General features: G+C 39.5%; 2 protein-coding genes across 2 annotated transcripts in view; both read left to right on the top strand.

Annotated features, from left to right (window-relative positions):
* Nucleotides 1-11649: 11649 nt before the first annotated feature.
* Nucleotides 11650-58785, top strand: Lcp1 (lymphocyte cytosolic protein 1 (L-plastin)). The gene is made up of 16 exons (XM_013009358.1): nucleotides 11650-11766; nucleotides 33719-33806; nucleotides 34399-34562; nucleotides 34737-34866; nucleotides 36558-36690; nucleotides 37935-38016; nucleotides 40751-40916; nucleotides 43028-43170; nucleotides 45762-45857; nucleotides 46719-46914; nucleotides 49105-49183; nucleotides 49699-49813; nucleotides 50951-51084; nucleotides 52819-52942; nucleotides 55029-55153; nucleotides 56835-58785. Exons 2-16 carry the CDS (start codon nucleotides 33743-33745, stop codon nucleotides 56965-56967), a joined length of 1884 nt encoding a protein of 627 aa, XP_012864812.1. The 5' UTR covers nucleotides 11650-11766; nucleotides 33719-33742; the 3' UTR covers nucleotides 56968-58785.
* Nucleotides 58786-67995: 9210 nt separating this feature from the next.
* Nucleotides 67996-72089, top strand: part of Cpb2 (carboxypeptidase B2 (plasma)) — a 34907-nt gene continuing 30813 nt past the window's right edge. Inside the window, exon 1 of the mRNA XM_013011222.1 lies at nucleotides 67996-68069. Coding sequence (XP_012866676.1) covers nucleotides 67996-68069 — 74 coding nt within the window. The remainder of the gene's footprint in view (nucleotides 68070-72089) is intronic.

Raw genomic sequence — 72089 nt, 5'->3', positions numbered from 1 at the left:
AACACCATCCCTGAGTTCAAGCACCCATACTGGCAGAAAAGAAAAATTAAAACATATATTTTTTGGAGGGGGTCTGGTCATGGGGCCTGAACTCTGGGCCTGGGCGCTGTCCCTCAGCTCTTCAGGGCAAAGCTAGCACTCTACCACTTGAGCCACAGCACCACTTCTGGCTTTTTTCTTTTTGCTTATGTGGTGCTGAGGAATCGAACCCAGGGCCTCAGGCATGCAAGGCAAGCGCTCTACCACTGAGCCACCTTCCCAGCCCTAAAACATATTTTTTGACGAGCTAGATATGATACAGCGTACCTGTAAACACTTAGAAGGCTGAGGCAGGTGGATTAGGAGTTCAAGACCAATATGTTCTACATGCTACATAGCAAGACTATAACAAATACACACACACACACACATACACACACAAATTCTGATTCATCCTTTGTTTTTCTTGGTTTAGGCAGGAAAAATAATAAGGGAAATAAGATGAGAAGAATCCTTGTCCTGCTGTGAACTTCCTTTGACATGTTCATAAAGAATTTGGAGGCTATTGGGCACTGGTGTTTCATGCCTGTAATCCCATCTACTCTGAAAGCTGAAATCTGAGGATTATGCTTCAAAGCTAGCCCAGGCAGGAAAGTTGGTGAGACTCACTTTTATCTCCAATTAAGCTCCAGAAAACTGGAAGTGGTGCTATAGCTAAAAGTGCTAGTACACTAGCCTTGAGTATAAAGAGCTCAGGAACAGTGCTCAGGCCCCAAGTTCAAGCCTGCTGAAAACAAAACAAAACAAAATAAGACACAAAAAGGATTAGGAAGCCTTCAGAGGGCTGAAACTTTCTGTTGTGTAGAACACTGACAAAGCCAGAAACACGCACTAGAGTTAAAAATATTATCATATGTTAAAGCTGCTAATAATTTATTTGAAAGAAAATATTCCATTATTGGTTAGTGAACATATAGCCTTTATCTATAAAAAGTGCATATCCAAAAGACAACAGGAAAGTCAAATCTCAATTGCCATTGAGATTCAATTCTGAATTCTGTGGATTGGAGGCAGTGAAGCAGGATGCAGAATGCTACAGGTTTGATTATGAACTCTGGAAACCCAGGCGATTTCCTTATCCGCAGCTGTATTCTCACTATCTGGTTGAGTACTTTGCAGAACATGAGTTTCATGAGGAAAGGAGAGAACGAATTTCGATGTCATGGTCACTACAAGCAGAAGTGTTTTCAGATTTACTGGGCACTTCCTGGGGTGGGTTGTTTGTTTTTGATGGAAACAGGTCTTAACACATGGTGAATTGGAAGTGAGTTTTTCCTATTGCTGCCTGGCACAAGGGAACTTATTTTTAGCTCTGATTCCTTCCTTTGAGTATTGTTCTTCTCAAGATGGCCAAAAGATAAATCTCATGTACTTCCTTCTTTATGATATTTATCCTGTACTGAGTATATAGTAAAGCAGGAGTAAAACAGTCATTAATTCCGAAATTATTCCATGTTAGTAAATCCCTTCAGATGATTAAATTCACTCTTCTTTCTTCTTTTCTCAACTTAATTTTAGATGTCATTAAACTTCTGTTTATTTGCTTCTAAGTGCTTCCTCTTAGATAGTCAACCCTGTCCCCCAGTTCTAATTTTCTCTGTGTTCCTGAGACAGATCTATATCTTCTGCCCTCACTGAGCGCCTACACTGTGGTCACATATCTTGTCTGTGCACAGGCCAGGTTTCCTGAGCTATCTCCAGGGTTGCCTCAACCTTCTTGTGGTCAGTGGACTTCATCTTTGCCTTGACTAAATGCCACAACTCTGTTCACAGGAGCAGTATGGCCTGAAGCCTTGGGATGATGAATCTCAAATGTCATTGATGTATCTACCTCAGAGGTGATAAGTGGACAGCCTGAACACCTCCTCTTAAGCTTGCCTCTTGTTCCCATAGACCATTGCCGTGCTCTAACCTGGTAGTTATTGCCACATAGCATGGTCTTTGCCACAGTTTCCCAACCTGCTTGATTCCAGTTGCTTCTCTATTGCGTATTTTTTGCCACCAGGCTAAACTAAAATGATTGGTTTCATTTCATACTCTTTCGATCAAATATTCTGTGACTTTTTAACCTATGTTGGTGTCCTCTTTACACTTTGTTATACATGGCAAAATAGCTGCTTAGTATGTAAGTACAAAGAATAATGGAAATACGGAAGCAGCTGTGTTATATGAAATTGCTGAAGTTATGTTGACAATCCTTTGACCTAGTATGTAGAAAATAAGAAGCTGGGGCCTGGGAAGGTGGCTCAGTGGTAGAGTGCTTGCCTTAAAAATAAGAAGCTGATTCATATTTCTATTTAAAGAATGGAGAACATGACCAGAAGCATTTTTATATTTCAATTGTATATAACTAATTGTCTGTAACTAAGGAAGATAAAGATTCTTCCTCTGGAACTGAGCAAAGGTGGCTCATGCTTGTAATCCTAGGTATTTAGGAGGCTGAGATTTGAGGTGCCAAGCCAGCACGGGCAGGATAGTCCATAAGACTCTTAACTATAATTCATCACGAATAATGTGGGAGTGAAACTAAAGCTCCAGTAGTAGAGTGCACCAGCCTTGAGGAAGAAAAATAAAAGCTAAGGGACAGTGCCTAGGTCTTGAGTTCAAGCCCCCAAAACAACATTTTTTTTCCCATTTGGAACTCAATTTCTTTTTTTTTTTAATTGTGAAAATACCGTACAGAGGGCAAGATAACGAGTACATTTCTTATCAAGCATTGTTGCCTCCTCTTTGTTTCCCCTTCCCATACTCCTCCCTACCTCCCTCCGCCCAATCCTACCCCCCCCCCACCAAAGTTGTAAAGTTCTGGAACTCAATTTCTTTACCCTAAGAGAAAGGAAATGTTTTTCATGTCCCAGTTTTTCTGATACTATTAAATTTATTATATTGGTTTGGAGGAATGGCTCTGTGGCAGAGCACCTGCCTATCTAGCGAATCAAAGGCCCTGAGTTCAAACCAGAAGAAAAAAAAAGAATGATATTTTAAAGTACTCCACATAGGTTACCTTAATATGTATAAAAATAAATCCTACTTGAGTCTAAATACAAAAGATTGAGTAAATTTGATAGCATAATTAAATATTTCAATTTATATGTAAATCACAGCTTACAAAATTCAGACTTAAGTTTGGCACCAAAGGGACCTCTCTGTATATCTCATTTATTCTTTGAAATAACTCGTTAATACAGGTGGCATTTTCTCCAATATATTTTAGCAAAATATTCTTAGTTTAGCTAAGGGGAAAGGGAAATGCTTTACTCTGTACCTGTTAATATGCACTACAATCAGAATTAGTCTTTTAGATATTCTAGTTCCAGGACTTGCTTTTATCCTGTATCATGCTCCGTAACTGTTTTCCTTTCCACCAGTGGATTTCATTCCTCTTTTTATTTCATGGCTTTGCATTCATGAAAGGATGATGGTTACATCTGTACTCTTCCACTGAGATATTTGATTCACACTTTAGCTTTCATTTTCTGCATATTTATTTTTAAAACTTTGCCCCTATATTTGAATCATTGGTGAGTGAGAGAATCTCAAACATTGTTTCAGCAGCAACATACCTGTTTGCAGAATTAAAGTAAATGTAGTATTTCTAGCATGGGAGGCTCAGGCTAAGTGGCAGTCATTCATTCCCACCTGTGTTGGCGTCAATGACTGTGAGTGCAAATGAGTTGGAAAATGTCAGGGAGGGTCTAGGGAGTTGTTAAAAGTTACAGGTAGATGAATTTTCTACTTCTGAAATGAAGGTAACCTGTATCCATTGCTGAATTTCACTTTTTTTTTTTTACCACTTAGGAATACTGTAGACATAACATTTTTATGTGCTTGACATTTTATAAAAATCAGATTTGCAGCTATGAACAGCCTTCCTTCTTTTATGATCTACCTGACAATAAACTATAATTAGCTTTTATTGCACTGTTATCAGAAAGGGATGGTAAAATTAGCATTTCACAGATGCAACACCGACCTTCATTTGGCAGTTGCCTATGTAAATTCTCTGGAAGACATACGACACTTAAAGAGTAAGTCTTAGATTTATATTTTAAATACCCTATTACTTTCATTCTTTAGTTCAACTTTTAAATGTCATATTGTTTGTAGAATCAAATTGCCTTCCCCACTAATGAAATATGTATTGAATTTGTCTACATGCAATGCACTGTTTTAGGTGCTGTGGTAGGTGAATGGTAGGATGATGTTCAGTTAGGCAATGCATGCAACACTGTTATGTCTGCTGGTCCTTCTAGCTGAAATGCCATTTATCATTCTCTGGCTACCTTCTAAGCATTTTTTAAGCCCAAGTACTATCATCACCACCTTTTTTTTTCATTGACTATACACAAAACACGTATATGTGTGTATGTGATATGATATTGTGATATGGTATGACATGACACATAAGTACTTTGTGTATGACTAAGTCAACCTAATTAAATATCCATCACTTGACAGAATTTTTTGTAATGACAACACTGGAGAGCAATTTTGAAGTATACATTATTATTGACTGTAGTCACTATGCTTCTGTCTGTTATACAATAGATGCCTAGGACATAGCCCTTCTGTCTAATGGAAATTTTGTATCATTTGACTTATATCTTTCTATAACCCCTACACTCCAGTATCTGGCTTCTATAAATTTGATTCTTCCAAAAGATTTCACGTGAGTGAGATTGTGTAGTATTTGTGTTTCTGTGTTTGGCTTATCTCACTAAGCATAATGTCCTCTGCACTCATCCTTGTTTATGGATAAACAGAATTCCCTTCTCTTTTAAAGCTGAATGCTATTTTGTTGAGTGTATATGCTACATTTTTGTATCCACTAGTCTGCTAATTAATTCTTAGATTGATGGTAAAACTTGGCTATTGTGAATAGTGCTGCAATATACATGGAGAGCAGGTCTCTTTCAACATACTTATTTCATTTCCTTAGATTGCCATAAGTGGAGCCTTGAGATAATAGAGTAGTTCTTTTTCTAATTTTTGAGGAACATTCATACTGTTTTTCATAATGGTGATACAAACTTACATTTACCAACATTAGTGGGCAAGAGTTCCTTTTTCTCTACGTTCTTTCCAGCACTCATCCTTTATGTTTTTTCCCCCCAAAGCCAAAAAGTGAAGCGTTGTTTCATTGATATTATAGCTACACTCTTTCCAGTTTGCTATCCTTCCCCCATCCTACTCTCCTGCCTTTTTGGTAGCATGTATCATGAGGTATTACAATTTTTGGAATATTTTGTAAAATCTCAGGTTGCAAATTCCTTGAGATTATGAGATTGAGTCTTCTAGTTTTGTTGTCTAAGGCTTTTACTCACATATATTCTCAACAAGAGTTTGAAGAGGCATAAATAAAGATGTACAGTCATACAGACTAACTAAGTAAGGTAGCAGCAAAAATGTCAAGAATGGCTTATGAACAAGCACTATCAGTAAGAAAGATTGGTGGTCAAGGAAAGGTTCTTGATTAGGGCCAGATTCATGATAGGTTTGTATTATTCTGGAACATTAGAAAGGAAGTGATGCATAATTTCAGATGCACACTTAGTGACCAGGAGACTGATAAGAAGGAAGTGTACTTTCTGAAGAGTAATTTGGTAATGAAATGCAGGCTGTATTGCGGAGGTAGGTAGGAAGACAGGAAAGCAGGAAGTTAATCCAAATGAGCTTATAAGTTTAAAAAAAAGCATAGTGGGAAACCATGAGGGGAAAATAACTGCAACTTAGATAATGGGGAACCATCTGTGTTAGAAGCACAGTCTTGACTGAGTGAAGAGGAAGGCTGGTATACAGGCAGCTGTTTATCAGAGGAATGATGGGTTCAGGTTTTTTATTTTTTTCAGTCATGGGGCCAGAACTCTGGGTCTGGGTGCTGTCCCTCAGCTCTTCAGCTCGAAGCTAGTGCTCTACCACTAGAGCCACAGCACCACTTCTGGCTTTTCCTGCTTATGTGGTGCTGAGGAATTGAACCCAGGGCCTCATGCATGCAAAGCAAGTGCTCTACCACTGAGCCACCTTCCCAGCCCCCATGGGTTCAGTTTTGGATACTTGAGGTGACGGGGAGATTTCTATCTAGAATTGTTCGGTATACATTTTTTAAATATCTTATTAGGTTTTTCCTTTTATTGTGTTTACCAAAAAATTGAACCCAGGCTTCATGCATACTAGGCAAACACTCTACCACTAGCTACATTACTCTGCCTCCTCATTGTACATTTAAATATCAGTATTCATGGAGGAGAGAATTTGGAAAAGGAAAGAATGATTGTTGCATGAATGTCAGGACTTTGAGGACTGAGGAGAAATATAGTTTCAGGAAAGCGGTAAGAAACAGAGTGTGTGGAAATGGATGAAATAAAGCAGACTTTCCTAAATTCATAATCTTCTTCTCCAAATTCTCCCTGAGTTCCCTGCCCCATTGAGTGGTACCATTGTCCACTGCCCAGCTCACCATCTAGAAATGGGATCATCCTTGGTCCTTCTACTTCATTCAGCTTCCTTCTTGTACTATAGTAAAAGTAACCTTCTTGCACTGGCTGCCTAGCAAGTGACCCTTGCATTTACCGAAAACCTGTGTGTCTTAGAGCCACTATCATCATGTTACCTCATACCCAGGTGAGGACCATGGCCTTGAAGATGGTTAGGTCTTCATTCTTACCACCCCTACTCCAGCCTTGCCATCTCATGTTTTTTTTTCTGTTCCTGGACCTTGAACTCTAAGAATGGGCGCTGTCCCTAAGCTCCTTTTGCTCAAGGTTAGCGCTCTAACACAAGAGCCACAGCTCCACTTCTTGTTTTTCTGTGATTAATTGGAGATAAGAGTGTCTCAGACTTTCCTGCTTGGCCTGGCTTTGAATTGTAATCCTCAAATCTCAGCCTCCTGAATAGCTAGGATTATAGACATGTGCCACCAGTACCCTGCCATCTCATTCTTTTTAAAACAAAGATCCAACTATGTCATTTTCATTTATGACTCTGTTATGAATTGTATCTCACCAAAAATTATTGAAACCTCAAACCCTAGTGCCTCTACAGAAGACCTTATTTGTAAGTGAGGTCTTTGCAGATGATGGAATCAAGATGAAGTCGTTAGGATGGGACTTAATCTAATTATGGTCTCCCTTTACAAGGGGAAAGAGAGATGTGTAGATGTTAGCAGAAATCAGAATGATGTCTTTGTAAGCGAAAGATGACCAAGATTGCCCGAACATCTCCAAACCTAAAGAAGACAAGTATGGAAGAAGTGATCAATCTCTCATAACTCTCAAATGGAATCAATTTACAAACCACTTCTCTCTGACTTCTAGCTTTCAGAGCTATGAGACAATAGTTTTTGTTAATTTTTATTTTTGTTTAGTTGCTTGAGACAGTATCTCACCATGTAGCCCCGTCTGGCCTCAAACTTGCATACCTGCTTTGTCATAAAAAATGAGCATTCCGACAAAGAGTTTTCAGCTATTACTGTGATGGAATAGAACTGCTTGTCCCCACCAAAACTCATGTTATAGTTTAGTCATCACTGTAACAGTATCAGGAGGTAGGACCTTTAGGAAGGAGTAATGACATTGGTCAAAAGGGAGTTCAGCCTGTTTTGTTCTTTGCCCTCTCACCTTCCTCCTCACCAGATGCTCTCAGCTCTGTACTGGACTTCCCACTGCAGATTTGGAAGCCAATATAACTCTGTTCCTTACAAACTATAGTCTGTGCCATGCTGTTGTAGCAGTACAAAATAAAGTGAAGACATAAGTTTAAGCAACAAAGGCAGAAATAAGACATTCGATAGGAAGTGTTGAAAAATTCTGACAGTGGAATAGGAAGGCTAGAAGGCAGAAACTAGAAGGGAAGAAGGAGAAAATATAACATCGGCCCAGGAGGGACAATATTCAAATAAATGTGATGCCAGGGAGATAGAACACAGAAAATGATTGAAAGGGTGTGTGAGAGAGAAAGAGACAGACAGACAGACAGACAGAAGCACACACACACACAGAAATGAAAGACTAAAAGAGAATACCTATCCAGTGGATAAGAACAGACCCACACAAAGATATATCATCCAAATACCAGGTAGGCATGAAGGAAAAAAAATCCAAATAATGTCCAGAAAGGAAAATAAATGGCACACGAGGGATCATAAGTCAGAAAGTCATCAGACTTTTGAACAGCATGGACAGGATTAATTCTTTCAAAATTTGGAGAGAAAAAGACTCCCAGTGTGTACTTTTAAGAACAGGAATAGACTCTATGTCTATTTTCCCAGCTACAAAACCTGTAAAAAATATTTATGTCCCATCCATTCTTAGGAACCTAGTAGAGGATGTGCTTACTAAAACAAGGAAGTAAACTAAGAAAGTGGAAGGCGTGTGGTTCAGAAATTGGAGATCTGGCCCAGAGGGCCAAGAAGGGGCTTCTCATGATGACAATGAGGGGACATTCTGGTGACAGGAGGAACCTCTCCAAGGGAGCAAAAGAGGAATGGTTGGGTGTCCATGGCTCACAACCCTAATCCTAGCTACTCAGGAGGCTGAGATCTGGGAGGATCTCAGTTCAAAGCCAGCTTGGGCAGGAAAGTCTATAAGAGTCTCATCTCCAATGAACCAACAAAATAACGGAAGCAGAGCTGTGGCTCAAGTGGTAGAGCACTAACCTTGAGCCAAAAAGCTCAGGGATAGTGCCTAGGCCTGGAGTTCAAGCCCCAGGACTGGCACAAAATAACAACAACGACAACAACAAAAAGCATACACTGATACCTTGATCTTTTTTTTGTATTTTATCTCTGATAGAGAGTTTAATATAGCCAGGCACTGGTGCCTCAGGCCTGTAATCCTAGCTACTCACGAGGCTGGGATCTGAGAATCCCAGTTCAAAGCCAGCCAGGGCAGGAAAGTCTGTGAGACTCTTATATCCAATTTAACCACCAGAAAACTGGAGGTGGTGCTGTGGCTCAAGTGGTAGAGTACCAGCCTTGAGCTGAAGAGCTCAGGGACAGTGCCCAGGCCCAGAGTTCAAGCACCATGACTAAAGAGAAAAAAATAGAAAGAGAGAGTTTAGTACAGTATTCATAATAAGTACATGGAGGTCATCAAATGAAAAAATTATACAAAAATTGTATACAACTTAACTCGGCATGAATATCAGGGTATCATTGTAAAAACTTGAATATTGATTTAACTGAAAAGAGCTCAACAGAGGAAAGTATAGGGATATAGACCATTCTGTGAAGGGTCTATAAAGGAGTACATTGCCTGCAGAAAACCTAAAACCAATAACAACACCAAGAGTTACTCCTCTTTTTGTTTATTACCACAATACACAAGCCATTTGAAACACAGTGATAAGATATCCTTCTCTGTGAAAGTCTGAGTAAGGCATGAGCAATTTCCTGCAGCTAGATAGACTGACACCACTGAGGCAGAAAAAGAGATGAAGGTTGCAGGAGGAAGGGTAGACTTGAAATAGTGAAATCCCGGATGTGGTTAAGGGGGTGATGGGAGGCTGAGATAGAGTTAGCAACCTATTCATGCTAAGGTAGGAAAGAAGCACTCCATCAATTGGACAGTGATAAGCTACACCCTATTTGATGGGTTTTGTCTCTAATTGGACACTGTCTAGAATCGTAAATCTTTTTGATTTTTATTAATTAACACTGACTGCGGATGCTAACCATGTCTGTTTCACTGACTTCACACAACCCCTGTCATCACGGCTTCCCGCTCATGCAGGTTTATTCGCCCTCTCTGATATTCATAGCACTTTGTTCACTCCCATGTTTTTCTCTCACAAAACTTCTTATTCCCTTTGAGGTCAGTGTTTGTCTCTTTTCTCTCAGTCATCAGTTATGAGAGTCTCTCACACCCTGGTAGAACTGTTGCAACACTATGTTCGGCTTTTCTTTGTAGTTTGCTTGGGTCTGCACAGGACCAGGCTCTAGTAGGTATAGAATGCTGCTGCTTCCTGCCTACCAAGTAAAAGAAATACAGATCTGTTCCCTTCAATGAAACATGACTGTTAAACTTCACTTCCTCTGGTTCCAGGTTGTGAAACCAGACTGGGGAGATTGACCCTCAACCTCATAGTCCACCTTTAAAATGATCAAGGGACCTTCCGTGGAGCCCTGCTGCAGAGCCCACGGTGAGGACGGTTTCCACCAGAGTTGCTGTTCTGTGGTGTGATCAGTCCTGTAAGAACAATGCACGCCATGTTCTTGTATCCTGAAAGTACTTAGGTGCTTCTTGACCTTTCTCTGCAAATTTCTAGTTGGAAGTAATTACGCAACGAAGAAAACAGGATCCCTCTCGCTTTGCAGTGTTACTAGGGGGAATCACAAGAGGGTTGGCAGTTCTCTGAAAAACTATTTCTAGATTGTTCTCTAGAATCATTTCTAGAATCTTGCTCCAACGACTCCTGTTAGACTCTGTGAGCATCAGACTAAGAAAGAAATCAGCATACCATGAGCAAGTGGAGGAGAGAGGCTGATTAGTTTGCTAATTGAGATCAGACACAAGAATTTTCTAGAGAAATCAAAGAAGCAAAGTAATTCTAAGGGGGACCCCCCAATGAGTAGAATTTTACTAATACAACTTGATAGGGTTCATGGCTTCTAACAATATGTGATCAGACATCTTTACCTCATCACCTGACCTGGGAGCTATCATCCATCTTCATTGCTGAACCCATAGTTACTGCTGGGCCACACTGGCTCCAGGCACTGTGCAGCATACACTGAATATTTATTTAGTCAACAGAACCCAGGGTGCTCCACAATCTTCACATCCAATTTGAGCACTTGGGCTTTTCCACTTAGAGGTAAGAATGTGCGCTCAAGATAAGCAAATGGCATTTGGATCTGGAATGGAGCTTTTATAAAATGTACATTCGGAAGAAAAGATCTGGTTTGAATAAAAGAATTAAGCTGCCCAATTAACAATAGCTGCTTGTGTGATCTGCTGCCCTTTATAGAAAACATCTAAATAATTGATATCTTGAATTGGGTTAAAGAGATCGTTAACGCAAAGGTATTCTATAAATAAAAGGATGCGTAAATAAGAGAGTAACCTTTTGAGATCCTTCTCTTAAATAAATTGTGTGTATGCATGTGTGTGTGTGTGTGTGTGTGTGTGTGTGTGTGTGTGTGTTGTTGTGTTGTTAGGAGACTTAAGAGGCTTTTGGCTGGAGAGTGGAGCTCTCTTAAGGAAAGTCCTATTTGTCTCAAGTGTACTGCCACCTTTCCTAAGCTTTCTCACTGGCAATGACTAATTTGTTTATCCCTGCTGAAGTGACCAGGCACCTGGCCTTGGCTTTTGCAAATAGAGTGAGACAAAAAACGTCCAGGTAGGAAGCTGACCTTCCCTTGGGATCTGTCATCATCAGAAAGGTTTAAGTGGCCGAGGGCCTACTTAGAGACAGCTGGGAGAGACATGGAAGGAAAGAGATCGAAAACTGCTTATAAATAAGAGGAAGTGGCTAGAGGCGTCTGAATTTCAGTGTGACCTGCTCTGTCAGGTGATTGTTTTAAGTGGGAGGGGACATGAAGAAAAAAAAAGTTAAGTGAAATGTCCTTATAAAGACAAAATCTATTTCTTTCCTGCCTGATGATTTGTCATTCTAGTCACTTCCTGCCTTGTGACCACACACCCGGGCTTGACAAAGCTGTTCTGCAGATCAGAAAGAAAGGAGTTTCTGGTCACATACCAGCTCAACTGAGGACCGAGTTTCTACAAGGTAAACTTTTTGGGTGTCTATTTGTCTTTTCTAAGTGTGTTGGGCTCTGTTTCCCGGGGTTGTGGGTTTAGCCTTGAGGGGACGGAAGATCTGTGCACCTGTCACCCATGTGTGCTCTGCCTCCTCTGACTGCTGAAACCCCACAGCTGCCCCGTGGGACTGTCTGGGGTGGAGTCCCCTCTGCTCTCCTCGCTGGCTGGGTTCTTAATTTACCTTCAGTTATCAGCCTTCCAAAACTAGTATTCTTTTTTATTTTTCCTTTTTAAACCAAACTATGATCTGCATTATGCCTATTGCTTTAAGTCAGGAAAGCTGTTTACTGTGATTTTTTTTTTTTTGCCTACTTTAAAATGTCTTCAGGAAAGTGCATATCGATCACTTAGATTGTGGTGCTTTAATGGGGGCAGTTTAATTTTAGCTTCTGTGGTTCTGTTTCTCTACAGAACTTCTCCATAATACGTTAGTGGATACATTAACTTCTTGGGTCATATGTTCCTGAATGTGATACTATTATTTTTAAGTGAATTGGGGTGCCAAAGGTTTTTTAATGAGTATACTTAATGACCACATCGAATTAGAGGTCTCCGCCACTTATCTTCTAAAACAAAAGCAACTTGTGTTTCTTCATGGTACTGTATTTTTAGGATTAGCTGAGTTATTTGTCAATGCTTAAGGCCATATAATTGGATTTCCTCAGTTAAATTCTTCAGGAAAACCTTATGTCTACAAAGGAAATTCTTTTAAACTTTGTGGAAGCATATGAAAGATTTGAATCATGTAGTATCAGTTACAAATTCAAATTTGAAGCATTTTTACGTCATATACTACCAGCTTTTATTTATATATCATTAATTTATTTATCTAATATATCATCATGACATAGTTTTAAGAACCATTGACAGATGATGAAATTATCCAGATTGAGATTGGATACAATAGTCAGTATGCTCACCAAAATCCACTGTTTCTCAGTCAAGTATTAGCAATTTATTTTCTATGATTACTCCTCAAACAACTTTGTAAAAACAAAACAAAACAAAACAAAAAACCTCTTACTGAACAACAACAACAGAGTGGCTTTTCCATTGGCAGCTTGATTTCTTGCTTACCAAGAATTGTTATAATTGGTTTCTATTAAGTAAAATTATTCAGATAAGTCTGTATGGGCAAATTTGAATGGAAGTTACCATTTATCTATCAATGTGAAATTCTAGAAGTTGCAAAGTGTGTGATCTTGCCCAAATCATTTAATACTAGCAAAAATGTGGGAGCCTAAAGGACTAGAATATATACTGTTTTAAGTAAAACTAATGATGAGAATAAAATGATCAGGGTGTGAAGGATGAAATAGGAATTAAAAATAATAACTTTATATTGACCTGGGTATGCTACAGCATCGACCAGGGAAATTCTCAAGTATCCATTCCTCTTTCTTCTTGCTCATGTCCAAGGACATCAGAGAGGATTTTTGGGGTCTTTTCCTCAGAAGAAGTACTGCTGAGGTGGAATTGAATGGAATGGTGTTTATAGCAATCTCAGGGAGGCTTTTCTGTGTAGCATTTAAATTTTCATCTCCTAGCTGAATGCTGGTGGCTTACACCTGTAATCTTAGCTACTCAGGAAGAAGGCTGAGATCTGAGGATTGCAGTTCAAAGCCAGCCTGGACAAGAAAATTTCATAAGACTCTAATCTCTAGTTAACTACCAAAAATTCAGAAATGTAGCTATGGCTCCAAGTGCCAAAAAGCCTTGAGAAAAAAAAAAAAAAGCTCAGGGATAGCACTCAGACCTTGAATTCACACACATACAAATCATCTCTTTTTGTAAATCAAATTATGCCCCATAACAATCAGGGAGAGAGGACAAAATTTAAGTATTTTAGCTTGTTTTAAACTTCTATAGCTAAGTGCTTTGAGGAAGGCATCGTCAATAAGTAAAGCCTCATTTGGATGTGTGCATTTAAACTAGAGAGGACAGGAAGAGAGCTTTTGAACCAGGCACGTTCTGACCTTCCTAACAGAAAATGGCTCCCTGGGGCTGGGAAGGTGGCTCAGTGGTAGAGCGCTTGCCTTGCATGCATGAGGCCCTGGGTTCAATTCCTCAGCACCACATAAGCAAAAAGAAAAAAGCCAGAAGTGGCGCTGTGGCTCAAGTGGTAGAGCGCTAGCCTTGAGCTGAAGAGTTGAGGGACAGCACCCAGGCCCAGAGTTCAGGCACCATGACCAGACCCCCCCCCAAAAAAAAACAACAAAAAATAGAAAATGGCTCCCTGCCTGCTTAGCACCTACACACATCCTCCTGAAAGTTTCAACCATCTCTATATGACTTATAAAAACCTCATACCATTTAATGCTATGCCCATAGTTTTTTATACTGCATTGTCTTGGTAATGGTGACAAGACAAAATCTGCAGGTGGACACAAAAGTTGTATAGACTTAATGTTTTGTCAAGTTGGTTGAGTTTGTGGATGCAGTGCTCAGGGACATGGAGTTGACTGCCATAATAACACTTTGTGTTTCTATGTACTTTGTATGTGTGGCCACTTTGGATGCCTGACCTCTTAACTACCATTAGAGATCAGAGATAGGCTTAGATGTTCAGAGATTCCCTAAGGTTACAAGCAGTGGAGGCAGGGCAGTAGGTGGCCAGGACCCAAGCTCTGTGCTTCCTCTGTCGAACAGAGCCCTTAGGTACCATATGCTGACTGATATGGGGATTATAGGAGTTCATGACTAAATCTGATCAAATGCTTCCAAGTTTTGAGACAGAGAAAGAGGAAGACAGAGAAAGCGAAAGATAAAGAGAGAAAAAAAAGAAGACACTTGCAATAATCCAGACATACTTTTTTTTTTTACCATTTATCACTGTAGACTTCATATTTTCTTTTAATTAATGCACAGTTTTGCTGAGAAGTTTGAACCTTCACAGTCTTGCCTCAACCCACTTCCTCAACCTCATTTCTTGTCACTTCCTCTGCTCTAGCTCTCACATGCACCCCATCTCCTCCCCCACCAGCCCGCCCATATTCTGGGTGCACCAGACCACAAGCCACCAGAAAGTTCCATGTTCTTTCACTCTTTTCTCTCCAACTGTTTCTTTAATGTACCTTCTTTATTCATTACATTACTGGTTGGTTTTCAAAATTCCTGTTAAGAATTGTGCCCCCTAATTATCTCTCTATTAACTGTTGTGTTTGTATATTTGCTTGATGCATTACTTTTCTTTATTTTAATCTTAAAGCATAGCATTGATCCTATTGTATTAATTGCTAATCTTTATTTGCTGACACATTTGAGTTTCTTCTCTCTCCCTCCAGGCACATGTAATGTGCTAATGATGCTTATCAAAACACATATTTGTTCTCAAATTTTCTAAAAATCAATTTCTGATATACACATGGAAGTCTTTGATTTCACTCTGGAGCATGGTATTTACTGAATTCTCATGGTGATTGCTGAGAGAGAAGATAGAATGATAGCCTAATGTTTTGTGTCTATCACTCTTCATCTCTGTTAAAGCCCCATTCTTTCATTATAGCCTCAAAACTGGAAGTAGAGCTTGACCACAAGAAATTTCAGAAAGTATATAATGATTTTAACCTATAAGAAAAATTATCATCTCATTTCAGTCTAAATACACTCATAGAACTAAACTTTAGTTGCACTCACCAAAATTATGTACTCAATAATGGGCTTCTTTGAAGGCAAAGAACATAAGAATGTATATCATTAACTTTTACTTAGTGGATTTGACTTATTCTTAGAAAATCCTTAAGTCTCCTTCAGGCCTCTCCATGTATAGAGGAAAGACTGAAAACAGACTTTAAAATCAAGGTAGGTAAAAGAAAGTGTGGAATTTTCTCATAAGTTCACATTTAAGAAGATGTTTATAAAGGCATTAGACTTTATGGCTAATACAAGAAAGGTATTCTTTAGAATAATTTAATTTTTCTCCTAGGATATTTTGTGGGGTCTGGGTGTTTCCCAGCTCACAAACTTCAAATTAAGTGACACTATTACCCCCCCCCCCACACACCTCTCTCTGTTTTGTTATCAGTCCTGGAGCCTAAACTCAGAACCTGGGAGCTGTCCATGAGCTTTTTTTGCTCAATGCGAGCACTCTGATACTCAAGCCACAGTTCCATTTCTGACTCCTTGCTGGTATTGGTGATAAGAGTCTCATGGACTTTCTGCCCAGAGTGACTCTGAAGCATGATCCTCAGATCTCAGCCACCTAAATAGCTAGGATTATAGGCATGAACCATCTTTGTATTAAATACTATAAGAATTAAAAAATGGAATTAAAGCCACAAAAGTATATAACTTAGCAGACTTGAAGGGTTTCAAGTGTCTTCTATGTTGCCAGATGGACAATACATTACTCAAGTCAAAAGTGCTCCTGCTTCATATAGTTTCCATATTGAAGTTCTAAGAAGTTACCTCCTGATTAGACTCGTACCTTCCTATGAACAGCGGCTGGACATACAGTGCTCCCAAGGTGGTGGCATCCTGTTCCTTTCCTCTGTCCCTCTGGTTCCACTTCCTGTCTTACATTAGACTTTTCCTGTTGTTTTGGTTTGTCAATTTCAATCATTACAGCAGTCTTCCTAGCAATTGCCTAAGTACTCTGTCTTTCAAGATAGTCAAGCAATGGAAGGGAGGGCAGGGCAGGGCAGGGCAGGGCAGGGCAGGGCAGGAAGCAGTTGCAACCTAACATCCTGTAATAATCACTTATACCTACTCACCACTTACTTTGAACTGGTTATTTTTCTAAATGAAGTATTCATGATTATCACAACAGTCCTGTGACATAGTCATTGGAATCACCTTCATATTTGATGACCAGTTCATTCATTTGTGTATTTTGTTTAAATTTTCTACAATTGCATCAATGTTGTATCAACTGTGCAATTTCAGAGCAACTTTCTAGACTAACAGGTAGCAAACCGTGGTGTTTAAATATGCCCCAATTCTCAGGTGTGCTCAAATAATTTTCATTTCCTTCCAAGAAGTGTAGGCATAGTACAGTTGTGTTTATAAAACAGTCTACTCTATCATCATGGTCATTACTATCGCTGCTTATTCAGCTCTTCTGTGCAGTGGTTTTTTTGACCAATGTAACAGGCCTTTGCATGGGTCATAAAATATGACCTCCATCATGAAAAACTTCAAAAAGTTTTTTGTCTTAGAAGTTTATAGTAATTATAGTCAAGTGCAATTCACATTTTCTTATTTTTTGTGCCCAACAGTCATGAACAAATTTGGCGATTTAATATTTATACCCAAGTACGCATACCTATAATTGTACAGGAATGGCTAAATATAAGTGTCCTAAATACTGTGAAAGAATGAAAAATTGTTAATTGTGCATAGGAGAACAGAGGTTAAAAAGTGACCCACTTAGTAAGATGAAGTAAGTTTTGCCCAACGTCAGAGCCAGGTCTATGTCAGCTCTACTTACAAGCTACAAAGAAGGCTGTTTCTCAAATATGGTCAGTTGTTTTTTCTGGCAGAAGGAAAAGCTAAGAAGTTAAATTGAGGAACTAGCAAAGCCACAGTTTTGTGGTTGCAGCATTGATTCTTGTTTAGTGTAGTGCCGGTTGCAGGTTATATGGAGAGGCAGAATACCATTCCTCCACCCCTCTCTCACACACACATACACATACATATATACATACACATACACACACACACACACATACACACAAACACATGCATGCATCTTGATGGTTAAAGTAGAAAAGAGATTCTGTTTACCAAATTGGCTGGTGAGATAATTTATGCATGTGGAATTGCAGTCTTCCAGATAATTTGTTTTCCTTTATACTCTGCTTGCATTTTCCAGGGTGAAGTGATTTAATGAAATGCTCACCTTTTACTTACATTGGATTTACACCCTGTACGTTGATCCCTGCATCTGGTAACATCACTAAAATTTATCCAAACGAGGTTTTCCAAATGCACAATGTAGAATCAGAGTAAGCTTTTGTGGACCTTCAGGTGGAACATTCTACAATGTGGGTCCTTTGTTAACCCCTCCCCACTTTTTGTGCTAGTCCTGTAACTTGAACTCAGGGTCTGGGCACTGTCCCTGAGCAGTTTTGCTCAAGGTTAATGTTCTACCACTTGAGCCACAGCTCCACTTCTGGCTTTTTTTTTTTTTTGATTAATTGGAGATAAGAGTCTCTTGAACTTCCCTGCATAGGCTGGTGTGGAACTGTGATCCTTAGCACTCAGTGTCCTGAGTAGCTAGGATTACATGCATGAGCCACCAGCACCTGGCTCTACCCTCATAATGTCATTGGTGCATAGGAGTTGAACATCCTTAATCTGAATATCTGAGTTCCAAAATAGTCTGTAATGCAAAACTTTGATGTCATGCTCACAATGTTTCAGATTTTGGAGTACTTCAGATTGCAGATTTTTGGATTAGGGATGCTTGACCAAGTCTGATGCAAATATTTGAAAGTCCAAAAATCTCTGAAATCTGAAGCAACTCTAGCATTTTGGATAAGGGACACTCAACTTCTATTACCTTCACCAGTAGGACAGTTCAAAGAAAGAAGGGGGTTATAAACTCCTTATAGAGAAAGCTAAGTTGCAGGTATAAAGAGAAAGTAAGAGACAGGATTATATATGCAGTTTTACATTGTTGTGTACCCAGTCTTTATCTTAAAAATGTGAATTGTGCCAAATGTTGATGGTTCATGCCTATAATCCTAGCTGCTCCGGAGGTTGAAATTCTGGTCTGAAGCCAGCACAGGTAAGAAAGTCTGTGAGACTCTTATCTCCAATTAATCATCAAAAGACCAGAAGTGGAACTGTGGCTCAAGTGGTAGAGCACTAGCCTTGAGCATAATAGCTCTGGGGCAGTGCCCAGGCCCCAAGTTTAAGCCTCAATACAGCACACACACCCATACACATGTTAATTGAGCCAGGAGTAGTGGCACATGCCTGTATCCTAGCTACTTGAGAAGTGGAATTTGGGAGAGTGAAATTTGAGGCCAGAGCCAGCACAGGCAATAAAGTTTGAGAGACTCCATCTCAACCAATAGTTGCACCTAGTGTCAAGTACCTGTAATCCCAGCAGTGGAAAAAGCACAGTGGCTGAGGACAATGTCCCATCTGTCATCCCCAGTGTCCCAGAGAAGCATGTAGGAGGACTGAAGCCAAACAAACCCACCCCAGACATAAAGCAAGATCCAATGCAAAAAGGGACTGGAGGTATGGCTTACGTGATAGCACCTGCCTGGCAAGCATGAGACCCTGAGTTCAATCATCCAGTACCAACAAATAAGTAATTACATAGATAAATAAATAACATAAAATGGTGAATTGAATCTCTCCTTTTGTTCTCAATGGCTTCTAAATGTTTCTTTAAATCCCTTATAAAAGATGGAATATGTTGGCACCTTTCCACATTTCCCCCTTCCACCCAGTGTCTTTCACATGGGACTTTTCATCAAAACATCACTAATTCTGTGTCTTCCTGTGACCATGGATAATGACAGTTGAGCTTAATGAGTGACCTGTCTGCTGGTCTCTGGTGCCTCACACCTGTAATCCTAGCTACTCAGGAGGCTGAGATACCGATGATCTCAGACTGAAGCCAGCTAGGCAGAAAAGTCCAAGAGACTCCATCTTAGATTAACCAGCAAAATGCTAGACTAAAGGCATGGCTCAAGTGGTAGCAGACCACTTAAGCAAGCTGAGTAAGAGCATGAGGTCTTGACCCCAAACCCCAGCATTGCCAAAATTAACTAATTAATTAATTAATAGATAAATAACCAACTTAAGGTCAGAGAACTGGTAATGGGCAGAGTTAAGGTCCTTAAGAAAGAAAAGATTCACAGCTTACCTCTATTCCAATAAGCAGTTTCTTAAGTACTCAAACCATGCCTGTTTAAACTACATGATAGCTTTTAACATGATCTTCTGGATCCCTTACCCACCCCAATAAGCCCAAATATTCCATTCTGTGACTGAGTTTGGATGGTTATTCCTAATACCATACTTTCTATCAGGAAGATCCCAGCTCTATATTGATGAGTCTGCTGGCACGCTGAATATATTTAAAAAGCAAGCATATAAATGCCTGAGAATTTCATGATTCAGTGTTCTTAAAATAACACCAATAAAATGAAAGTATCCCACTAGGGTATTTAGCCATTTCAACTTCACTTTTTGCCATTTAAAATCTGGGCAAAAAAATTGGAGCATAGGTCATTGTCCATTGCTATTGGTAAGTATTAGCCAATTAATTGTAACTTTTTTTTTTTGGTGTGGATTCTGTGGGCTTGAACTCAGGGTCTGAGTGCTGTCCCTAAGTGTTTTTGCTCAAGGCTAGTGCTCTACCATTTGGGTCACAGCTCCAATTCTGGCTTCATGGTGGTTTGATTGAAGATAAGAGTCTCATAGACTTTCCTGCTCAAAATGGCTTTGCACTGTGATCCTCGTATCTCAAACCCCTGAATAGCTAGGATTACAAGCACAAGCCATGGGTGCCCAGCCTCTACCTGTGAACTTTTTAGAAAGTCAAAATAAATAGAGTCCTATCAAGTCATACAAATGTTCTGCCTTATTTTATCTGCAATTCCTTTTTATTGGTAGAAAACAAGCTTGTCATTAGAGATTTTAGGAGTTAACTCCAAGAATTCCTATTAAATATAAGACTACATTATTAAGAATAAGCCGGGGCTTGCGTTACCATTGCTAATATACAAATATGGGCTGTGCATGATTTCACTATTTTTCTGGTTCAAACTAGAATGGAGAAAAATGATTGGAGACTTAGGGATGGAAGAGCAGGCAGAAGTAGAATGCAGAGTAACAGACCCAGAGCTGGGAAGATGTACCTGAGAGGGGAGTGTGGGAGAGAGGAGATCATCCGAGACAAAGGAGCACCAGAGACCAAAGATGGAGGAGCACCAAAGAGGGGGGGACACCAGAGAAGGGAGAAAATCTGAGAGGGGAAAACACCGATGGTCTCCATCACAGATGCCCAGAACTCTTGCCTTCTCATGACTCATGATGGATGTGGCTGAGCTTTCTTAAGTTTGCTGTACATTTTTCCGCTCTGGCTATACTTCCTCCACTGTGGGAAGGTGCTTTCCACTGTTGGTATTTCAGGCATTCAGAGCCCAGGCAGAGCTACTTGACTATTTCACATGAGATCACTCAGAGCCAAGTACTTTGGCTTCTGGTATCATCTACCAATTTTGTCATGTGTGTGTGTGTGTGTGTGTGTGTGTGTGTGTGTGTGTGTGTGTGTGTGTGTGTGTGTGTGCGTGTGTGTGTGTGTGTGGCTTCTAACACTCTGGGTGGGTAAGCGTGTGGTACAAGAGTCAGATGAGTCAGGCAACCAACGTTTTTCCAAGAGTCATGAAACCTGATCTATATTCATATGATACATGCAATACACACACAATGAAGGGTTGACTTTTAGGTAATGACTGTAATATTTCATGAAGCTTACGAGGAAATTTGAATTTGTAAATGTTCTAGTTTTTGAAGTTTCATTGTCCCTTCCTCTTCCCACCACTTCCCTCCCCACCCCCTTCTTTCCTTTAACAGACGGAGCATGTCCAGGTTGGTTGGTTTTTTTTTTTTTTTTTAACATTTAGGACCTTTACTTTTTTATTTTTTTTAACTTTCAGAACAGGTTTATTTGAAAGTAAAAGAAGTAAACAACAACAACAAAAGCAGCAAAAGAAACATTGAGAGTGAGACCGCTTGTACAAGGAGAGGTCCAGGATATTCCAACCTGTAGGTCCTTAGTGCTTATTGACTTGTGTTTTTCCCGTGACTTGGCTGAACCAAATCAAGATCCCGGAGGTTTTACTTCTTTTTTCTGGGTAGTCACTGAGACTCAGTTTGAGACTTTGGCGAGTGACTGACTTAATTCTCCAGGGCCCTTGGGCACCTCTAGTTCCTACTTTACTTTGTAATGTTTCCTAACACGAAGTGCTAGGAAGCCAGGTAGCTGCATACCAGAAAAACCAAATAGCTCTGGGCGGAACAGTTTTGTCCTTTATATTATTAGCATTGTGCCTGCAGGAAGAAGAGTTGGCACTGGAATCTAGCCTAGATTTTCCTTTCTGGGATTTACTTCTGGAAGCCAAAGCCAAAGAAAGAGAGCCATTCTGGCAACCTCTTCCCCTACAGTTTTGCCTTCCATGCCCCTGACCTCAGTCACCCAAACCTACAACGAGCCCAGTCATGTTTTGCTCTAGTGATCTTTCAGATAGGATAGCATCTATGACTCCAGAGTAGCTGGGATTATAGAGTGAACCACCACACCCAGATTGTTTGCTGAGATGGGCGTCTTAATAACTTTTTGCCCAGATTGCTCTGGAACAGTGATCCCCCTGATCTCTGCTGCTCCACTAGCTGATATTGTAGACAAGTATTATAGGCACAGTTGGATGCAACCTTTTTGTTCTTAACACTTCCTTTAAGATAATGAGAATAACTAAGAAGAATAGATATCTAGAATTTCCCCAAACAGTACAAGTCCTGAGTAAAATCTTACAGAAATGTGTACTAAATGACGTGAGGTCAGATCTTTGACCTTTTACATTTTCCTTTTGAGTAATCCCAAAGACAGACAGAGAATCTGGAGATACAGGAATTTGGTGGGCAGAGTAAAGATGAGAGTTGTCCCCAGTTCATAGCTGCATGACCCAGTGAATTAATCTCAGTTCCTCCGTACAAGTAATATCTGATATTGCTGTAGTGAGAACTGAATGAGATGATGCACATAAAAACATGGAGTATCCAGGAACCACTCAGCAAGCATTAACAGTAGACAATTAGCAATCTTCTCATTTGTCCTTTAGCTACTGTCTCTGCGAGTCTGAATAGAGTATGATTAATAATTCCTCTTGAGTAAGGAAAAAGGCTGACTGATCTTCAAACATTCTTCCACTCATCTGCTGTATCTAAGGGTCTTCGTCCATTTAGGGTCACTGTAATCAAATACCTGAGATGGAGCAATTTATAAAGAAGAAAGATTTGATTCTTATGATTTGGGAGGTCTGGAGGTCTAAAAACCAATGAGCTGCATCTGGCAAAAGCCTTCTGGCTGTATTATCCCATGGTAGAAGGCAGACAAGCAAGAGAGCATGCATGAGAGAGAACAAGAAGGTTCTCCATAAACACCTTAGAGTGGGTTGTACCTCTCAACACTGCTATGTTGGGGATTAGGTTTCCAACATATGAACTTTGGAAGATACAGTTAAAATCAAAGCCCTCTGTCACATGTAACTTTCTCTGGTGACCATCTTTTGCTCTCTTCCTCTTGTGACTTTTAAATGTCCTTTTGTGTTCCAGTGACTGATATCTTTGTGACTACACAGGCAACCGCCATGTCTTATCTTTGTGTCTTTGCATCTAAAAAAGTATTTGGTAGATGTGTGTTGAAAGCATAAGTGTGCAAATGCATGGATTGGTTGGTGACACACTAGAATTTATTAGAAGACAAATTTCATAATCCAGAAAATAATGTGCAAAATATATTCAGGAAAACATTCCCCCTTTGTATTCTATGACTTTGGTATTCTCTTTTCTCTAAACAAACTGTTCATGTAGGAATAATTCTACAGCTATAGATAAGTTACAGAGACAGTATGCAGAATCTCATCTACCCTTCACTCAGTTCCCTTACTCCAAATAGATAACTATTACCTTTTAGACTATTGTTTCCTGTCTTTTTTCCAAATTAATTTTAATTGATATATAAAATTGAATGTAGCAAGTTCATCAGAACATTTTTAAACATATATACGTTCACTATAAATGCACATTTATATATAGGCATATATATATATATATATATATATATCTGTGGATATGTATGTGTTAAAAGATCTTCTGTAGCTACAACTTTGTATTTGTTGACAAACACCTGCCATACATATATAAAACCATCCTAGCCTCTAAGAAACAGCATTCTACCCTCAACTTCTGAAAATCAACATTTTTAGATGCCACAGGCTTGAACTCTGGACCTGAGTGCTGTCCACGAGCTCTTCACTTCTGGTTTTCTGGTGGTTAACTGGAGACATGAGTCTCATGGACTTTCCTGTCCAAGCTGGCTTTGCCATGCGATCCTCAGATCTCAGCATCCTGAGTAGCTAGGATTACATGCGTGAGCCACAGGTGCCTGGCTTTATCCCTGTTCTTATACATGACAGGATTTCCTTTTTTATAATAAAAAGAAAGGTGAACTATTATTCTCTTGTGTTTACTGATGGATACTTAAGTTCTTTTATTTTTTGGCCATTATAGATGTGCTACAGTGAACATGAGATGCAGTGCTCTGGATTGAGCACAGAACTTTATGCACAAGGGGCAGGTGCTCTATCACTAAGCTATGTCCTCAGATGTCTTTTAACATACTCAATCATGTCCTTTGTCTCTATACCTAATAGTGGGGTAGCAGGATCAGACGGGAATTCAGAACCTTCATACTGCTTTCCATAAAGGCTGCATTATGGCTATTCCCATTTTTATATAATTTTTATTGTTTTTAAGTAGCTGCACAAATGGATTTCAATTCAAAATGTCAGTTTATGGGTACAGTGCATCTTGATATGGCTCTTATTTGTATGTTCATAGTTTAAAGATGTTGGTCTAGCCCCTGAAGACAGCCAAGTAAATAAAGATTTAGAAAATAAGCCTTTAAAAAACCAGGATAAAAGAACAAAGAAGACAGGAGCACAGTCTCCCAGGCAGGTGATGGAATTTATATGAATTGAATAGCTCTTGTAATTCTCCTTGAGCATATCCCAAGAAAGAGGGAACTTTAATCCTATCAGCAAAGATTTAAGATACGAGGTAGGAATAGGAGACACGAGTAAAATTGTGGAATTTCCTTATTTGGAAAAAGCTTTAAAGAAAATAGCAGACGACTCTCTTTCTGGGACAGTTTGTGTAGAAACCAGGATTGAACTGGATCAGCGTGTCTTAAACTGTGTGATGACATCCCAGAAAGACAGATCCCCAGGGTTTCTCTGATAAAGTCGCTGCACTGCACTGTGCAGCTGAGCAGCTGAGTAGTGAGCCTCTGCCTTGGATCCGTGAGGAGATGCATCTAGAGGAGCCTTGTGTACTGCTGAGGTAAGAACAGGAACAGTCCCCAACCCCTGGGAGCCAGGCTGCAAGGGCCGGAAGCCCCTCCTCCCCCACCTGCTAACCTCACAGGAAGTAGCTCACCTGGAGGCCACAGCCACAGCTGCACAGGGCTTCCTGGCCTACTTCATCTACTTCTCTGATCATTTGCAATACTGTGATTTGTACTCGCACTCATCAGCTACTCAGTAGGAGTAGGCTTTTGAATAAGGAAAATTGAGGACCACAGAACAAGCTGAAGGCTGAAGTTGTAGATTTCTGGGTCTCCTAATGGCCAAGCCATTCCCTGCTAGTTATTTTAATTTGACTTTCTTTGGAGCTCTTCAAATATATTAATTATCCCCACTATCTTCATTGCATGGGTTGATTTAGACATTCGATAGTGCAATTTTTTACAAGCTTCTGTATGAAGACCATATTGCTATATAGTCTGTTTTTCTCTGCAAAGCTCTAGTTTCATTTTTTCACTTGTCTGTTTCTGATCTTGTGATGACTTTTTTTACAATACCATTTTTGTAATAAATTAACCGTCATCTATGTGTTGTGTTTGCAACTTGATATTTACCTGTGAGCTTCATGCAGTCCTAGTGTTTGTGTCCCCCATGCTCAAACTCCTGGCTCCAGTGAAAGAATGATTGAGTAATGTTGGAGGTAAAATGTACAGTACAATGACAAGGAATCAGCCAGCACATGAGAATGTTCAATTTTCTGAAGAACAAGCATTTGGAATACTGTAAACTTCCAGGAGCAGCGAGTACAGGAGGTGATTGTGGTAGAATGTGAACTGAAGGGAGCTGTGGGTTTTCAACCTATTGGTACCCCGTGTAGCGTTCATAGCCTAAGGAAGGAGAGGGGGTCCTGAAGCACCACAGTCTGGAGAATTCCCTTTACTTGCAAGAGGTGAACCTGGGTAACTTGGTAGAAAACAGAGGTATTAAGAGTATTTTAGGGAAACAGAGGCAAAGAAAAAAGAACTTAGCTGATGCCAGAACTTGGCTCTCCATAGCTTTAGGTGACCCTGCATTCAAGTGGCCAAACCAAAGAGGTTTCTAGAGCACTGTGAGGGTAATAAGGTTGGAAGTCAGCCCGTCTGCTCACTTCTCCTGTTTATGGCACCACTGAGCCTCCTCTACTTTCCACCCATGGGACTTGGGTCAGAGAGTACAGAAACAGGAATTCTGTAGCCTGGAGCAGCCCTTGGGAAATCAGTGAGGTTTGCAGGAAGAGAAAAAGATTATCTAGATGAGATTTTTAACTTGATAAAAAGGATTCCTGAGAGTTTATCCAAATGGTTATCGTGTTTGAGGCTGTCTTGTTATTATTAGGATTCTTATAAACAAGCCAGGCTACTGGTAGCCCCACCTGTAAATCCTATTTTCTTAGAAATCTGAGAATGAAGAATGGGCAATTGGGAACCAGCAGGAAAAGTCCATGAAACTCTTATCTCCAGTTAACCAGCAAAAAGTTAGAAGTGAGACTACTACTCAAGTGGTAGAGTGCCAACCTTGAATGAAAAAGCTAAAGGACAGCACCCAGGCTCGTAGTTCAAGCTCTTGTCCAGGCATAAGAAAGGAGAAAAAAAATTCAGAAACAAATACAAAAGTCACATACTCTACAATTTTTTTCAGATTTATCACTTATATAAAATAACAGGCATACATGTATCTATAGAGAAGTAGTAGCTCAAGCAGAGATATTGCCAGATATTCTTTTTAATGCATTTTTGTTGTTATTATAAAGGTGAGGTACAGAGGGTTTGCAGTTATATAAGTCAGATAAAGAGTACATTTATTTTTGAACAATGTCACCCCTTGCCAGATATTCTTAAAGTCAACCCTCCACACAGTGGACTACTTTGGAAAATGAAGAGGACAGGATTAAGCAAAAGCAAAGATTTTTGTTATATAACTTTATCCTGATGGCTTAAAAAACAAGTACATGGGTATTTCACTTTTCTTAAGATTCCTCTATGTTTCCTTTCTTAGTCATTATAACCCAATGCTTAAGATCACAGGAGTCAGATAATAAAATATAATTTAAAAATACAAATAGTTTATAAGAAGAACACATAATGTATTTTGGATTGCTCATAGTGTATTGAGGTGTTTGGAAGTTGTATACTATCAGATAACATTGAAAGTACTAAGATAGAGCTAGGAATTTGCCCTGAGTATCTAATTTTATGTTAACCATTGAGTCAAATTGCAGGAAAAGTGGGGCACATTCAAAAAGGCCAGCATCAAATGCCCAGATTCAAGCAGACAGCACAATTGGCATCAGTGTTTTGAATCGCAGCACTGAGTTGCCCAGAGCAGCCTCCTTTCCAATAACTGGCCTATGAGCATCTTCTCACTCTGGATAGCTACTTTCCTTCCTTTCTGCTTTTTTCAAGATCACTTATAAAACTCAGAAAAAAAATCCATTCATATTAACACATTGACTTTAGAAAACATATTTTCTTCCATAAATTCTTTGGCAACTTGTTCAATAATAAATTCCTACAAATAGTTCCTGTATTCAAACTTCAGGGAACTTGAATGAGGTACTTTTGTGATAACTCATTCTCAGAAGTTCTCTGCCACTACTGATGTGGGAAATATCTATTTTTCAACAAAAATACAAAACTCACTGACTTGAAAGGAATGAAGTCTTGTGGCCTTGGCAGCCTGAGAGAGTTATTGTAAAACAAACAAACAAACAAACCTTATAATTATATGATCTCCCTATCTATCTATATCTATATCTATCTCTGTGTCTATTGAGATACACACACACACATACCACCACCACCACCACCATCAGTATTTCTTTGGCTAAATATCTTGAGATTCTGCAGCTATTGATTTGATGTATTTAAGTGCTCACAGAAAAACTCACAGTCAGAGGTGACCTTGATGAACAATTTGAGATTTGTCTTCTTAGATTTATGATTCAGAAACAAAGTTCTAAGATTTACCATTGATTTGCAGAAGACCTTAAAATGGTTCCTGGTAGGGCATGGTAATTAGATGATACAACCACTAAAAAGGAAATGTGGGCTAGAGGTATAGCTCAATAGTAGAACACATGTTTAGCATATATAAGACCCCAGATTCAATCTGGAGATTGAAAATAATTTAACAAGCAAAGAAGATCATACTCAGGGCAGGGGTAGTAAAGCTGAGCTGAAGAAACCATTCATACTAGACCCTGTAATCCTGCCTAGCAAGGAAGCTGAGATCTGAAGATCTATGTTCCAACCCAGTAGGGGCTGGAAGGTTACAAACCTACAGACTTATTTCCAATGAACCACCAAAAACCCTGAAGTGAAAAGCACTCAGGCCCCAAGTTCAAATGCCACACAAGCACAATACCAGAAGAGAAAGAAAGGGGGGTGGGCAACGCATTAGTTTATATCCTGAAAAGACATGCATTCTTCAGGACCCACTTTCAGGTACCAAATACCTCATCAGGACACATGACTGCTGCCACATTGGAATCTGTATTGTAAATACCCTCACCAATTATCCTATGGAACCTGAATAACTTCTATGCCATTTTCATGACCTATACCTTCAAACATGCATGAATTAAAATAGGTCTCTGTGTCTGCACAGAGACTGAGAAAGGGCTAGTATCTAATTGTATCCTCAGCAGTATCTTTTTTTAGAACTTCTCTAATCTACATAATTCTTTAAAAAAATTTAATTGTTATTTCAAAGTGGATATACAGAGATATGCATGTTTTGACATTAATTATATCCTCTTCCTGGCACCCTGATGGGTGAAAATGCCATCATTTGCACATTCAGTTCCATTAGCTTAAGGGTCCCTTTTGTAGTAAGGGACTTTAATGGTCCTTTTACGGATAGCCCCACCCTTTCCTTGCTCTGTTAAGGAGTAATTGCATCTGTCAGTTCTAGCCTGGCCTGAGAAATCCTGTGTTGGAGAATTTGTACACTGATAAAGCATTTCATTTTCTGGAAACTTCAGTTTCCTTATCTAGAAAATTAGAGGGCTGTAGTAAATTAACTCTGAGGTGACTTCTATCTCTAAAAATTACGTTGTGTTTCTAGAACCCACTGCTCATCGCCATGGAAAGACTCACTGCCTAGCTCCGCGTAGGTTTGGGCCTAGCCACAACACACACTATCAAAGCAACTTTAGCAGCCAACTCTTTCTTCTCCCTTTCACTTCTCTTTTTCTACACTGTGAAATCACTGGCGAGTTTTGTACTTTTAAAATGTGCATGTTTTCTTTCTATTTGGCTTCTTTGTATTGATTTTCCCACTCACAAATCTCTTAGGAAAATGTGAGGTACTTAAATATCCTGTCTTAAAGTCAGGGAGAGTCATGCTTGTATGTAATCCCAGCAATTAGGAAGTGGAAGCAGGAAGATAGAAAGTTCAAAGCCAGTCTAAACTATTTAGAAATACGGTCTCAAAAATTCCAAAACAAGGCTGGGTGCTAATGGCTCACACCTGAAATTCTAGTTACACAAGAGGTGAACATCTGAGGATCACCGTTCAAAGCCAATCTGGGTAGGATGTAAGACTCTTTTCTCCAAGTAACCACCTGAAAGCCAGAAGCAAAGGTATGGCTCAAGTAATAGAGTATCAATCTTGATTAGAATAAGCTAAGAGATAATGCCCAGGCCCCAAGTTCAAGCCCCAGTACTGGCATCAAACTAAATAAATAGTTAATAAATAAAAATAAAAATTACCTAAAGTATCCTCCTTTTTCCTTTTTAGTATTTTTTTTTACTTCTCATAGATCATGCAAGTTTTATACTAAAATTTTCTACTTTTTCAGTACACAATGATCTTTAGAATTCTTGGACATTTGTTCTTTTATGATACTGGGCGCTCTCCCTGAGCTCTTCAGCTGAAGGCGAGCGCTCTACCACTTGAGCCACAGCGCCACTTCTGGTTTCCTGGTGGTTTATTGGAGATAAGAATCTCACAGCCTTTCCAGCCCTGGCTGGCTTTGAACTGAGCTCCTCAGATCTCAGCCTCCTGAGTAGCTAGGATAATAGGTGTGAGCCACTGGTGCCTATCCTCAATACAGTTGCCCCGCTTGAATACTGTAATTCTTTTGTTTCTTTCTTGGCTCTGATTTTGACACTTAAAACAGAACCTCATTCCTGCCAGTACTTATGTTTCTTGGCAGTCTTTTACAAGTGCTGTAAAATCTGATACTCTTCTGCCAAGGATTAGAGCTGGTTTGGAAACCGGTTTATCCCTTACCTTTACATTGCTTCAGGCTCACTAACTTGAACAGTACTGTTGGGCCTTCTCTGAAATGAAGAACAGGGTTCAGTTTAAAGTAGGCATTCATAAACTAGAGTGTTAAATGTGAATTTATCTCACAAAAATCATGAGCACTCATGAACCAAGAGGTGTTAAGACCATTAGAGCCATCTAGCTGTGGGGTCCTAGACCAGTTCTGACCTCAAGCCTGGCTGCAGTATGATGAGAAGACCTGCTATAAATGCACACAGGCTGTGCTGGTATAAAGGAGAGCCCAATCAAGCTAGTCACAAGACTCATCAAATATGCAAAGTTCTAACTGATTTCTGAGCACAGAAGCCTTAATTTGATAACACAAAAGAAAACATAGTCTCTGCAGCATGTCTAGAAGGCTCATGAGTAGTTTTTTAAATCTTCCATAAGCTACATAGATTGTAGAAATTTAATGAAGAATTGTTCATGTATAATGGTTGGATGAATGGGGGAGGGTGTCTAGTCACAATCTGAAGGTGTGGAGCCTCGTGGACAGCTGGGTGAGGAGGAGAGACATGAGGGCTGGAATCTCTACTGCTCCCCTACCTAGCTGTGTGATCAGAGAACTGTATTTTGGCTTCTGTGGGCTTCTATTTCCTGGTCTATAAAACGGAACTGTGAGCTGGGCACTGGTGACTCATGCCTGTAATTCTGGCTACGTAGGAGGCTGAGATCTGAGGATTGAGGTTCAAAGCCAGCCTGGGCAGGAAAGTCTATAAGATTCTTATCTCCAATTAGCCACCCAAAAATTTGAAGTAGGATTTGTGTCTCAAATGGTAGAAAATGCTAGCCTTGAACAAATAAAAGCTCAGGGATAGTACCCAAGCCTGAGTTCAAGCTCCAGGGCCTGAAAACAAAAAGGAAAGAACTGTAAATATATTCTGTGTAATGTATAATTCATTCATGCATAATGTATTCTACCAGCTGAAATTGTGGGACATTAGAAAAGACACAAACTATTCTATTGCCTACATCTCACAGCAACCTCTTTGCATGAGCCCAGTGAAGACTTAGTTTTCAGATCTCAGTTCTGCCATGCAAAGAAAATTAAAGTTGGTTTGCCACCGATAGATAGGGTGAATCATACAACTGATGATTCTCCTATTTTTGTGTTCACTCTAGAGAATGAGAGTTTTAATTTTATCCTATGTCCAGTCAAATTTGCAGGTTTTTAGGTGTGTACTGGAGTATTACATTTCCTCCCCATCATCATCTCCCATCATTCAAGCTTTCTTACTTCTCCTCAGTTATATTATTTCATTGATTTCACCTTTAAGTTTGGATATATCTCTATAGCTCGGCTGAAACTATGTTTGGAAAACTAAATTGTTGTAAAGAAGGAAGGAACAAAAGATGGAGGGAAGGGAGAGAAGGGAGAGAAGGAGGGAAAAATAAAGAAAGGAAAGGAGCAAGGGAAGAAGGGAAGAAGAAAGGGAGGACAGATAGATATTACCCGTCTCTTAGGGGTTTATGTGTTGCGTGAAGAAGATTGAGTTTAACATGGAATTTTAAATGAACTGAAATACAGTAACATAAAGAATTCTGTGATTATTCGAAGCATGTTCCCGGGAGTTCCTATAAATGAGTAAAGTGACAAGGAGATATGACACTGTGATTTTCAACAAAAGACTGTCAGAATTGTTATTTTATATTTACTTCTTTGTGGTGGCTGAGTATTGATTTACTCTGTGTGTGTGTGTGTGTGTGTGTGTGTGTTCCTGTGCCTCTTCTGGGGCTTATATTCAGTGCTTGGGCACTGTCTCTGAGCCTTTTTGCTTAAGGCTAGCATTCTATCACTTGAGCCACAACTCTGCTTCAAGCTCTTTGGTAGGCAATTGGAGATAAGTCTCAGGGTTTTCCTGCCTGCAGCTAGTTTTGAACCTCAGTCCTCAGATCTCAGCCTCCTGAGTAGCTAGGAGTAAAGACATAGCCACTAGCACCCAGCTATTTGTTTACTTTTATTTACATGCAAAGGTCTGTGTTAACAAAGAGTTGTGCAGAAACTGAAGTTTGAAACCATTGATGGACTGGGCAAGTGATAGAGGGATTTCCTAGTAAGCACAAAGCCCTGGATTGAAACAGCTTCCAGGTAAAAAAGTGTAACACTATATGGTGGTATGAAATCATGGGCAAAAACTGATTAAAACATTCTATCACAAATTTAAAATATTTTAAGGAATTATAATTTTATTAAAAGTTCAAAGTGTAATTGCACTTAAGAATACCTCTTCTCTCCCCTCTCACTCAATTTAATCACCAACTTCCCACAAGTAGAAATCTGGAGCCAGTTTCTACTCTACTGTGAAACAAACTGGAGTGTCTAGACTAGCAAGGGGCAGGGAGAACATAATCCATTTTCGATTTCATTCTCTTTCTTCCCACTAGAGGGCAGAAATGATGTATCAGGACCAAGAAATTGCTCAAGCACTAGCATATTTCTCATTAAGATTATGGCTTTGCTCAGACTGTATTAGGACAGTCTCCTTTCCTCCATTCCTGAATACATAGGGAACTCTGACTAACTTTCTTTGAGTTTATAACATGTATTTCAACATGGGTTAATTGTTTTTCCAACCAATCTTTTATTATTCCAATCAATTCTTACTAGTATGTAGGAATTGAGCAAAGTTGTTTCCTGTGGTATTGCCATCATATAATGAGAGTTTACCTCCTCAATTATTCTTTCTTCTTCCTTATAAAACAATTTTAACAAATATCATTATTCTACTCACATGCAAAATACTTAGATCACATTCACTGAGCATTAGTCAAACATTAATTTTAAATATGAGCATGAATATATTTTAAAGCATTTGTGTAAGAATTCAGTGTTGTATACTGCTATGTTACAAATGACTCAGATGTATTAACCTTTATTATTTTTTAATGTGAAAATACTGTATAGAGGTGTATTAAGCTTTAATACCTCCTCATCTCCCCTGCTACTGATTGACTGAGCTCACCTGGACAATTCTTCCATTTCTTACGATATTGTCTAGCACTGTGGTCCTCTGGGAACTCAAATGAGCCTGAAAGGCCATGATTGCCTAACGGGGTTGCCAGGGATTGAAAGCTAGCTGTCATCCGACGTTCAGACTTAACCAGAGCACCTCAGATTCTCCTTCTTTGGTTTCCTACTCTTGGATATTGTACAACATGGCAGTTGGTTGCCAAGGGAGAGTATCCTAAAAATGGACATACTCAAGCAGCTCAGATTCAATACTATCTCTTGACACCTATAACACTGGGAGGGGGAAGATTGTGAGCAGATGTCCATGGAAAACACCATTGAAAAGGTTGAGAAGAGGCCTATTTCTGACTTACATTTTTCTTTTTGGTCAGTCGTGGGGCTTGAACTCTGGGCTTGGGTACTGTCCCTGCGCTCTTCAGCTCAAGGCAAGCGCTTTACCTCTTGAGCCACAGTGCTGTTTCCATTGGCTTACGTTTTGTAAAAAAAAAAAATGAAGATCATTTCTTCTTTGAATATGTGGCACTTGCTTCTGAATGTAATACTTCAAGAATTAAGCTGTACAAAACTCATTCTTCTCTTCATCTCTCCAGATCTGTTACCTAAAGCAGTAAAAGATGGCTAGAGGATCAGTGTCCGATGAGGAAATGTTGGAGCTCCAAGAAGCTTTTGCCAAAGTTGGTGAGTAAATCTCGAGCATCACTTACAATTCTTTATTGAGTAGCTTCAGGACAGACTCAATGAAATGTCAGCTTAAGTAAAATACCAACAATAGCAGGGAGCGGATTGGCTAGAGGTGCTGGGAGAACTTACATTTCACAGATAAGCCTGAGAAAACTACTTTACAAAGACATGGAATGTGGATCCTTTCTCTCCTGTAACTTTCATCTGAAGATGGTCCTTAAGACTCATCTTTTACATCTTGTCTGTTTTCATTTGGTTTCCTTTAACCCATGGCATACTTCCCTACACTTTATCACAAGGCCTTTGATGTATGTAATAGCTTTCAAAGAGTTCCTTCCGATTCATTTTCTCTTCTTTGACATTAAGACTCTGTTACTGTGAAGGTTAGGGTGAGGCTAGCACCCCCATCACTCCCATCCAGTAACAACAGGCCACCTCTGAGATTCCTTTTCTCACTCCTTCATAGTCAAGCCTAAACCCTTGAATGATCACTACTCCTAGTCCCTCACTTCCTATTTGGTTTCCTCTCATCTTTCTCAAGGTGGTACTTGAATTACTCTGAAGTATCATCATATTGTTTGCATTACAGATACTGATGGCAATGGGTATATCAGCATCAATGAGTTGAATGACTTGTTCAAGGCTGCCTGCCTGCCTCTGCCTGGGTACAGAGTAAGAGAAATTACAGAAAACCTGATGGCTACAGGTGATCTGAACCAAGATGGAAAGATCAGCTTTGATGAGTTTATCAAGGTGAGTCTCATGCAGAATCCTAGGAGATACATTTGAAACTTGGAACTTTAATCAGTTAAAAAAACATTGAGAAAGGTATTCCTACCCTCCTTACTTCATCATTACATCTTCTTTTCTTTGTGATTTTTCTGGACCATTGATTGGGATTTCTAAAAATACATTCTCTTGCTGCAGGTTTTCCATGGCCTAAAAAGCACAGAGGTTGCCAAGACCTTTCGAAAAGCGATCAATAAGAAGGAGGGGATTTGTGCAATCGGTGGTACCTCAGAGCAGTCTAGTGTTGGCACCCAACATTCCTACTCAGGTAGGTTGTACTAAGAGGTAGGAAGATGAGAAAGCCAATGGTTTGAGAAGAAGGAAATGTATAGGGAGACTACATACTGTACTCCACACCTGAGTCAGTCAAGCTGGGCGCTGTTGGCTCATGCCTGTAATACTACTATGCAAGAGGCTAAGATCTGAGAATTACAGTCCAAAGGCAGCTGAGGCAGGAAAGTCCATGAAGCTCTTCTCTCCAATTAACTGCTAAAAAGCTGGAAGTAGAGTTGTGGCTCAAGTGGTACAGTGTTAGCCTTGAGCAAAAGAAACTCAGCGATAGCACCCAGGCCCTGAGTTCAAGCCCAGGACTGGCACAAATAAAACAAAAAATTGAAGATAAAAATTGAAGATAGAAGTAATTTCAACTTTATGAACTATCATCTCCTTTTTTGTGTGTAAATAGGCCAGCTCCTGGTTCATAAGATAGGAGCTATCCTAGCACTAAGTAGGGCCTGATACCAAATGATCTTATCTGTATTAAAACAATAGTTTAAAGGATGCCAAATTCCTGTGTGAATTTATGGACAAATTTAGCTACTTGAGCTCTTGTCTTCAATATAATGATTATTTTTAATGCCTGCTTAGTGGTCAAAAATATCATAACTTCATTGATTTGGGAGAAAGTCATATATTTATTCTGAAAGCTGTTACCTGCTTTCATGGATGCTTCTAACAGTCCCAACAATAAAAGTATCTATTATTTCCCAAACTAAGTTCTTCACAACATTAGGTGACCTGAAAAGTAATCTCAGGGTTAAATACTACTTGTAGTTGCTAAGACAAAAATTAGCCTTTCATTTTTAAACACAGGAACTTTGATGGTTTTTGCTATGTGAAATGTTTGTTATGACTCTGCAAGATTGATTTGCTGTTCAGAGTTTCCCAAACTCAGAATTCCTTCTGAACATAATATACACGCATTTAACTATTTTATTTGGTCCTAAATCTCAGAAATCCTCTGAGAGATGCTTATTGTCAATGATACACAATTCTGAACGCATGAATAGGATATAAGGTATAACTTGAAGTTTTACTACAATTTTTAATGGTTTATTTTTGTTGTTATTTTTTGGTTTGTGTGCTAGAACTAGGGTTTGAACAGAGCCTTGGGGTCTGGGAGCTGTTCCTTAGCTTTTTCATTCAAAGCTGACACTCTACCACTTAAGCCACACCTCCATTTTCAGCTTTTTGGTGATTAATTGGAGATAAGAGTTTCAGAGACTTTCCTGCCCAAGCTGGCTTTGAACCACAGTCTTCAAATCTCAGCGTCCTGAGTGACTAGGATTAAAGTGTGAGCCAGGGGTGCCTGGCTTACTACAACTTTTAAGATCAATCTATAGCAGTTTTACAGAGGAGAGAAAGATTATATCACAACTTATTTAATTTGTGGAAGTTTCATTATATTGGTGTAAAGAATTTCAGAGGTAAAGTAAGACTTTTCCATGATCATCTAATAGTTCAAACAGCAGGTCTATAAATAGAACTCTGCCTTTCATTCTGTAGATATTAGATCATGTTTATTTTTTAAATTATACCTTGTTCTTTTGAATTATTTTTGATACTTAGATATAAAAGTGTGTGTATATTCCTGGACATGAAAACCTGAGATGCATCTGGGTAATGTTGTCCTATCCTATTTTCTCCCTGCACATAGTCATTTTAATCATTTATTCACAGAGGAGGAAAAATATGCTTTTGTCAACTGGATAAACAAAGCGCTGGAAAATGACCCTGACTGTCAGCATGTCCTCCCAATGAACCCAAACACCAATGATCTCTTCAATGCTGTTGGAGATGGTATTGTCCTTTGGTAAGTAGAATTTTCTTCTTGATTTCCAGGGAAATGCCCATTTTCTACTATGTCAACAATTAAGTGTTTTTATCCTAAGCTATCTACCTTTGGCGCTCAGCTGTTCTGGGAATGCTTTTCTGGACTTTAAGTTCTCTGGACCCAGGAAAGCAAACCAATTTCAGAAGCAATTTATAATGAAAAGTATCACATTGCTATTACTTAGATGAGGAGGAAGGGCTCAGGGTGGATAAAGAAGATCAAAAGCATCAATAGACCTGCAGTAATACAGTAATACAAGGTCAAGAGCAATGACATTTCTTTGCTTCATCTGAGCATGGCCGCCATGAAAAAGGAGAAAAGCAAATACACTTGAGAATGGCAGAAGGATAATAGTAATAACCCAATGCCAGCAATATCCTTCAGCAGAGGGACTATTGAGGATCACATATAACCCCACAACTCAAATAATGAAGGCAGCTGGAACAGGGGATCTCTGAACACAGTGCCAGTCAATTCAGAATGGTATTTCTGAAACCACCTCTGCAGTTCTTAACAGCTTCTCTGGAAGTGAACACTAGATTGTGTTCTTCTGGCCCCAACTAGTTATGACATTCAGAGACATGGCTGGGTATCAGTGATTCATTTCTGCAATTCTAGCTACTTAGAAGGTTGAGATCCAAGAGAACATGATCCAAAGCCAGCCTAGGCAGAAAAGTCCATGAGACTCCATCTCCAAAGTAGGGTCGGAGGTGTTGGCTCATGTGGTAGAGTGCCAGCTAAAGCAATGAGCCAGGCCCTGCGTTCAAACTCTAATACTTGGAAAAGAAAAACAATAGAGTTATTGTGTGATTATTAGACATATTAATCACTTGTCAACAGAAATGTAGACATTATATAACCTCAGAAATGTAGCAATAATATTTTCTATAGTGAAGACAAGTGTTATGGCTAAGAAAATAGAAGTGGGGGTGGTAGCTTTGGTGGTCTAGGGCAATTCTGCACCATTTTGGGTGAGTCACTGGGTTAAAATTCTCATTGCTTACCTTAGTTTATTAGTATAGCTTCAAAGACATTAACCTTCTCCACGGATAGTTTAAACCTAACTGAAGTAGAGTTATTTGTTTTATATTGAAATCCTGGGTGCATAAATCATGTTGCTGACATAGCTGTTCACTTATGAGGTTGCTAGAATTCAAATTCAGTGTTTTTGAGCTCTGCTACGCAGAAGGTGGCTTTCTTTAATTTCATCCTTTCTCTTTCAGTAAAATGATCAATCTTTCAGTGCCAGACACAATTGATGAACGAACAATCAACAAAAAGAAGCTTACCCCTTTCACTATTCAGGTAACTTTCCTCATAATTCCCTCATTCTTTCCTTCCTTCCTTCCTTTTCTTCTTTCTTCTTTTCTCTCTCTTTTTCTTTTTTTTCTCTCTCTCTTTTTCTCTCTGGGCCAAAACTCAGGGCCTAGGAGCTGTTCCTTAGCTTTTTTTGTTCAAGACTAGAAATCTACCACTGAGCCATACCTTCACTTCTGGATTTTTGCTAGTTAATTGGAAATATGAGTCTCATAGAATTTCCTGCCCAGACTGGTTCAGAACCATGGTCCTCAAGTCTCAGACTCCTGAGTAGCTAGGATTACAGGTGTGAGCCATCACTGCCTGGCCTCCCAAACATTATTTTTAACATAGGGCTGGCTTGGAATGAATGGATACCTTCACTACTGCTGGATCATCTTTTTATCCAAGTTCCAGCAGGATTCCCCAAACCTAGGTTTGGGGCTGGTGATTTGTCATAACTGATGGGGACAAAAAGACACATTTTTATCTAGTTTTGTAATTCATGGAGAGGCAAGTAAGGGTGTTGATTGGGTGTTAGTAGATGGAAGGTTATATTTTGTTTTGGCCGCTTAAGAATAAAATCTACATTGGCTAACGTTTCTTCTCTAACTTCCTGGCAATTTTTCTTTGAGTTGATGCCAAATGCAGAGCATTTAGCTGAAAAGATACCTTTCTAAGAAATGAGGGAGAGGGGAGAGCGGGAAATACTCTGGCAGCCTTCTCAATGATGCTGGCCACAGCAAAGAGCATAATAAATAGAATTTGCTTTTATTCTTTCAATTTGTTGATTAACTGGAATAGAGCCAGCATGAAACAAGCTGTATTTCTATCTTCTTATGTCCCAGTATTTTATTATCCTTGTCATTCCCTTGCTCAGAAACCATATCTTAAATCTTAAATCATGAATAATACATTACCTCCTATTTGGATATAAGTGACCCTGTGGACTTTTAATATAGAAGTGGTAACAAAAACATACTTAATGTTAAATTTATTTATAACGCACCATAAGTAAAAGCAGCAACTTTTCTTTCTGATTGTACCAGGGTTTTGAACTCAGGCCTTTGAGCTTGCTTGGCTTGCTTATTCAGCTGGTGCTCTACCACTTTAGCCATACATCCAGCCCTACTTTTTGCTGGTTATTGTGGGATGGAGTCTCTCAGTTTTTTTCCCCTGCCTAGGTTGGATTCAAACTATAATCATCTTTATCTAAGTCTCTTAAGTAGCTAGGATTATAGATATGCATTAGAGGTGCCTGACTCAATCTTTTCATTCTTTAAATGCTAAGGTAAGAACTCCACTATTTCTGATGGTCTTTGTCTTGCTTTTAATTTGTCTTAGAAACAACTTCTAAGCTGGTCTCTGGTGGCTCACATCTGTAATCTTAGCTACTCAGGAAGTTGAGCTCTGACGATTATAGTTCAAAGCCAGCTTGGCAGGGAAGTTCATGAAAATCTTATCTCCAAGTAACCTCCTAAAAAAGTCTAAAAAACCACTTGAGCTATGACTCAAGTGGTAGAGCACTGAACTTGACTTGAGTATAAAGCCTAAGGGACAATACCCAGGCCCTGAATTCAAGCTTTACTACTGGCACAAAGAAACAAAATCTTCTCTTTCTCTCTGTCTCTGTCTCTCTGTCTCTGTCTCTGTCTCTCTCACACACACACAAACATTCTATTCGTAACTGATATTGATATCTTCTTTGTGGATTTAAGAATAGTATATGGATTTGAGACTGAAGACTCAATTGGCTGTTCAAACTGTGAATTATACTACATGAATTGTTACTCACAGGCACATACAATCTCAAGCACACTTAATGAACACTTAATGAATTGTCCTATTTAAACCCCTGCATTGTTTTTTTCTCCATGAACTTGATCTGAATTTTTTCCATTCCATAGTACTCAACCTACAAGTCAAAAGATAATCACTTCAACTTTTACTCTCTTTTATGACCTTAATTGATACCACTGATTGTCTCTTTAATGATGGCCAATGATAAGACAATGACTTCCCCCACAAAGATGCCCTTTTATTCCAGGCTAACATACTGAGTGCGGGCCTCAGCACGGAGCAACAGTGACAACTATAAAACCCATTAATTACCTGTTGTCCAGCACTGGCCTTCCATGCAAGGTTGATTCAACTGAGCAGGCCATTGTGTAAACTCAGTATCTGGATTACTGGATTTTTCCCTTATTAGGAATCACTGCTAAGCAACAAATAAATCATCTTATAAATATGTTAGAAACAGTTGCATGAAAGAAAAAAAAACATTAGAATACTTACCTTGGTATAACCCCTGCTTTCACTGTATTTGATGTTGGTATAATTTGTGGAGTGGAAGGGAAAAAACAAATCGTTTAAATAGGGATACAGGTGGACCCATTGCAACAATGAGATGTACAAGTCGTTATGTTGAAAACAAACTTTACAACTTTGGTGTTGGGGGTGGTAGGGGGAGGCTGGGATGGGAAGGGGAAACAAAGGAGGAGGCAACAATGCTTGATAAGAAATGTACTCGTTATCTTACCCATGTAATTGTAACCCCTCTGTATGGTATTTTCACAATAAAAGAAAAAAAAAAGGAATCACTGCTTTTTCCCAGACTTACACTCAGAGAATACTATGCCTCTAGGCCTGTGAACATTCGAGAGGGAAAATATGTCTACCTATCGGTACTCATTTGGCGTCTGCAGAATGAAAGAACCACACTTGCTTCTGTTTGCTACCTTAGGAAAATTTGAACTTGGCTCTGAACTCTGCCTCAGCCATTGGGTGCCATGTAGTTAACATAGGAGCTGAGGACCTGAAGGAGGGAAAGCCTTATCTCGTCCTAGGACTTCTGTGGCAAGTCATCAAGATTGGGTTGTTTGCTGACATTGAACTCAGCAGGAATGAAGGTAAGCGCAATGTTCCAGATGTTAGAAGCGGCATGCCTTTCTGTTCATGTCTGTGTTGGGGACAAGAGGAGGTAGATGTCAGGAATAGAAAAGTGTACAAAATTTCTCAGTTAGATTGAATCTGTGGTTTTAACCTAACAGACTCTCCATCCTACCAGACTTTTGAAAAATGACAGAGCAAAAGCTTTTTAAGACCACAGGCAAATAATGATGCTTGTTTAGCGTCTACAGCTCCATCTAACTGTCTGGGGCTTCAAGCTCAGGAGCTTTCCTCAAAACTCACCTTGCTTAGATACTTCATGACAAATAAACCTAGCTATAGTTTGTATTTTGTGAAGCAATTCACATTCACGTCTGTATCTGTACTAGATTAGGAGACGTTTGGGTCTGTCAAGACTAGAAAGACCAAGACTTCTATCAGGACTAGAGAGGAAGATGTAGGCCAAAGGATACAAAGTTGAATTCATGTAAGATGAATGAGACTAAAGACCTACAGTACAGCAATGAAGACTATGGTTAATAATATTGCATTATATACTGGGAATTTGAAAAAAAAAGTAGATTTTGGGTTCTTTTATTACCAACAATAAGGAAGAAATGAAAGTAATTTTATGAGATATTGGGGTGTTAGTCTGCTGGATTGTAGCAGTCATTTATGTGTATGTCATGATAATTATATCAAACCATTTTGTGATATACTGTAAATCTATACAGTAAATATAAAAATTAGAAAGACTGTAGATAATTACATTTAAGGTTTTGAAATTTAGAACTAAATATGTAGCTGTAAATTGTATTCAATCTTTTTGTCATTTAAACAGCAATGGGCTAGTTATATAGATAAAAGTACTAGCCAGGCACCAGTGGCTCACACCAGTAATCCTAGCTAATCAAGAGGCAGTTCAAAGTTAGCCCAGGCAGAAAAGCCCATGAGACTTTTATCTCTAAGAAACTACTCACAAACAGCTGGAAGTGGTGCTGAGGCTCAAGTGAGCTAAAGCATCTGAGGGAGAGAGCCCAAGCCCTGAGTTCAAACCCCTAGACTGGCAAACAAACAAACAAAAAAACCAAAAAAACCCACAAAAAATCTTGATATGTAACCAACTTTCAGCTTTTAGGTACAAATCTTCCCAATATGAAATCTGTATTCCAATTTTAATTTTCCTTTTACACATCCTTTTAAATATATACATACAAGTCACAATAACCAATGAAGAGTCCTGAGCTATCTCTTGAAAACCAATATACTAAACAATCAAAAGAAGGGGGAAAAACAGCAAATGGGGATCTTAAACTCATGCAAAAGAATATTGATTTGCAAATTCAAATCGGCTAATTTTAAACCTTTTAACTGAGCCCAAAAAAATCCATCTGGGGAAATAGGAGAGTTGATTAAATTATTGAGTTGCTATGATTATGCAGGTAAGCATTTACAATATAAACTATCCATGGGACTAGAGAAGAGAACACAGTCATTATTACAAAGTCAATCACTTGAAAAGTGTTGTTACTTCATGAAATGTGGCCTGATAGAACCAGCAGAGGATTTTGAGCCAATGGTCTTGGTTTTTTTGTTTCTGGTTTTTGTTTTGGCTATGCAATAGTGTCTATAGGCCTACCATTGAGTTTTGGAGGTTTTTTTTTGGGGGGGGGGGAAGGTGCTTTGTCCTGTCCATCTGAAAACTGAGAGTTCACATTACAATAGTGAACCTTCTTTTTTTTGGCAGTTGTGAATCTTGAACTCAGGTCCTGGGCACTGTCTCTGAGCTCATCTACTCAAGGCTAGTGTTCTAAAGCTTTGAACTTCAGCACTATTTTTGGCTTTATAAGATCTCACATTCTTTTCTGCCTGACTGGCTTCCATCCTCAATCCATAGATGTCAGCCTCTGGAGTAGCTAGGATTATGGGCGTGAGCTCCTGGTGCTAACTGAACCACCTTTAAGAAATAATAACAAAGTATTTATTTATTCCATGGGAAAGTCTGTAAGAAATTTATCCCAGTGAGATGCTGCTGCTAACTTTCTAGCAAGATTTCATAAATATTATAATGAACATCCTCACCCCACAAAAACCCTGTATTTATTGTTGTTTGTTTGTTGTGTTTCTTCAGCACTGATTGCTCTTTTGAGAGAAGGGGAGAGCCTGGAGGATTTGATGAAGCTCTCTCCCGAAGACCTCCTGTTAAGGTGGGCTAATTACCACCTGGAAAATGCAGGCTGCAACAAAATTAGCAACTTCAGCATTGACATCAAGGTAGGAAGAATGGCTTTGAACTCTAGTAAATTGCTGCAAGGAAACTACCTTAAAAGAGAAAAATCAGATACTGAGCCTCATGTTTTCAGCAGCTCTAGCCATAGTCTGGTCTTGTTTGGAGCTGTTCACTGTCCTCAAGAAACTAGCTTCAGCTTTTCTTTTCTTTTGTTTTTTTTAAGCTGCAGCTTTTCTTCTAGGCCACACACATCTACCCAGAGTCCTGCATCAAAATGCAGGGTGACTCTGCAGAGGGACAATAGAGGGTAAATGAGATAATACAAAGGAGATAAGATTCCTTTTAGGTAAAGAGGAGTAAACACAGAACGTCCATTTCTCTGTTATATAAATGGACACATCTAGTAAAGATGCCTTTTGAAAAACTAAGTGAAGATTATGCTCCTAATTACACTAGCAACAGCCAACATGGTATCTGCTACAGTTCAGACACAGATGGAGCTCCATTATAAGTTCATTAATTGACTTATCAAACCTTACAAGAAGCCCCAAGATAAGGAAATAGAGCAAAGAAGCTCCATACAGGAAAAGGCTGGAGAAGCCATCACTGTGGTTTTCAAGTATATGAAGAGTTCTGTGTCATGTTGAGATGTACCAGGGTAGAAAGCGCTTAAGGAGCAGTTAAGGAAGGTCAGAAAGCAATCCCCATAAAACCAGGTAGGATGTGAAGATGCTTAGAAGGAAAAACGCTCTAGGCTCCACTTTCTTAAAGAAGAAGGAAACTCCATGGGGTGGGGGGTTGGAGGGATAATCATGTGATCTGTCAAGAGTACATAAGGCTTAAAGTTGAGTAAGAGCTTCCAGATGCTGGGCCCCGAGGCGTTTGGAATTCAGGATCAGGCAGCACAGCGACACTTGTAGGTGGAGCACCCTCCATTCCTTAGGACCTCAACTAATTTTGACTTTCTCAATGTGCAACTTCCACTGGTTTTCAACATTTTTCCAGCAGCACCCACCAAAATGAGGTTTAGTGGAAGCAGAACAGCATCTGCCTTTGTACAAAACAGTCAAGCCCAGCAATTGTTGAGCTGTTTAGCCAAAATTAGATTGTATGATCTCAGCCATACATTGGCTTGATGCCTTATCACTAAAGGTAAGGTTTTTAAGAGTATTTAACCACTTGGATGCTTTGGACAGTGTATGCATGACAGGAACATGCTAGCTGAGCATGTACACAGCATGTACCTGTTCTCATGGCATACATGAGGACTGGGCTGTCATGTGTATGTCTGAGTAGCTAACACTGTCAGGAAATATTTTTCAATCACATAGAATCATCAAAGAACATCCATACTAGATAGAGTGAGTGGATTATTAGGATCAGATGAAATGTCTATTAGCAAAACTAAAAATTGTAACATGTAATAAATGGAAGATTTCATTGGTGCCTAATACCTGTGTGACACCTTCAGCATAGCTGTAGATACAATAAGAAGGAACAAGAGAGGAGAGAGGTGGAGGGGGTAGACAGACAAGACAAGAGAGATAGAGAGAGAAACAGAGAGATCTGTTCCTCCCTTTGCAACATCAATGATCAAATTCTCTCATTCTCTTCTTTCTAATATCAAAAGTGATAAGCATACTTCTAGTCAACGTAGACCCTACAGAATTTAAAAAACAGCAACAGAGCTGATTTTCCATCTTTAAGAGAAATTAAGGTGATTTTTAAATGCTTTAAATAAATTACTTGACATTCTGTATGCTTTCATTGACTAAGAATGTTTGAATTTTAAGGACTAGTTCTGAGAATTCTTATCAATAAACATTCAGAATCAAAACTTAATGCAATGCCAGGGGCTGGGAATGTGGCTCAGTGGTAGGGTGCTTGCCTTGCATGCGTGAGGCCCTGGGTTCGATTCCTTAGCACCACATAAACAGAAAAAGCCAGAAGTGGTGCTGTGCTCAAGTGGTAGAGTGCTAGCCTTGAGCTGAAGAGCTAAGGGACAGTGCCCAGACCCAGAGTTCAAGCCCCACAACCGACAAAAAAAATGCAATGCCAATTTATTATAACTAAATATATTTTCTAGTTTCTAGATAAACTTTACATGTACTTCTCATCATATTTTTCTTTTTACAAAAAAGGCTTAACACTTCAATTTTCTGTCTTTGAAATCTTTTCTTTTTTTGTTTTTGCTGATTTAAATGTATTTTAAACTCTGCTTTAAACTTCTGTTTCCTTTTTCTGTCACTTTTTAAAAAAATGAAACCTTAGCTGACTGACTTCTATATCAATATAAAGGTTTATATATATTTTTGTGTATAATTTAATGCTTATAAGTGAGATGATTTTTTTCTCTTCAATACAAGAGAATAATATTTGCCTCTTTGGGTTGTCTTTTGTATGTAAATTGCATTTTTATTTGTTAAATTCCTTTCAAAAGGGAAGCAAATATGATATTTCAACCAGACAAATAAAACATTCAACTTAGTGAATGTTTCTAAACCTTGTTACTTAAGTTACATTCTGAATGACAGTGGAATAATAAATAAAATCTATGCCCTTGGGAAATTATGGTTGTGCTAAGTATGTAATTAATGGTGATGTTTCAAAAGTGTAATTTCTTCATTTTTCACAGGACTCAAAAGCTTATTACCACCTGCTTGATCAGGTGGCTCCAAAAGGAGATGAAGAAGGTATTCCTGCTATTGTGATTGACATGTCAGGACTGAGGGTAAGGCCGCGCCACAGCTGTGTGTAGAGAATACTGTGTTACTGCCTCTGTGTTGGTCATTCCATGACTCCCTATGACCTGTACTTTAGAGTTCTCCTTAAATCTGGCTTCAACTTTTGAGCACTATTACTGGTTTTTGAGAAGTGTGGAAAAACTGAATCTAGAAACAAAACATAAAAAACTGAACCTTGGTTAAACGCCATCTATCAAGCTAGCAATTCTTTGTACATCCCTCATTTCATATAACACCAACCTTAGTCTGAATGCTAAAACTTTAGGATTTTCTTAGCCAGGCACCAGTGGTTCACACCTGTAATTCTAATTATTCAGGAGGCTTGAGAGCTGATGATGGAAGTTCAAAACCAGCCCTGTTAGGAAAGTCAGTGAAACTCTGATTTCTGATTAACCACCAAAAATCCAGAACCAAAGCTGTAGCACAAGTGGTAGAATGCCAAAGCTGAGGGCAGTGCTGAGGCTCTGAGTTCAAGCCTGTGTGTTTGTGTGTGTGTGTGTGTGTGTGTGTGTGTGTGTGCGTGCGTGCACGTGCACGCAGTGGGCAAAAAGAATTGAGATCAATGTAAATGATAAGATCCCAGAAGCTATTGAATTGCTTTAAAAACAGGGTCACCAGCTATTAATCTTTGAGCTCTGTATAAGGAGTCTTAATTACTTAAATTCTAAGGTTACTTTGATTTGTGGCTTTCTGACTACTATAACTTTCTGAAGGTATATAATAATGTTCTGCTAGTAAGTGTCTATGAAATACCCAGAATCTCAGTGAGACTCCCATTCCTTTGTCACATTATATGTATTCACACATCCCTGGAGAACCATGACCTAGGAACACTCTTTTCATTGCAGGAGAAGGATGACATCCAGAGGGCAGAATGCATGTTGCAGCAGGCAGAGAGGCTGGGCTGCCGGCAGTTTGTCACAGCTACAGACGTTGTCCGAGGGAACCCCAAGTTGAACTTGGCTTTCATTGCCAACCTCTTCAACAAGTACCCTGCTTTGCACAAACCAGACAACCAGGATATTGACTGGGGGGCCCTTGAAGGTAACTGTAACCCAATTGCTTACATTGTTCTGAAAAACAATTCTGATTGAAGGGCAATCCAAAATCACCCCTAAGCAAAATCAACTCCTTCCAGTGATCAAAGAGCCATCAATTCACTGATATATAACAAAGAGAAGGAAGGAAGGAAGGAAGGAGGAAAGAAAGAAAGAAAGAGGAAGGAAGGAAGGAAGGTCAACTGCAGCCATCAGGAATAATCAAATACAATTATATCATAACCATTATACTTAGGCTTCATCCATTATCAGAACTGCATGGTTTTGTGTAGACATTGCATTTAATTTTTGGATAAAATAAATCCTATGATACAAGAAGTCTAATTTATGTACACAGTAGATGATGTTAATTCCTACAGACAAGAATGCCCACCACACACTGGCTAAAGTAACATTTTAATTTTAATTTATACAAGGTTATACTTACTAACTTTTTCCATGTAATTTTTGTTTCTTTGGCTTGGATTACTAATGCATAGACTAGAATCCTGACACTTGTATTTTGCTCTAAGATGGGACAAATGACACATAGCTGCAATCAACTTCCATAGCTAAAATGTTCACTTATTCTCTTTTTCATCATGAACTAGTTCTGTAAAAAGAATTCAAGTCAAAACCAATATTAAGTAAATGTCACCAAAGCAAGAAGATGTCAGGTGTGGGTTGAGCCCTTCCATGTGCTTTTCTAGCACTGGAAATACAGTATTGGGTACAGGTCCAGCATTATTGCATTTGAATCACTGGACCACCCCTGGTCAGGTGTTTATGTGTTTTGCTGATCTCAAATCTGTGTGTCAATTCCACTAGTTACTCATTTTCAGCTGTCTCTTGGGCATCACTGTGTGGGTCCTTTGCTATCTTTTGAAATGAAGTATATTAAAAAACCCAGAACGAATCATTTCTCCTATTCCCCATTGCTTTCACACCCCGCTTCCTAGCCCATTTGCTCCCCTTTAGAAATTCTCCCTGTCCATTAAGCACTAAAACTACAGAGTTTGAGTCCCACTATGGTATCAGTCTCTTCTTTATCCTTTCAATCTATGATGTCAACAAATACTAAAATTCCTCATCTGGGATATCTTCTAGATTGTTAATTTTCTTTCCTGGTCTTCTGACTGGGGAAGATACTGGTGGGCTTCATCTAGCAACTATTTTGTTGGGTCTTAGGGGCCTATTCCTCCATTCATTAAGCACTTCATTGTGTCCCACATGCCACTGCCAATCCTATCCACTCTGCATTTAATTTAAATGCATATCACCTCTCAGCAACTCTGCACATGGCTGCCAGGCACATCCCAGCCCAGCATTCCTTATCTTCCAATAGTAATAAAATATGAATCTATAATGACTGGCACTAATATATTAACCCAATCTGCTACCTGGCATTATAAGATCCCCAGTTCTGATTCCAGCCTCTAGGACCTTATTACTGTGTTCTCTACTAGTTAGCACCCCACAGATCCATTCTTGTTCTTGTTAGTAAAGACCTAGCCCCAATCCCTTACTCTTGTCTCCTTAATATCCAGCTTTTAAAATAGCCTAAAAACTAAACCTCAGAGTTGAGGGCCAATGGCTCGTGCATGGAATCCTAGCTATTCAGGAGGCCTAGAGCTGAGGATTGCGGTTTGAAGCTAGCCCAAGTAAGAAAGTCTGTGAGACTATTATCTCAACCACCCAAAAGCCAGAAATAGAGCTGTGGCTCAAGTAGTAGTATGCTAGCTGTGAGCACAAAAGTTCAGTGTCAGTGCCCAGGCCCTGAGTTCAAGCCCCAGGGTTGGTACACACACACACACACACACACACACACACACACATACACACAAATAAAGTTCAAATTTCATCCCTCTAGATTTAGCCCAAACTATTTGTGTCTGTCTCTGTTGATCTCTACTTTTGTATGATCTCTGAGGGGAAGACAAAAATTCTTGTCTTGAGGCCACCCCTGAACTGTTCTTCCACCTAGGATGTTGCACAATATTAACAGTTGTTATGAAATACTCATTGAACTGAAATGGAGGGAAAATTTAACCCAGGATAGTGACCTTCAGCCAACACATCTACTTTTCTTATTCTCTCTCTCTCTGGCTTTTATCTATAGTCTTCTTTATTAAACTTAGCTCATAAGATCTGCTAGAGTCATAAAAGGGCTAAAAATAACCAGTCTTTATTAATCTAGGTGAGACAAGGGAAGAACGGACATTTAGGAACTGGATGAACTCCCTGGGAGTTAACCCTCGAGTCAATCATTTGTACAGGTGAGAATCGCTGGGACCCCATCCCTGACACAAAGAGCAATTCAAATATGGCTGTGGTATGCATTCTGTTCTTAGAATATGTGTTTTTTATGGAGGAGGGGATCACGTTGATCAGCAGCTGTTGAATGTTCAGCTGAAAAGCTTCACTGTGTGTTTAATACAACAATCATACCGCAGCAGAATGACAAATTCACTCTGTGTGGCAAGCCTGTAATCTTCTCAAGATCAGCCCAAACAAGAGTGTTATCTTTGCAGTAAAATGTCTCCTATGCCATTTGTTAAGGCTATGTTTCTTCTTCCTGGAACAGTGTATGTCCTCGGAAGGGGATGAGGTAGGCCATCCTGAGAGGGGAAAGTTCCCTAATCCAGTGTCTGCATCTCTAGAGATGGAGCTACTCTCATCAAAACTTCAGGGTTCTTGTGAATGTGCTGATATTTAAGGAAGTGCCTGGTGCATTGTAGGTTATGAAGAAGTGTTGGATATGTGAGAATTCTTTTGTGTTTGTTTTTTTCAGTGATTTATCAGATGCCCTGGTCATCTTCCAGCTCTATGAAAAGATTAAAGTCCCTGTGGACTGGAACCGAGTAAACAAACCCCCATACCCCAAGCTGGGGGGCAATATGAAGAAGGTATTTATATATATGTATATATCTAAAATGACTGTTTTGATGTTCTGTGAGGCAGTAATGCTATCACCTGCAAGAGTTCTTTTCAAGTACTTTATCAGGCAGCCAAACTTTGGTAAGTAGTGTTTATCCAGGGATTAAATTATAGTAGAGCCATCAGAAACCTGAGTAGGTTTATCAAAGTGAGTCCATTATTTCCATTGATTACTTACTTATAATTCCATGTAGGCTGTCTTTAAACAAGAGCATGTAAAAATTCTAATTAAGATAATTAGAGCAAGCAGAGCCACAGGGTTTTTTCAGACCCCAGCAGGCTCCTCATTCTAATTTTCTAAAGAATTAAGGCTTTGTACTGACAGCTTGACTGGTACAGTTTGTCTACTGTCAACACAGTGGGAACATTGTTTTGTAACAACCAGCTTGGTACAGCCATTCCTCGCTGATGAGAATCAGTGTGATTTTTAATGATCCATGAGTGGCCATGAAAATATCTGCCCTCCACATCTATCTGCTTTGTATTTGTACAGTGGAGAATACACAATGTTCACACTTATCTCCATGAATTCAGCTTTTTAAGCAATATTGCAGATAACCGAGGATGACTTTCTACCTACTGTGTATCACATGTTCTTAATTATGAACTTGTTCTAGTTTTAAGGGTCCACGGGGAAGCTGGGTACTGGTGGCTCTCACCTTTAATGTATTTACTCAGGAGGATGCGATCTGATGAGTGTGGTTTGAAGATAACTTAGGCAGGAAAGTTGAGAAACTCTTATCTATAAGTAACCATACAAAGCTGGAAGTGGAACTGTAGCTCAAGGGACAGAGTGACAGCCTTGAGAGGAAAAATTTAAGGGACAGTGCCCAGGTCTTGAGTTCAAGTCCCACCCAATACTAGCACCAAAAAAAAAAAGAGAGGGTAATTTGGATATTTTTGATTGGAGGTAAGGAGTTTTATTTAAGGAAAGATGAAAACGTTCTAACTCACAATCCTAGAATTATAGGAAGCAGTAGAGATTACAGAGATTATCCAGTGTGGTATTAAGTATTTCATTCTGTATGGGGTTTTTTTTTGCTATTTTTGCTATGTATTTATGAGATAATGACATTAAATGGTTTTTCCTTCTGCCTCCTTAACAGCTGGAGAGCTGTAACTATGCAGTGGAACTGGGGAAGAATCAAGCTAAATTTTCCCTGGTTGGCATTGGCGGACAAGATCTCAATGAAGGCAACCACACCCTCACCTTGGCCTTGATCTGGCAGCTAATGAGAAGGTAGCATAGCTCCCAGGATTGACTGTTTCTAATGGTTATTTGACCTAGAAGTATACAGCAAATTTTTACAATGTGATGTAATTCTATGAAGCTGTATTTTAAGTGGAACTTAGTAACTAAGTTTCCTATTATAAATGCTATCTCTCTCTCTCTCTCTCTCTCTCTCTCTCTCTCTCTCTCTATCTATCTATCTATCTATCTATCTATCTATCTATTTTTTTAACAGTCCTGAGCCTTGAACTTAGGACTGGACGTTGCCTCTGAGCTTCTGTTGCTCAAGGCTAACACTCTACCACTTGAGCCACAGTGCCACTTGCAGCTTTTTCTGAGTAGTTTGTTGGGAATAAGAGTCTTATGGAGTTTCTTGCCCAGGCTGGATTTGAACTGCGATCCTCAGATCTCAGCCTCCTGAATAGCTAGGATTATAGGTGTGAGTCACCAGTGCCTGGCTTCTATTAATATTTTTAAACATTTAACCTTTTTCTTTTTAGTTCTAATAGTTTTTATTTCAGGTATTGTGAAGAATCTGTTGTTACATTAAAAAATGTTTTAGATGATTACTTTATCTTGATTAGTTTCATACTTGTATCATTATGGAGTGACCTTTCATGCCTGGTAAAATTCTTTTCTCTGAAATTTATTCTTTTCTGTATTAATATAGCCAACTACTGCTTCTTCTTGATTAGTGGTCAGTATGACATATCTTTTCCTACCTTTCTACTTTTAACTCCTTTGTGGAAGTAACAACTACCTGTTGGAGGGATTTGAAGATGAGAAAACCATGCTATATATACCCACATATTGGTATTTCTGGTGTTCTTCCTACTTTGTATAGGTTTACATTTCTATATCAGGAGTATTTTCTAATAGTTGAGCTCTGTTGGTGATTGGTTCAGCTTGTATAGATCAACACAAAGTCTTTGTTTTTGTTGGCTGATTTGCACATGCACAGTGTGTGTGTGTGTGTGTGTGTGTGTGTGTGTGTGTATGTGTGTGTGTGTGTGTGTGCTGAGACTGGAGTTTGAACTTAGGACCTGGGTACTGTCCCTTAGCTTTTTGACTCAAGGTTGACACTCTACCATTTTAGCCAGGGTTTTTGTTGTTGTTGTTGTTTTGGATCTGGTCATGGGGCCTGAACTCTGAGCCTGGGCGCTCAGCTCTTCAGCTCAAGGCTAGTGCTCTACCACTTGAGCCACAGCACCACTCCTGGCTTTTTTTTCTTTTTGCTTATGTGGTGCTGAGGAATCGAACACAGGGCCTCATGCATGCAAGGCAAGCGCTCTACCACTGAGCCACCTTCCTAGCCCCTTAGCCAGGGTTTTATTTCCTGCTTTTTAGTGGTTAACTAGAGATAAGAATGTTAGGACCTTTCCTGCCTAGGCTGGCTTTGAACTGTGATCCTCAGATCTCAGCTTGCTTAGTAAGTAGCTCGGGTTATAGGCTACCATGCCTGGGAGTGTCTTTTGCTTTCTTTTCTTTTCTGTAGTATTCTTCTCTTACTCTTGTTCTTCCTGCCTAACTCCACCCTGCAAAGACCCTGCTTAGAAGGAAGTGCATGCTTTATGCTTCATCTTAACCACCATGCATTTTTATTTTAAGGTAGTAGAAGAATTAATGTTGTTACATATTCTTCGTTCCCTCCAATATAACGAATAGTATCTTGATCATCCTCTAAAAAGAAAAGAAGTTTTTCAACAACTTTTCTCCAGAAATTGATCTTAACTTTTTTTTCAGGTACACACTGAATATGCTTGAAGAAATTGGTGGTGGGCAGAAGGTCAATGATGACATTATTGTCAACTGGGTAAATGAGACGTTGAGGGAGGCTGACAAAAGGTCCTCCATCTCTAGCTTCAAGGTGAGTTTTACTCCTCCCTTTAGAAGCCACCTGAATGCCATGCTTGTCTTGATTGTTTCCATTATATGTTAAATGACCTTCAGAGTTAGACATTTTAGGCTCTTTCTCCTGTACTGGCTATTACTGTTTTAATGTTCACTGACAAATTTCTCATCACTTTCTCCCATAATGTTTTTTTTTTCTTTTCTACTTTTTTTTTTTTTTTGTCCATCATGGGGCCTGAACTCTGGGCCTGGGCGCTGTCCCTCAGCTCTTCAGCTCAAGGCTAGCACTCTACCACTTGAGCCACAGCCACTTCCAGCTTTTTCTGCTTATGTGGTGCTGAGGAATCGAACCCAGAGCCTCACGCATGCAAGGCAAGCACTCTACCACTGAGCCACCTTCCCAGCCCCCTCTACTTTTTTTCCAGTGCTGGGATCAAACCTGTACCTCACACTTGCTAGACAAGTGCTTTACCACTAAGCTACATCTCTGCCCCATCATAGTAATTTTTAAAATCACCATATGTAACACATCATTTAACCCTTGTTTTTTGAAAGGAACATAAAATATAATATTTTTAAATGCATATACGTCTATGGTTCAGAATTCGAACATAATGGTGAAATATAAAATCCTTAAAGATGGCCCATGTAAATAGCTCCTGATCACATCCTTGTATCCAAATTCCATTTTAATAAATAACAGCATGATATTTTATTGAATTTCTAACCTCATTCACACAATAACTGGCTTCTTCCTTAAGGTACCTGTGTACTTGGTCCATATTATGGTAATATCTATACATCTTAAGTACAATTTTCTAGTTTAAAAGTCAGGACTGGAGGGCTAGGAAGGTGGCTCAGTGGTAGAGCACTTGCCTTGCACGCATGAGGCCCTGGGTTCGATTCCTCAGCACCACATAAGCAAAAAGAAAAAAACCGAAAGTGGCGCTGTGACTCAAGTGGTAGAGCGCTAGCCTTGAGCTGAAGAGCTGAAGGACAGCGCCCAGACCCAGAGTTCAGGCCCACGACTGACCCCCCCCCTCCAAAAAAGTCAGGACTGGAGGAAGAACAGCTTCACAGGAGCCTTGTTAGGGCCAGTGAAGGCAGGTGATCAATCTTTTGTGGCTCATGCCTGTAATACTCACTACTCAGGAGGCTGAGATCAGAGGATTACAGTTCAAAGCCAGCCCAGACAGGAAAGTCCATGAGACTCTTACCTCCAATGAAGCTAGTGGTAAGATACTAGCCTTGAGCACAAAAACGCAGGGATAGTGCCTAGGCTCTAAGTTCAAGCCTCAGGTCTGGCAAAAAAAAATATACCTTTTAAGATAAACAATTGAGGGCTAGGAAGGTGGCTCAGTGGTAGAGTGCTTGCCTTGCATGCATAAGGCTCTGGGTTCCATTCCTAAGCACCACATAAGCAGAAAAAGCTGTAAGTGGCACTGTGGCTCAAGTGGTAGAGCGCTAGCCTTGAGCTGAAGAGCTGAGGGATAGCGCCCAGGCCCAGAGTTCAGGCTTCTTGACCAACAAAAAAGGAAAAAAAAGAGAGAAACAATTGAAGCTGGGTGCTGGTGACTAACGCTTATAATCCAATCTACTTAGGAAGCTGAGGATCAAGGTTCAAAACCAGTCTTTGAGGTTCTTATCTCCAATTTAACACACACACACACACACACACACACACACACACACACACACGACATATGTATCTTGAAAAACGTTCCTCCCTCCCAGCACAAAGAAAGATCAAATTTCGGTACCTTAGGGCACTGATGACAAGAGAAATAAACTGAGACAGTGCTAACTGACATGTGAGGCACTGGCAAATATTAGATAGTGTCTGTCATTGTATTTAATCACACAGTGGCAGTGGCTCTCTTTCCTCAAGTTCTTCTGGGAAAAGAGCATCTACTGTTACCCATGTTACCTGCCATCTCTTCTTTACCCCTGCCACTCACTATGGAATAGTTACTCTACATGAGACAGGGTATTTCTGACATCCTATTCTCAAGCCCCAGGACCAACACACCCAAAAAAGAAGAAGAGCCATCTACTTGCCTTGAGCTAAATGAAAGTAAAAGCTTTTCTTTCTCTTTATGTAGGATCCGAAGATTAGTACAAGTCTGCCAGTCCTAGACCTCATTGATGCCATTCAACCAGGTTCCATTAACTATGACCTTCTGAAGACAGAAGATTTGAATGATGAGGAGAAACTCAACAATGCAAAGTATGTACATAAACCTGAGATAAAGGAGGGACCCAACTACCAACTAAAGAGTTGCAAAGTCTAATGCCAGTACCTTTATGTGAACACCCTGGTTTTTTTTCTAGTCATGATCAGTAGCCTCATCATTATTTTATCCATGCTGATAGAAGGAAGCAAAGCAGAAACAAGAACATTCTTGTAATTGATGAGCAAGTCTGTAGTTTTATAAAGTCAACTTCCAAATCCTAATCTGGAGAAGATTTAAAAAAATATTGTGCCAGCCAGGGAAGTTCCAAACACAAATGCCCCATTCGTGAATACCCATGGATATGAATAGGCAAGGGTTAATGGAACACCAGACTCTTTACCAGCTAGTGAACAGCTGCCATGGGCTTTACCCCTCACAATCACCTGCCACTGAGAATGAGTGTCAGTGGATTATAGTCTCTGAACAGCCAGACTTTGGCCTGTGGTCTGCTTTTTTACATAAAATTTTATTGGAACAGTCTATTCATTACATGCTGCCTATAACTGTTTCTCTCCTTACAAAAGCAGTGTTGAGTAGTTGCAACAAAGCCTGTAAAACCTGAGATATCTACCTCTAAAGAAGTGCCTTTCTCAGAACAGGTCATGTTAGCCTCTGGGCACTGCCATAACCAAGTATCACACAAACCAGGTGATTTAAAGCAACAAGTCTTTACTCTTCCATGGTCCTGGAAGCTAGAAATCCAAAAATCAAGCTGTTATCAGAATTGGTCCCATTTAAGAGCTCTAAGGAAGATCCTGTACCCTGTCTCATGACTCATGCCTCTCTCCCAGCTTCTTGCAATGGTCAGCAATCCTTATCATTATCAGCCTATATATATACGTAACTCCAATCTCTGCCTGTACCTCTAGTCTGACATCATGGTACAGTGGACACTGTGTTTCTGTGTCTCTTTTGTCCTTACAAGGGTACCAATCATTTTGTATTGGAACCCCACCCTAATTCCAGCATGGCTTCTCTTGATTACATCTGCAATAACCCTCTGTTCAAAAAAGACCACAATCAGAGATGCTAGGTTTAAGACTTCAACAAATCCCTTTGAGTGAATGGACAAAATTGAACTCTATGTCAACCAATGACTGGGCTGAGTGGCATGTACCTGCCAGCCTCAGCAATGTGAAGGTATAAAACAAGATCCTAACTCAAAAAATAACCAATGCAAAAACAGGCTGGAGATATGGCTTACCCGAAAAAGCACCTACCAAGCAAGTACTACCAAAAAAGAGGTTCTATGGCTGAAATAAATTATACATGCTTTTTAGCATCAATTCTTGTTCAGTTTTCAGACCTTTTCTTTTTTTAATATATATATTTTATTGTAAAGATACTATACAGAGGGGTTACAGTTACATTTCTGCTACACTGTGTTGCCCAACAGAAAGCTAGTAGCGTGGGTACCAAAAGTGGTAGAAGCTGAGGATATTTCTTACAACAAATACTACATCTGATCATAGTCTTGAGGCTAGACAGCAAGACTGAGGCTTTGATGGGAACTTTGTTGAACCAAGATTTGTCTACATGGATGGGGAGATGTTGATGACCAGTATGAACGAGTCCAGGACTGATTTGTGCCTGTAGGGTACTGAGAACCTGAGCAGTCCCCTTCATTTGCTGTTGCTTAAGCTTTCTTCATTTGTCCTCTCTTCTTTCCTTTAGGTATGCCATCTCTATGGCCCGAAAAATTGGAGCAAGAGTATATGCCCTTCCAGAAGACCTGGTTGAAGTGAATCCCAAGATGGTCATGACAGTGTTCGCTTGTCTCATGGGGAAAGGGATGAAGAGGGTGTAGGGCCATCCAGGCAGGCGAGAAGTCAACGTACCCAGCACCAGTTGCTCTGAGAATGCAGATGAGGACTATTGAAGCCATTCCAAAGTTTGCAACTTGGTGACACTATCTAAGATTCCAAAAAGTGCATATTTGCTAGCCAAGTAGCCTTTCTATACAAAAATGCCTCTTTTTTGCTGAAGACACAATCTCCAACAAATTTAATTTTTATTCCTGATTTATTTTTGCTTTTTTGCAAATCAAGAAGAAAAAAGGAAAAAATAATTCCAGGTACCCTCCTGCTTTTGGCCATTAGGATAGAAACTAATGTTAGTAATTTTGACATAATTGTCTGTTCAAAAAGTGAGGACAGTCTAAAGACTGTTACTAGGGGATGACACCGGCTCTGTGACAAGCCACCTGCTCTGTCCTCTTCCTTGTCCTTATCTGTGAATTTCCTTCACAGACCCATCTCTGCTGTGTGGCCCACATCTTCTTGCCATCTTTGTCCCTTGGCCCCTTGGAGCATCTGAGAAACCAGTGAAGCTATTAGGGTCCCCAAAGTCCTGGCAGCCTGCAGAAGTTAGCCGCATCGTCAGAGCTGTTCTTTACCTGAAGTCCCAATGGTTGTCAGTTTTTGTTTTATCATTTGTAAGATATCTCCTGCTTTTAACTCTAGGCTTTGCACTGAAGACCTAACATCTTGAGTATTGTGTCCTCTTGGGTACTGTGTCCTCTTGAATAATGTGTTCTCAGGTGGATTTTTTTTTTCTTTCTCTGAGACCAGGATTGGAATTCACTACCCTTGTTTTTGCTCATGCTCATTGGTTGTCCTTCTACCACCTGGGCCACACCTCCAACCTCTCAAGTAGATTCTTAATGGTAGCAAGAAGGTAACTGAGAAGGCGACCATTAGGGGGCAGCATAGAGCTATCACTAAGCATCTACTTTTCCTTTTTCTTTTTTCATCTACCTTTAAGAATACTGTTGCTCCACATATTTAATCTTGCTTATTAGATGTTAATTATGGTATGGAAAAATGTCTAGTAACATTTGAAGCAATTCTGCTTCATTATTATTTGCTTTTAGATATCAGCAAATCTCATTGCTTGCTGGGCCATATTATCAATGTTTACTTTTTTGGTACTACAAAAGCTTTTTGCTACCCCTAGTCCCCAGGAGGAGGAAGTATGTGTCCATAAGCAGCACTCGGCCCCACCTTACATGGGCACACACTCACAGTCTCCTACACAAAGCTGGATATTGAAAGATTGGGTTTAAGAACTGCCTGAGTTGCTCTGTGAAGTGCTAATTTATCTTTTTTGGACATATAAAGAATTTCAAAACATGAGAATGGTGTGAATTTAAATAGCTCTAATAGATCAAGCAATATATGTGAAAACCTACTGAATGCTAAAAGTCAACAGAGCATGACAATCCAACACTAGACTCCCTCTGTCACGGTAAAGGGATCAATAATGAGATTATCTTCTCTAGAGGTGGTATGATGTAATGGAACTTAACCATTTTTTCAAGGCAATGTAAATGGCAATACCATGGGTCTAGTGATGGGCTCAGGAAGCCAGTATATATCTTCTACTAGCTCATCCCCAGAATTTCTGCTGCATCTGAATGCAAGATGATTAGCTTTGACTTTAGTCTGAACTTTAAATAGTCTCAGACGATTCCCTCCATCTGCCTCCAGGAAGGAAGAATGTTAATTGCCTTAATTGAACATGAAGATTAAAATAATACTGCAGAACTTTCCAAATAAAATATTTCTATTTCTGAGTGTCTCTGCATGTTGCCTCTGAAGGTTGAATAAAGATGTGTTCGAATTCATATGTTCCTTCATTCAGCTAATAAGTATTGAGTGCTGACTATCTAGGAGTCACTGTGCAAGATTGTCTGTCTAGAAGACAAGAATTGTATTCAACTGATTGGAAAAGACAGCCATTACAGAGCTCAACCTAAGGTGTGATATGTGGTTAAGAAGGGCCCCAGGTGAGATGTAAGCTTATGGCAGGAAACTCAGAGAAAAGTTTCAGGCCCACCCTGAAGGATACCTTGCTATTGGTGAGGGTAGAAAGTTGAGACAGGAATTCTTAGAAACATGTTGAACTCAATCAGGAAGATTAGACTTGGGGACTTGAGCAGTATCTTTTGGATCCGCACTACCTGAAGTCTCCCCTCCCTCTTGGCCAGGTCTTACTTTGGCATAACTGCTGTGTCAGGGGATAATAGAAAGGGATTCTGCTGCAGCTAGTCCCCTGCAGGCTGGATTGCTCATTCGGAACAAGCCTGTCATCAGTGAGGCAGGGCCTTACATGAAGAACTACACAGTGTCATCAGTGAGGCAGGGCCTTACATGAAGAACTACACAGTGGTCAGGACACCTAGGTTGTGAGTTCTAGCTTCACCAGCAGGCTGGGTTTTCTGCTTGTTTGTTTGCTTTGCTTTGGTTTTTTGTTGGTCATAGAGCTTGAACTCAGGGCCAGGGTTCTGTCCCTGAGCTTTTTGTTCAAGGCTAGTGCTCTACCACTTTGAGCCACAGTTCTACTTCTGGGTTTTGGGTGAGTAACTGGAGATAAAAGTATCACAGCCTATCTTGCCAGGGCTGGCTTTGAACCACAATCCTCAGATCTCAGCCTTCTGAATAGCTTGGATTACAAAGTGTGAGACACCAGCACCCAGCTAGTTGGCTGTTTTTGAAGGTGATGCTTTGTGACCTGAACATTCTTGCAGCTTCTGTACTTAGGAGACAGCTGCCTTCACTACACATGAAAATGCTACGTGCAATAAGTGTTATGTGATTCTGGACTGCCCTGACCTCAGAAAGTCTGAAGAATTACAGCACAGCAGAATGAGTACTGTCAAGGAAGAAGTAAGATTAAAGACACCAAAGGAAAACAGCAGTGTTAGAGTGATAGTTTTTCTAAAATTTACATTTTTATTGTTATATTTTGTTTACTGTTTGTATGTGTGTATGTTGGTCCTGGGGCTTGAACTCAGGGTCTGGGCACTATCGTAACACTCAAGGCTAGTGTTCTACCACTTGAACCACAGCCCTACTTCCAACTTTTTGGCGGCTAATTATAAATAAGAGTCTCAGGGTCGGGCTGGGAAGGTGGCTCAGTGGTAGAGCGCTTGCCTTGCATGCTCAAGGCCCTGGGTTCGATTCCTCAGCACCACATAAGCAAAAAGAAAAAAAAGCCAGAAGTGGCGCTGTGGCTCAAGTGGTAGAGCACTAGCCTTGAGCTGAAGAGCTGAGGGACAGTGCCCAGGCCCAGAGTTCAGGCCCCACAACTGGACCCCCCCCAAAAAAAAAGAGTCTCAGGGTCATTTCCTGACTGGGTGGCTTCAAACTATGATCCATAGATCTCAGTCTCCCAAGTAGCTAGGATCAAAGGGCTTATTGTTACATTTTAAATGGACAATCTTAAGTGTAGCATAAGAAACTGAATTGCATCGAAAGGTCTATAGTAGAAAGTAGAGCTCTCCCATCTGTGTGCCTAGCAGTGTGCTTCAAAACTAGCTCTTATCAGCTCACTGCAGCCAAATGAAAATTTCACACCTAATATTAAGTTATTGTTAGCTTAAAATTAGCCATGATGAGCTAGCTTCACCACAGGAATGGCAAACTTTTAAAATAGCACTTTTGATACAGAAAGAACTAGCTCATCAACTGACTTAATACTTCTGTGCTGGCCTTCCAGTTCCCTGCCCTAATAATCAAATGCTGTTACCCATTCCTTGTTTGTACCAATTCAGAAATATTATACACATATACCACCTATCATGCACACACACTTTTAAAATGAAAAATATTAATATATACAGTGTGTACTGATGGCTTATACTATAATCTTAGGTACTCAGGAGGCTGAGATCTGAGCATCACAGTTTGAATCCATCCCAGGCAGGAAAGTCTGTGAGATTCTTATTTCCAGTTAACCACCAAAAAGCCAGAAGTAGAGCTGTGGCTCACATGGTAGAGTGCTAGCCTTGAGCAAAATAAGTTCAGGGACAATGCCTATGCCCTGAGTTTAAGCCCCAGGACTGACCCCTCACACACACACACACTGATTCATATTGTAACATAAAGGTCTGCCTCAATCTTTTCAATAAGGGCCCGGCATTCTATTGCCAAACTATTTAACCAGTAATCAATGGATATCTATATTGCTTCTATCTTTTTGGCCAACCAAATAAGATCACAATGAGTAAGACTATTCACACTTTTGAAATACAGACTGTTTGTTGTTTTAGCAACAGTAGAAAATGTTGGGTAGTAAAACATCAATTTTCTTGAATTTCCTGAAATGGTTTTACAAGGGACCATAAACTTGGACAGCTTGCTTGAGCCAATCCCAACTTCTCCATTTTTTATCTAAAGGAGCAAGATAATCCAGCCTACAGATAAGGGGCATAAACACACAAGCAAATTGAAATAGAAAGCAAATTGATACATGCTATCATATTTATGAATGAAATAGTAGAGAAGCTCAGTATAAAATCAACTCTAAATGAAGAATCAGCAAGAGTTTGTGGAATAACTAGGTCTGATGAATGAAAAGTGGGCATGAACTATGACGTGCATGTGCTGATAACCCCTAGAGAGCCACGCACCATTTCTAGATGCTTTTTAAATTAAAAAAAATTGGCAGTTACTAGGGTTTGAATTTAAAGCCTTGAATTTACCTAGCAAGTGCTCAACCACTTTAGCCACACCATTTTTTTTTTGGGTCGGTCATGGGGCTTGAACTCTGGGCCTGGACACTGCCCTTGAGTTCATCAGCTCAAGGAGAGTGCTCTACCACTTGAACCACAGCCCCACTTCCAGTTTTCTGGTGTTAATTAGAGATAAGAGTCTCACAGATTTTCCTGCACAGACTGGCTTTGAACTCAGTTCTCAGCCTCCTGAGCAGCTAGGATTGCAGGTATGAGCCACCAACGCCCATCACAAACCATTTTTTATATTTTCATTAGCTAATTTTCAGAAAGGGTCCCCAATTCCTCCTTGGGTCCCCAGGCTGGCCTAGACTTCACTCTTCCTAGATAGGTCTGCTTTATTGTGGCTAAGATTATCATATTGAAAGAAGCAAAATTGCCTTTAGATACAAGACAGGAAAAAAAACTGTGATTGACTCAACTATCTAATCTATCTTATAGTTCTTTGTAGTTGGACTTATAAGTGACAAGCTACCACATCTAACTTCTTGATAGAAGGTCTTATTTATTTCCCAGGCTGGCTTAGAACTGTGATGCTCCGATTTCCACCTCAAGAGTACAAATTACAGACATAAACCATCTCTCTCAGCCACAATGCTAGATTTTTTTTTCATAATAGCTCAGTAGCTGTTTCATAACAGCTCAGTAGCTGCTTACTAGTCATAAGCAAATGTTTCCTGACTATGAGAGGGGGTTGGACAGAGAGAAATAATTGTAAGGAAATGTGAAATAAACTTAGCTGGTGAGTTGTTATAAATGAATGATGTCTGCCTGGGAAGGATGGCATTAGATTGGAATGATACAATGAATTGGAGTAGGTGAACTTGCAAAGTCTCAACCAACTTAATGATTTCATTCACTCAGACTAATTTCTTATGCATGAGACATGTCCATGTGCCTTCAGCATTCTGGAACAATTCCTAAGTCCACTTTCCACCAGTCAGTGGCTGTGCCCAACCCTTGTCATTGACCTTTGTTCTTTGTCCACACCAGCGAACCAACAGGCTTGCTAGAAAGGTCAGCAGTGCTCTATTGGTGAAATTGATATTGCTATGCCCAATCCCAGCACTGACAGCTTCACTATGTAGAAAACATAGCTGCTAGCCAGAATAAGCATGAGCAGTATTGACTAGGCCTCTTGTGAAATCAAGTTACTTTGATGGTTTCCTAATACAATTCCTCTAATGAAATCCTTAGCTGCTAAAGAGGATGATTTACTCAGTGTCATTTCTCCCTATTTCTGATAGGTAGTTAGCCAACTAAATCTGTGACTGAATGACAAAAATAAATTTGTGTTTTTCCTGCATCTAAGATATATATATATATATATATATATATACACACACATATACATATATATATATATATATATATATATATATGCCTTGACTTGATATTCAATGCCTGCAGTGTTGGTGGGCCCAGTATTCTGCATTATCCTTGAAGATTCTAAAGACTGGTCCAGATCAGATTCTCTCTACCCTGACACAGGGGGGTGGGGAGGGAGGAAGGAGGGAGAGACAGAAAGAGACAGGCAGAGACAGAGACAGAAGCCAAAAGTATAGAATGAGTCAGTAGATAAGCCTTGATTTCTTCACAATTTAACCATTCAATCAGCAAGTGCTTGCCTGCCTGGCTTCCAAGGTAACTTTCTTGTGGCTACAAAAATTAGACTCAGTCTTGTGGCCAAAGTAAAACAATTAGAACTCAAGATTGAGCTGTCTCAGGCCTCAAATCTCTCCTTTCAACGGTTTCTAAGACTGTATCATCATCTCTACCTTTAGAAATAAAATTTGCCAGATATCCCAAGGCTTGGCATAAATTATAAAATGATTTGCTTCCATGAATAAACATGAGAGAAAATGTGTGAAAGGAAAGAAGATTTATCAATTATGCTTCTTCAAAACCTCCTAAGATTATGCAGCTTTAATGGCTGAATGATTTTTGAAAGGAAAGCTTGCAAATTAAACTGCATATGAACTCATAATAAAAAGCATTAAATTAATTGAGTAGCAGTGCTTACCTAACAATAAGTCTGAGACTAGCCAGAATCACTGTGGCCTTTACCCTTATATTCTGACTACTCCAATTTGGGAGAAATCTCAGGCAGACCTCCCTGCAGAGCTGATCTTTAGGAACAGCCCTAGTAACAACAGCGGTTTAGGGCTCTTTATGAAATACTTGCCATATCATGTTTTCCACCTGTTGATTCTAATTGCTAAAGAACCAATCTACAAACTAGCCAGGTCTCACAATGGGGTCATGATTCAATCAACTAGACCAACCAAGCCTACATTGCCTCTTGGATGTGGCTTACTATATCTCTCAGGAAACAGCTGAGGAAGACTAGCCAGATGAGGTTCTAGGAAGAGTATATAGTGACCTCTGCCCACTCCCTCAGTTCCTTTTAATATGAATGAGACACACAGAGTGCCTGTTTTTGTCAGTTACTTTTACATTACCACATCCTTCAGTTCTCACAACATCACTCTAATGTAGGTTATTATTACCCTCCATTTTGCCAAAGAAACTGTACTTCCAAGAATCCAAGAGACTTATAGGTAATTCCACAAAGAAAGCCCATGTGATCCAAATTCTGTGTTCATTAATGTCCTATAAGAAGTACTAAGATCAACACAGAGGCATCTAGAAGAGATAATGAATGAGGAAAGAAGCTGGGTGCTGGTGTCTCAAGCATGTAATCCTAGCTATTCAGGAGGTTGAGATCTGAGGATGGGAGTTCAAAGCTAGCCTGAGCAGGAAAATCCTCGAGACTCTTATCTCAGATTAACCACCAAAAAGCCAGAAATGGGGCTATGGCTCAAATAGAGCACTAGCCTTGACAGAGACAGAGTGGGAGGGGGGCGGGTTGGGGGTGAGTGCAAGTTCAGGGACAGTGTTCAGGCCCTGAACACTGGATTGGCACATATGTGCACATACACACAAATGAATAAACTGTCTTCCTTCCTTCCCTTCCTTCCTCTCTCCCTCCCTCTATTCCTTCTTTCCTTCCTTCCTTCTTTCCTTCCTTCCTTCCTTCCTTTCTTCCTTCATTCGTTCCTTCCTTCCCTCCCTCCTTCCTTTCATTTTTTTTACACACAATAAAACAATAAGATACATTTTCAACTAAAACTCAACTTTTAAGTGTCAAATTTGGGACTCTTGATAGAGAAAAAGAAAGAGGAGAGAGAGAGAGGAGAGAAAGAAGAGAGAATTGTCATTGAGAATTGGCTTGTATGCTTATAGAAACTGAGAAGTTTTAGGAGAATCAAGAAAATAAAAATTTTCCAGGAGTGTGTGTTGAGGGAGTCCTAGCACAAAGTAAAAGCAAAAGAAGAAAGACAATCCAGCTCAAAGAAGAGCTCAAATTAAAGGGCACAGATACAAAGTTGGGGGACTTTTAATGTGGAGTACCCAGCAAAAGCATCTTTTAAGTTGCTTTTTTTATCACCACAGATAATTTTGCCTATTCTAAAACGTTATGGGATTCAGTAGTATGCCCTTTTCTTGTGTCAGATTTTCTTTGCATAGTTTAAAGATTCTTCTAAACTGGGTGCTGGTGGCTCATGCCTGTAATCCTAACATCTTAGTAAGCTGAGATCTGAGGATTGAGGTTCGAGGACATCATGGGTAGGAAAGTCCATGAGACTTTTATCTACAATTAAACACCAAAAAGTAGAATGTGGAGGTATGGGTCAAGTGGTAGAACACTAGCCTTGAGCACAAAAGCTCAGGAGCAGTGCCCTGGCCCAAGACTTCCATGCAAATTAGTTCTTCTATCTTCTTGTATGTGCCAGTAAGCCATTCCTACCTCCTCCTCCTCCTCCTCCTCCTCCTCCTCCATCCTGGGGCTTGAACTCAGGGCCTGGGTGCTGTCCCTTTGTGCTTAAGGCTAACTCTCTACACTTGAGCCATAGTGCCACTTTCAGGGTTTTCTGAGTAGTTTATTGGAGATAAGCATCTCATGGATTGTCCTGCCTGAGTTGGCTTCAAATTGCCCTCCTCAGATCTCAGCCTCCTGAGTAGCTAGGATTACAGGCTGAGCCACTAGCACCCAGGTAACCATTCCTTTTTCATTGCTGAGCAACAGTCTATTCTATGAATATAACACTATTAGTTTACTTTAAAAGAATTGATAGACATCTGGGAGGTTTTCAGTTTAGAACTGCTAGGCATGGAGATGCTATTAATATTCTTGTACAAGGTCTTTATGAGGGTGGATGCTTTCATTTCTTTTTATAAAAATTTTATTGTAAAGGTAATGTACAGAAAGTTTACAGTTATATAAGTCAGTAAATGAGTTCATTTCTTTTTGAACAGTGTCACTCACCCCTTCCTTCTCTCCCAGTTTTTCCCTTCCTGTCTCCACTGCCCCACAAGTTGTATAGTTCATTTCCAACATAGTGTCTAGTGAATATCACTGCCGAATTGGAGCGCTCTTTTAAATCAAATACCTTTGTATGACATCATTTGGGGACTAGGGATGTTTAGAATTATAAGCAGATAAAATTATTCAAATGGGGCTGGGAAGGTGGCTCAGTGGTAGAGCGCTTGCCTTGCATGCTCGAGGCCCTGGGTTCGATTCCTCAGCACCACATAAGAAAAAAGCCGGAAGTGACGCTGTGGCTCAAGTGTAGAGTGCTAGCCTTGAGCTGAAGAGCTGAGGGACAGCGCCCAGGCCCAGAGTTCAGGCCCCACGACCGGACCCCCCCCCAAAAAATTATTCAAATGCATTCACTTATGGGAATGTGGGGAAGGGTATCAGGACTCCATCTGAGGCAGGTTACAAGAAAGAATGCTGAAATCCCACCCTTCTCCTACTTATGCCCTACTAGACACCCAGGAGTCCCTTCTTCTCCTCCTATACCTTGTCTTAAAAAAAAATTGAATGGGACCAAAGTTGGCCAAGGTAGAGGAACATGACAACAGATAGGTGTGGAGAAAAAGAAATTATTTTGTATATGTGTGTGCTGGTCCTGGGGCTTGAACTTAGTGCTTGGGCACTATCCTGATCTTTTTGTTTAAGGCTGGCTTCTTTTTTTGTGGTTAATTGGAGATAAGATTGTCATGGGCTTTTCTGCCCAGGCTAGCTTTGAACCATGATCCTTTGAACGTTGAGAGTAGCCAGGATTACAAGCATGAGCCACCAGCACCCAGAATTCATTTTGAGTTTTAAACTCCCATTTCCTGCATGAGGAGTAGAGAGAAAGAGCTGTCTAGCTTGAGCCCACTATTTCCCTTAATGGTGTACTACTCCTTCTTTGTCTCTATTAAACCATTTGATTTGCCACTTTACTTATCTGTATATGTCTTCATTTATTTCTTTGTTGGAGATGCCAAACACCTGAGCTCTATACTTCTGCGACCATCCACAGATTGAAGATGTGGCCTTGTATAAAACAGAATTTTATATACTCACCTTCAAAATGATTGGATAGTGGGCCTTGATTTAGATAAAGGTTATTTTGGTATCCTTCCATAAATAAACGTGACTTGATGCTACCTGTCTTTACTGCTTGAACTAACTCCCAGGACATAATATTTCTTCCTTGAGATGGCCCTATCACAGTATGTGCTAAAGAAAAGGTATTTTTGGATGGAGATTCTATGATCCTCCACATACACTCTGCCTCACATTTAGCATGGAATTAGCCAAAATGCTGAGGAACGTTCCTTCCTATAAATGTTGAAAAAGACAGAGGCAAGCAAAGTCATGTTTTTTTTGTTTCTGTACCAGTACTGGGGCTTGAACTCAGAGACTAGGCACTGTCCCTTAGCTGACTCACTTAAGGCTAGCACCCTACCTCTTGAGCCACTGCTCCACTTCTGGCTTTTTGATGGTTAATTGAAGATAAGAGACTCATGGACTTTCATGTCAGAGCTGATTTTGAATCCTCAGATCTCAGCTTCCGGGTGACCTGACGGAAGATGTTTTTGATACTTCACTGGAGATCTCCATATCAGCATGGGATAAGATCCCTCAGTCAATAGTTTCTGACTGTGGTTTTCCTGTGGCCTGAACAGATCCTGCTTTCTTACTACTTTCTAGGCCTTCTCTTCCCTGAGGAATTAAATGTCCTCTAGACAGTGTAAATGACTCTCATCACACTTTCTTTTTGAAGGATCAGCTATCAACTGAGCTACCATAAACATGTATTTTTTTCTTTTAGAGAGTGGAAGTGGGAGCTAAGTTGATTGAGTCACATGATTGAGGAAACATGCCATTATATTTTAACCAGTGTGTAAAGAAGACTCTTAGGCAACCATCTCTCTGGGACTTTCTCTTCAGAGAACTTTGCCATACAGAAATTCACTGTCAGGATGAAGCTTTGTAGCCTTGGAATCCTGGTAGCCTTTGTCTTCCTCTGTGAGAAACACAGCTTCGCCTTTCAGAGGTAATTCACTGGAATCTAGAAAGTAGGGAGCCATAGATTACAGTCAGCATAGTGGGCTGTGCAGTAGCAAAGTGTTGAACCATTGAAGGCCAACTCTTGGAAATTTTACAAGTTGCCGTAACAAATACGTGATTTCAGTATAATAGATTATCATTCGATAGAAGAAATTCTTTTCTTTTGCTTAGTTTTTCATTACTGGAAGAATCCTAGATGATAAGATATTCAATGGAAATTGAAAGAAATGAAATCTTTACAAAGGTAATTATGTGTATCCTAACATAATTTATTTTCTTCCTCTCTCCTTATTTAAATATTGAAATTAACCATAGGTAATTTATTTTCCTCTTGTACAGAGAACATGGGAGGGAGAAAAGGGTAAAGGTATTAAATAGGAGATTTGAATGGTGACTATTCATCATAGAACATGAACGGAAGAAAAGTTGTATTATGGAGATCACATACATGAACATCTAATTTTATTTTTCTTAGAGTGATTCTTTTAGTATATTCTATCATGAACCATAAATGAACTTATATATAAGTAAGTATAAAGTAATGAGTAAGTAGTTCCAAGATACATGTATTTATTAACTAGTCAAATTTAAGACTCTTGAAAATTGATAATGTTTGCTTTTGAATTGTCTTTTTTTTCCTTTTTGTTTTGCTTCTATCATTCTTTTTAACTGTGAGTCAGACTTCTCTCCTCATGTCTACAACAAGAGCAATGGAGATGTATTGGCAAAGGAACACACTAAAAGCAAGAAAAACTTTAACAAACAACTTTCTCAGTCATAAAAAATAGGACAATAGTTCAGAGAACACAGTTTCTCTGGTGAGCCTGAAGCTGTGTTTGTACATCATTACTAAGTAGGTGATTAATGTTTTCTTTGGCTCAATATAACTGTCAAGTAGCAAGTAACAAATCCCTCCATGAAATACTGGTTTTATTGAATTGGCACAGGAGTTAAAATTACTAGAATAATTAGTGGCTTATGTCTCTATTTAATTAGCACATCAGATGAGCATGATTTAAAGGTTTTTGCTATTTTTAATGTTCCCTAATTTAATGTTTGGTTTAACTAAGGGACAAAGAGATCCAGGGAGAAGAAGAGTGATGACATCATGTTCAAATTAGACACTGTAGTCTTACATTCCTTGTCAGCAAGGTACTTGACTCAGCACTGGGCAATGTTATGCCTATCACCCTACATTCTAGGAATATTTTTCTTTTTCTTTTTTTGAAATAAGATCTTTCTATGTTGCTAATGCTATCCCCAAATTCCTGGGCTCACACTATCCTTCTTCCTTCACATTCTAGTAGATAGGAGAACAGGAACGTGCCACCACATCCTGTCCATGTTTTGACATTTTACATCAGGGGAAAAAAATGTAAGAATAAACAGTAAGTGTAGAATTTGGATTGAATGCACTTAAGCTTCATTACAATGCTACACTCCATAGCCTTGCTGCTAAACAATCTAGAAATCATGAAAGGTGAATAGAGATGAATATGAATCAAGGAGATTCTTTGCATGTATGAAAACAGAATGATAAAGTCTGCTGAAACTATTCTAAGAACTGGATGGAGGAAGGATGATAGAGGGGGTGAAACTGAATGAAATACATTATACACATGAGTAGAAATGCTGGAGTGAAATTACCATAGTATGTATGGTAATTTAAAAAAAAATTGCAAAGAAACTGTAAAAGGAATCGGTTTGAAGGAGGTTATATTTAGTCACAGTGAATTCAAAGAGAAGATAGTGGAAAGCTGGCCTGGAAGTGTGTAGTGGGGGGGAAGAATAGGAGGGATCAAGGTCCTCACCTACTGATAGGTGTGTGTATGGCTATAGGACCAACCCAATACAAGCAAACTTGGGACTGACTGTTGAAGGGCTATTATACATTTTTACCTCCATACTGGCCTCTATTTTTCTGAATTTTGCTGAATAGGTTGTCCCTGAACTTTTGGACTCCAGTAATCTTCCTGCTTCAGCCTTTGTGGGCAACTGGGACTATAAGGACTACCATCTTGATTCATATTGAACTAAACAGGATGGCCATTTAGTTTCAAGTTCTACCAAAAACCTTACTACATCTCTTTAAAATAAGTAAAGTTTTTAAAAATAAATTCAGTGGGGATGCATAAGGTAAAAGAAGGAGACAGACAAAAGAAAATGGTGAAGAGGTAAAGATATAATCAAGAAAATTCCCATATTGATGGATCTCGTTATTTTTTGCTTCAGCAAATATTCTGAAATTTGATTTATACTGGTGCTTGGAGAGAATGAGAATATGACTATAATTTAACCAAATAATAGCACATTGAAAATGTTTAAAATGTGTATATCCTGCAAGAAAGGGAAAGGTAAACTGATTCTTTGATATATATATATATATATATATATATATATATATATATATATATATATCCATGCACACACATACCAGATGTTTCTGTGTTTCTGCACTGTTTTTCTAGGAATGACCCATTACTGAAGCTAAAAGGGAAATCTAATTCCATTCAGAGTGACAGCCTTTGATAAATTATTTCTGGGGGCTAGAATCTAAGCCCTTCTAAAAAGAACTAATGGCCCAGTATTTTCCTAAAGCTGTTTCTTCATTATTGTCTCCTTGTCGTGACCATTTTCCTAATAACACTTTGTATTCAGGCAATCTCTTCGTGGCTGATTTGTAGGTGCATTTTAATAAAGCTCATCAGTGAAATGTCCTGGAAAAACAACATCAACAACAACAAAAAATTAAAGGCATAAATACCACATGCCAAAGAGGAAGATAGCTCAAAACCCAAATATTAATATTTACTTGATCTTAAAGGCCAAACACTGTAAAGGGTAAAAATAAAGTACTGGCAATTTTATAAACAGTCATTAATTGTGTTGTGCAATGATTACCTAAATGCTGCTTGTCAGTTGGGCTGTTAAGGAAAAGAAAGTGAGGAAACATAGCAGGGAAGGAACTGGAGGGTGGGGGAGCATTAGGCTATAAGGCTTCTGAATTATTCACAGACACAGGAAGGATTCTCTGTGCTAGCTTGGTGTTCTATCCAGCTACCTGAAGAATAAACTGGAGACCTGCCTATTCTCTTTCACTTAACTCCTGATGATAAATTATTTTCATCTCCAAAAACAGATTGCCAGTGGCCCCAAAAGCCTGTAAAGCAAATAACTAAATTGTAGCTTTAGGCTTTTTTCCATGACTCAGAAACATCTCACCAACTTTTTTTTTAATGCAACATAATCCTTCAGAACCATAAGTGTGAACTTTCCCTGAGAAACCTTTCAGGGGACAGACTTTGAGGAAGACAATCACATTCTTAGAGGAAGCAAGAAGTACTACATAGGGATTAAAAACGAAGGATCTGGATAGCTACGCTGGCATGCCAGAACTGTTACCTATTAACCAGCCACATGTTGAATTGAAAACCCTCTGTACAACTATTTAAAGATAATAAGCATAATCATTATGATAACCATAATATGCAGCCTTAGAGCCTGACTGTAATTTTTTTTTAAATTAAGCAACCTGCTATTTCCTTCTCCTTGTACTTTTCAATCTTTTTCTATTTCTTGATTTTTCACCTCAAAAAACTAGCTCCCCTTGAGTTTGCCACTCCCAAATGATGCCTAAATACTAGAATCCTGTCTCTGGAATTTCAGATCCTTGATGGTCAGATCCTATCCTTCCACTCCTCTTGCTTTTATTTCTTGGTACATCTTTACTGAAGCCCCATATTCTTGCCCACCTGAGTCACTTGCTACTCCTTGAACTCTGTCCCTTCATACACTTGCAGGTCATCCATTTCTTCTCTTATTCATTGAATCCTTCCTCTCAGGAAATTTCCATTCTCTGACTGCTATAGCCCAAAGCAACTTTTGACATTGTATTCTGATAGCAGATTATTTATACCATTCAAAGATAGCACTTGTCTGTTTTATTATTAGTATTTGTTGGTGGGCACTGGTAGCTCATAACTATAAGCCTAGCTACTCAAGAGGC

This window comes from Dipodomys ordii, unplaced genomic scaffold (genome assembly GCF_000151885.1).
Source record: "Dipodomys ordii isolate 6190 unplaced genomic scaffold, Dord_2.0 Scaffold1, whole genome shotgun sequence".
Classification (NCBI taxonomy): domain Eukaryota; kingdom Metazoa; phylum Chordata; class Mammalia; order Rodentia; family Heteromyidae; genus Dipodomys; species Dipodomys ordii.
The sequence above is the reverse complement of the archived record's forward strand: the minus strand, read 5'-3'. Positions and strand labels throughout refer to the sequence as shown.

Bases quoted from the DNA above. Each gene is read 5' to 3' on its own strand.
- Lcp1 (XM_013009358.1), top strand. From the start codon at position 33,743: ATGGCTAGAGGATCAGTGTCCGATGAGGAAATGTTGGAGCTCCAAGAA. The intron at 34,563-34,736 runs GTGAGTCTCATG...CTCTTGCTGCAG, and splicing joins GCTTTGATGAGTTTATCAAG to GTTTTCCATGGCCTAAAAAG. The intron at 52,943-55,028 runs GTGAGTTTTACT...CTCTTTATGTAG, and splicing joins CCTCCATCTCTAGCTTCAAG to GATCCGAAGATTAGTACAAG.